Here is a 55,942-nt window from a genome sequence, read left to right on the forward strand (position 1 = left end):
AGCACTCATGACTGAATGGAAAAGCACAGGGCTAAGGCAGCTATGATGAATACAGGACTCTCAAAGCATTACTGTTCGTAAAGCTCATTGGTGTTATGGGACAAAAGACAACATGGCTGTGCAAAATAGTGTTAATGTGATGTTTACAAATGAATACTTCTGCACCTGCTGGGATAAAAATATTTAACAGGTGATTTTATAATCTCTCCAGTGTTAAAGCTCTAAGAAATCATTTCTCAGCTCATCACACAGAACTATAACCTAATTTTTTTTCAAGTCTTTGCAGTCATGTAAAGTATCTCCATGAACACAGTAGTTCCTAAACAATTATAAAGACTGAAGTAGCAGCAGATTTTTATTATTATTATTATTTTTTTTTTTTTTCTGCATTCTACAGTGTCTAGCCTAGATCCATTACATCCCTGGTATTCAGATCTGCAAATCATGGCAACCTGCAGACAGTCTCAATTTAGAAAGTTCAGCCTTGTTCTTTCCCCTTTAGCATACAATTATGTACATGGATGAATTAGTGTAAGTATATGCAAGAAAGAAGTATTATCTGACTCCAGGAATAACTAGAACAAATTAATTTTACAAAATCTTGAGAGGTTTCAGAAGGTGACAGAAAAATTATCACACATCTTTTCCACTACCTATCACAATAAAATTGCTATCATTTATTACAGTGCCTATTCTACTACATAGATATTTGCTACATAAATTAGTATATATGACAATTTTGTGGTTTCCACACAGTTAGCTGTCATTATGCAAGTCCTGGAGAAAAAACAATATTCAGAGTGGGAAGGGAAAAGCAGCAATACCTTTCTTTTATTTAAAAATTGGAATTGCATGAAGGCTTCATTCTGATGTAAGGATTAAGGGTATGAAAGTTACAACTTCTACACAAATGGCTCTTCTGGTAATAGAGTGAAGATATGAAATCATGGACAGTCCTACTGATGTCTGGAAAACACCTTTTAGAAAATGCAGTTAACTGCAAGTGTGAAAAAATGAATGCTCTTTTTTCATTCTGTCTTTCAGTACACAACACCATTTACAGCTTGTTTGCTTACCCAGATTACCTTCAGCCACAGTCCAGGAAGGCAAAATATTCTTTATTTGCAGTCAGAAATGACTGTGTGCAACATTTCCAGGCTTATTACAATAAAGCAAATTCAAATCAATTTTAAAATCTGACCTTTAAAATGACATATTGGGTATCGTACAGGATTGTATGACAATGATAATTCTTCCATTGCTTAATTTCAGATGATAATGAATAACACAACTTCTGCTAAAGAAGGAAACATACTTCAGGAAAAATCATGCTGCCTTGGACTTAAAACAGTACCAGTTAATTTTCATTAAAAATAGGGATTCCCTTTTGCAGAAGGAAAAAAAGCGTCCTGCCTTAGTTTGCCTCTAAAACTTGTGCATTCACCCCATTATATCTCTCCCCATATCATTTTCCTTTTCTCTTTGTAAGCGGTTTCTCTTGTACAAATTTTAATCTTTTTCCTACCTGTCTACAGGAATACACCTCTATCTTCCAGTCTGAACAAACTTCTCCTCTGCAATAACTAGTGAAGTGTATTGACTGTAAGAGTTGTGACATGCATAATGCCTAAGATTCATACAAGTGCTGTGTATTTGCATAGGCTTTCTAGTATGGGTGACAGAATGAGTAATTTTAGGACATGGAATGTCTCTTTGCATGGGAAATAGGTGTTGGTAAACCTGGAGCATACAAATATCCTTAGTTTCAGGAGAGGATGGAGGAGGGAGTGAGCCAAGGTTTGCTTACAGTCCTGGATTCCTGGATTCTACCACATCTATTTTAATCACTTGAAAGCTGTTGTTTAATGCTAACTTCAGTGTAGTGTGGTAGGTTTGGCTGCGATGTGAGGAGAGATGAAGGGAGAGTATTTGTGCTGTGCTGACAAACACCATGAAAATAGTGTCACAATTATGAACTACTAACTCATTCAGAAGGAGTTTCTCAGTTTGCAGAAGTTCTATGTAAACAAATAAATAAAGGAAAACAAGCAAACAAACAGGCCATTCAGAGCAATTAGGAATATAAGAATTACGGCTGCAGCGAGAAGAAATTTCAAGAGAAACTTTTTATAAATTAATGGTAATACTAAATCTGAGCACCCTCTAGTGGCAATAGGCAATAAATATCTCTGGAGAGAAAAATCTGATCCCACAGGAAATAAATAAGCAGAAGATGTAGTATCTGGCTGGCTTTCTTCGTACAACTAATTGCTGTATGTGAATTTCTGTTTGGAAGACAGGGAAGTAACTCAACACTCAAAGTGTATATATATTGTTATTTTTTCTCCCAACGTTGTGCCACCATCATTTCCTAAATTTTCTTGTCATCCATCTGCTTAAGACTTCCATTCCTTTTGAAGTATCCCAGTGACTGGTCAGCCTTTGACCACAGCTTTATGACAATATTTCTGCAGAAAAAAATTTATCTCCTGCCTCATGGACAGGGAAGATAATCCGTGGTTGCACAAGCCTGTGCGAAGAGAAGAGCTTGAAGGAGGAATATCTGTAACTATGGGAAGGCTTAGCACACTGAATCATCAAATCAATCCTACAGCAGAGCCTTGGCTCTGTGATGCCAGAAGCACAGGTAGGACTTTCTGAAGCTATCTGTCTTTGGTACCTGGTTTGCCAAGTGTCCAGATTTGGCTAGTAATAATAATTTTAAAAAATTGGTCATTTCATAAGGTGAAAGGTTGCTGTGTCACACTATATCCCCAAGGGCTACTTTGATGCATGAGGTTATGTATGTGGATACATACCTCAGCTAAATTACTTAGCTGAAGATATCTCTTGCCCTCAGTGGGTTGTGTCCACAGTTTCAGGGTTCTTGCATCCTCCCACGGGTAGCATGGAAAACAGTCCAAGTCTAACACACCTTATGTAATTGAGTTTTTCACACCAGAATAAAATGGTAAATGAGCATGTTGCTGTTGATTCCTATGGAAAATGAATAAGTTCTTAGGTTTATTACTTGAGAAAGGAAAAGTGAGTACATCTTATGTCTTGGATGAAAGGCATGCTGGAAAACTGCTGTCCTAAGTAATTAAAAGAGCAAGGTGAAATACTAGTCCAAAACTGTCTTCTACCTGGATGGTGGAAATCTGTACTCTGAGATGTTTCAGACATTTCACAGCATCTTGCAACATCAGTATTCACAGCTCACAGCCTTAAGTACAGTCATGATACACTGAAAATGCATATTCCATCTTAATCAGACATATTCTGAGGGAAAAACAGAAGTTGGGAAACTAGGAAATATGTCTTGTTTCCAATTATCTCAAACTTCATCTTCTCTTTACATGAGTGAGAGAAATAATTCTTACCTTGATAGTAAGACACAGAGGCACAGTGGTAAGTCAAAACGCTGATCAAGTATGTATCCAAATAACTCAAGCAAACAACAACAGAAAAACCCCTTCATTACATTTAATGGAATTTGGAAGAGAAAATGCTCCTATTTTAAAGGCAGTCATGAAAAAATGTGGATCAGACCCCGATTCATACTTACTCTGGATTTTTATCTGCAGCCTTGTTGCCTTCAGAAGATTTTCTCTCCCTCCAAGCACCAGAAGAATTGGGCCCATAGCCTGCCTTCCCACCCTTGGCATCATGATGATGATAACAATAATGAAAAAAATTAATGAACCTGGAGTCAGTATTAAAAATTGCTCTTACCTACTACTAATTTTCCTCATGGCTGTGAAGCTCTCTTTTTGAAGAGAAGGAAAACAGAACAGTTACCAGCTGTTCACATAATGATGAACACTAATAAGAGAAGACATGCATGTTAATGAACTAGGGGAAAGGAAGTGAAAGGGGCAATCATCAGTGTGCAGCTGTAGGTGTAAAATTTTCCTCAGAGTATGTGGGAGCGTTGATGGCATGTCACTTAGGCAAATAGGCTTGAGACTGAAATGAGTCCCAAGTAAGGAAAGCAGCACTTCTAACAGATCAGTACTGTCCATGTAGAGATCTGCCTGTCTTTCACCATGTTGTTAACAAAATTAGACTCAGTATTTTCACCACAGATGACTTTTCCACAAAATCACTACTGCAGTCACAGTAGGACTACTGTGATGACCTCATGGATCCAGCAGAAAATAACAAGTGAAGAAATAAAGAGACGTGGATCAGAGCTGGGAGGGGAACAATGATTACCTTTGTATTCTTTAGATTTTACATCATACAAATTTAAGCTCAAAGGCTTGTCTAAATGCAGAGTCAAAGAGGTTTCTTTCAAAGTATGTTTTTAAACTTGATGTTAGCTGATTCAGCAAAAAACACCACTGAAAATCAGTCTTTCTTTCTTTAGTTCCAGCTCATGCAAGCGCAAACTTAAGCTGAAATATGCCATTCTTATCAAGATACAGTCTGCATATAAGCTTAGAGTGCTCCAGCTAACCCAGATTAGCATGTGCTCCCGGGTCTTTCAGAAGCAATGGATTTCAGGCTAACTCAGGTGCAAAACCATTTCTCCTAATCCCCTTCTTCCTAGTTTTCCTTAAACTGATGGGACATTAGGTTCATGGAGGCCCTTGGCAACAGCCGTCTTAGCAGCTTTATTAGGAGATAAATTTGTTCAACTTTTCCAGCCTAAGTAATGCTGATATAAATCTGTGTTGTCAGAGACAAGACTGCCTACAGGAAAGAATGGCTCAGGAAATAGAACAGATGGTATAAAACTGCATAGTTAGGGATATGCTGGTTTACATTAGCTAAAAGTTTCTTTCAGTTTTTAGGTGTGCAAGTAAGTATGTATAAAAGGATTAACACGGATGCTCACTTAGTAGGCTGTTATTTCTCAATAATACGTAAAGTACTTAAATCAGGTTGTTAGATCAAATTCCATATCAGGCTTGGAATGAAGAAAGGCTGCTTTGGACAAATTCTCTCCAGATAAATATGAAGATGGATTTAATTTGTTTTTAAGTCAAAGAGAAAACTGAAGAGAAACACCATTCTAGCTCTGTTTTAGCAGGAAGAATGTATGCTATACAACAGTCAGCACTACTCAGCAGGAAACTGGGGCCAAGAACTCAGACAGATGAGAAGTCAGAGAAGAAATGGAAAACATAATAACTGGAGATAAATTAGAAAAATAATTTTAAAAAATTAAATTTCCTAGTAAATTCTCCTTATTCTCATGGAGTGCACAGAAATGAAAAGCAAAACAGGGAACCTGTCTCCATTAAGATGCATGGTATGGGAGGCAAATAAAATTGTATAAATTTATTTAAATTTGAAAAAGTCTTCAGCAAAGTAAAAGCATCTCTAGCCTTTACAAATTGTTTTACTGGCAGAGCCTGAGAGAAGTACTAACAACACTATAAAGTGAAAAGTTAAGAAAGCAACAAGTGTTGCTGACCTAGACAAATCCAGCAACAGCATGTCAGCCAAAGCACCACTGCTTTTGTGAAGATGCAACAATATGAAATACAGGGGAAATTTGGCCATCAGAAAGGGACAATTTAGCCGCACAGTAGTTAAATCACAATGTAATCAACTCAAAATACTTCTATGTGGACTGCAAACCTCTCTTTGGAATTTGAACTGTCCAAGGTTGTTAAGATCTTAGCTTTTTACTTCCACGACTGCAATACAATAAGACACTGGTCACAGATTAGAGCCTTGGAATTTTTGCTTTTAACATCAAAGCACTTAAAATGTGGTGATTAAACAATCAACAGCTCTTGAAAACATTAGGCGCTTCATTCCTTCACCTTGAAATAAAACAAAAAGATTCAGTTGTCGGTACCATGTGCTACAACATTTTCAGATTTACTCTTCAGAGTTACTAGTTGTATTGCTGTCGTGCAGAAAGTGCAGGGCAAAGAACAGCGGAATCTTAGTGGTGAGAAGAAGGGACGGTCAAAGAAAGAGCGTGGGACTTTTGGGGCAGATCAGAAGGTGTGAAGAAGAGTTGTGAGTGGGGAAATGGGATGGTAAAACCTCTGATTTGATTGCTTGTGTGCTAAGCATATTAACTCCTGTGCTCTGAAAGCTGTTCAGGAATGCTGGAAGTGTATAGAACGTAAGAATACAATTATACATTAAATTATAAAGCAAGAAAACTCCAATGAAAGAACACTGTTAGTATCATGCAGTGAAGCACTGTGTAGCTGGAATCCTTATAAATGTTTGGGCAACTGTAGTTCTTTGTTACACCCAAGGGCCTGACTGCAATGTCAACAATGTATTCATCATATTGATTTCATATGCGATTCAAGTATCATATTGTTCCAAGTAGTTAGAGCTTGAGACACACTTTTCTTTTAACACTAGTGTCAATTCCAAGTAACTGTACTGAACTGAATTTAGGTGAGACACTGTCATAAAAAATAAAAGAAATTAAAAAAAAAAAAAATGATGCAGGCATCAATTAGGTTATTTTATATTCTTATGTAACCAACAGAAACTGGAAGCAGCAAGTAGCTGGTAAAAAACACCAGTATGAAAGTCTGATGCTATCTTCACTTTGTAAAAAATGATTTTTGCCCTAAATGAAATCCAAAATATGCTTTTTAAAATCATTGCTAATAGTGAGCTACAGTTACTCTAGCTGAAACCAGTAAAAAATCACAAGACTGCAGCTGTCAGAGCTACAGACTTTAAGGCTCTGTGCTATTTCTAACAGCGGGTGAAGGAACTCAAACCATATAATTATTCAGGTAAGAAAAGCACAATACGAAATGTATAGTGTTTTGAAAATAAGCATGCATTCTGATATTTACAATGCTGCTGCAATTTGGCTGACACTACGATCACACCAACTATCAGTGCAGCTGTCATCCAGAATGCAGAATACAAGCAGGGGGTAAATGCTTCATTGAGGTGAGCTAACATACACGGGATCCTAAATGAATGACAACGGGAAAGATTGCTGTGATGCTGCACAGACAGATAGGCAAGAAGTGGTGCTGGGAAAGAAGAACACATCTGGGTTTCTGCTGCTGTTCTGATGTCTGACAAAAAAATAAAAATAAAAATAAAAAAAAGGATTTGTGTCTCCTTGGAGAATTCTAAGAGTTAGGGCATGTGTGTGTGTAGGTTTCTGTACTGACATCCATTCACTCCATTATCCATTTACTATCACTGGGCTATGAGTATTGTGGGCAGGATCATTATCTGAAGAGTGTTAGCATGTGTTCTCTGAAGACAAGGATACATCCCAGTCGAGACTCCTGCCCTTGTAGTTCGGATTCTATCAACTGTTTTATCCAGCTTCCAAACCCAGACACAATTTCCCTACCCATGTCTGCATAACAAAAGCTTCTTCCTTTCAAAGCAAAACAAACAAAAACTGAGGTGAACGAAATGACATGACTCATTAGTTAAAATCCCACGAGAAAACAATTCTTTACCTAAATCAGTTGTGGCAGCATTAATAAGCCTGCCAGCTGTTAGGAGGCCTCTTCAAGTGTACTGAGATCTGAAAATTTAAGGTCTCCTGACACTGCATCTACTCCAGCATTTTTTAAAATTAGCCTTATACTCAGTTAAGCCTTCCTAATCTTTATTTGTAGTGACTGAGTTGATTTATCCAGGATTAAACACTTCATTAGTTTTAGTGTTGAATACTTGGATTTGTGACATTACCACTGCCAGGTGTTAGCAGTGTCTAGGGAAAAACAGGAACTTCCCTGAGTATAGGTCACAGGACAGCTAAGAAACAGGTAAAGCTCACATCATATTTTTGCAGTCTTCTTCTGTGCCTTGAATAACCCAGTGCATACAGCCTCAGGGGAAAATGGCTCACTTTGGTTCTTGCAGAATGTCTGAGGAAGAACAAACTGTGGCTACCCTACACAAGAATGATTACAGGTTAAAAACAACATCTAGTTTTCATTCCGTTTCAGGATGAAACAGTTAAGTCAGGTGCAGATTTTGATGCTCAGCCCCATGGCAAGGTTTCTGTAGGTCACCACACATACAGACACTTGAGAAAGCAGATACAGCTGAAGATCCCATTCATCTTTTACATGTATTAATCAAGTCAAAACAAACACTGGATATTTCTACACTCTACTTGATGGTTACTGTGAACAGTTTCCAAGATGGTTCTTTTTTCTACAAAAACAGAAGATGGCTAAAAAGAGCCATCTATATGATAAACTGAAAAATGGAGTAACAGCCTCAAAGAAATAATATTTCTGCAAAACATCCCAACTACACTCGCCTTCTCAAAGAGTGCTTTGAATAACTTCCAAAAAGCCAGACAGGGGCTATGATTCATTTTGTCTTCAATCAGATCAAGCATTAGGACTCTACTGCTTCTTGTTTATCATTTTCACATCGCACAGACTTCCTCTGCAGAAAGGTTAGGAGCTCTTTATTATCAAATAACCCACCAAACCAGAACATCTGCTTTCCCACAGCAGTCATGACAACCATTCCTCTTCGTTGGCATGATTCTGAAGTCTTTTCAGAATCAGTGAACATGCCTCTGAATCACCTCACTGCTATTTTCCCTGACACTGCCTTTGCAAAGGATCAGTGTACCTTCATCACACTTAGCAGTTGCCTACAGGTAGATGATGCCATTCTGACTTGCCTTGGAGCAAAGTCTGATAACACCAGAAGTTTGCACATCGTGGGATGGAGAACTGCTCTTTACAGAAATACGTGACAATATTTTAAAAAGTCAGATCTGCCCTCTGCTGTGCAACTTACTTGTGCACTGTGCATTGTATTCCTTTTTTCCTTTAACTGATCATTTCTTTGTTATTCTGTGCAGGGAACACAGGTCTTGCTGACCTGGAGGAGCTTGTTTTTCCTCAGTGGTGGCACAAACTGCTTTGGGGAAGATCTGCTGGAGTTCTGTTCTGACCTTTCAAATCTTAAGGCTGGCTTTTACACTAAAGAACAACCACTTCTGTACTTTCTAAAATTCCTGTTTATCATTCAAACTTTTCATACTTGCCCTCTTGTGCATCATGAATCGTTACCTCAACAAGCAGGAGTGAGTTCTTCCAGCATAGGTTAGGCTGGATGGCAGGTTATCTCTAAGTCTCCAATTGACCATTCTAAGTTATTTTTCTTGATATCCTGAGTTCAAGAGTTCTCTATGCCTCTCCAGATACATCCATGGCCTCCAGACATCCTGTGTCCAAACACAAATCAGCTCCTTGTGGCACATTCTGTGATTAAAGAAGTATTATTTTTCCCACTGAGAAAATAAAGAGCCAAAAGGAGTCCCAGAATGGTTGAGGTTGGCATGAATCTCTGGGTCCATCTGATCCAATCTCTACTTAAGCAGATGCATTCTTATGAAGGCAGAGTAGAAGGGGACAATCACCTCCCTCTCCCTGCTGGCTATCCCTGTATTAATGCAGCCCAGGCTGCTGCTGGCCTTCTCGGCTGCAAGCACACACTGCTGGCTCTAGTCCAGCATGTTGTCCATCAGAACTCCTTAGTCCTTCACCACAGGGCTGCTCTCAATGAGTTCTTCTCCCAGAGCCTAAATCTGTCCTGTTGTATTACACACCTAACAAAAAAAAAAAAAAAAAAAAAAAAAAAGTTGGAAGGCTGAAAAACCAAGCCCAGTGACCAGTGTGACAGCAGTAAGTCAAGCATCAAAGCTTTACTTAACCAGCCACTTGATTTGATTTGATTTGATTTGATTTGATTTCTTTTTTTGTTAGAGGTGCTGCCGAGGCAGCCTCTGTGCCTGCCCCCCACTTGGCTGTGCTGGCTGCTGCCTGTCGTTTCTCTCAGAATCTCTCCTGGGCCTCATTTTTCTCATGATAATTTTTGATCCTAAATGCTCAAAAACTCATTTAGACGCATATTTTTCACACAGCATCTGTGGGTCGTGTTTCCTTTAGCGGCCGCGTACCGTGAACGCTGCGGCCCTTCACTCCCCAGCCGAGCCCGGCTCCCTCAGCCTGCAGTACAGCACTACAGTGAAACCGCGCCTCTCCGCCTTCGGCTCCACCTCTTCCTCTTCCCCTTCCTCTTCTCGCGGCTGCTGCCTCAGAGGCCTCACGGTCAGGCTCCGTAGCCCACCGCCATAGCAGCCTTCAAACAAGCGGGGTTCTCCCCCGTGGCCCTGCTTCGGCCTTCTCCATGCGGGGTCGATGGACAAGATGGCTGCGGCGGGGCCGGGAGGTAAGGGCAGCCCGCGGCGGGGCGCGGCCGGCAGCGCGGCCCAGCAGGTCCAGGCCTTCCTTAGAGCCACTGTTCTGATGGTAGCTTTACAAAATTCCCTGTTAGGTCTGAATAAGCTATTTTGTTTACACGTCTGGAGGTCTGAGAAGGTAAGACAGTTCAACTTGATGCTGTATCTTACTGGTTATGGCCTCCAACATTAAATCGGTGCAATGGCAACTCATGTTTCCCTCCTGACATGAGGGAAAGCGAAACTGCATTTGCACATAAGGCTCGCATGCCACAGAAGACATCTAATCCTACTTACTAACGGGTGACTAAAGTAGGGGATAAGGGCCTTACTTAGCTCAGTGCTCATCTTTCTACTCAATAAACAACTGCTTCATGAGGATTAGTCATACCTTATTTTCCACTTTTTTTTTCTGAGTATTAATGGAACTGTTTTTCCTGTTTTCCCAGGCAGCACCAAGAGATAATGGGATTTGTCATGCCAGTACTAAACTGAGTCTAAGCTTCAACCTTTTATGCAGAATTGTTAGTTGAAAAAGGAAGCTGCTGCTCTACCAAAAGCAGGTATCTATGAAGTGCTGGACTGGGAGGCTGTGTGCATCACTGAAGGAATTAACTCAGACTTCAAAACCTCTACAGACTGCAAACTCAAATATATTTTAATGTTGTATTTTGCTTAGCAACAATAAAACAGTGAGTGACTTTTCCCAGAGTTGTGACTTGAATAACTGCGGAGTGGGGAGGGAAAGTAAGGTTCATGCTGGGGTAGCCACAAAATACATCCTTTTCAAATCTAAATTTTTAGTCTGATATACATAAGGACCATAGAGATCAACTTTTTCTTCTGTTTTTTAAAGACAGTAAACTAAAAATTACTGTGCAAGTATTTAATATAGAACCATATTTTCCTCAACTAGACGTCCTCTGAAGATGTGAAGTTGTTAATATAATGGCAAAGTAAGCCAGTAATTCACAATTTTAGCTACAGCTATGAAACAACAGCTACTTAAAAAAAGAAAAGCAAGTGGTGAACTGACTCTTATGAACTGATACTGCTACAGGCTTTCAGAATGCTTGCAGCTAAATCACTAACAGTATGCTGCTGTCAAGTTATTCTAAAAAAGTTTGCTTTAGTGATTTAAATAACACAGAATGAATATGTTGTTTATTATTAGAGTCTGAGGATATAGTAATAGTATAGCTAGCTAACTGTCCTGGATTTACTTAGTGGTACTTGATAGCAACCTGCATGACCCAGGAGGATGATGAATCTACAAGTTCCTCTTGTACAAGTATCAGAATTGTAACATGACTAAAAATAGGTTAGTTCTTCTCATTGAAGAAGAGCACTCATATCCTGCATATGTGCAAGAGTATCAAGAAGCACACTGCTTTAAATTTATAATAATTTATTATGTTCAGGAACAGTGAATAAAGAAATACCAAGCTGTTAGCTTCAGTTTGGCAATCCTTTTCCCACCAAAGATGAGTTGGTTGTTGTTGCTTTCTTTTCTGGCAGAAACTCCATTGCCAGCAATGGATGCATCAGAATAAGAAGTTAATAAATAATACACATACCTCCTGTTTTAAAAGGCATAATACAGATTTACTAAGCAAGTTTCAAACAAATTCTTCACAGAAGAAAATTTCTGCTACAAGCTGTCCTGTCCTCTGAACACTGTTTTCTAAACCAATGTGTGTTGTTTATTTCATGGAATACTGTATTTATTTCCAAACAGTACCAACGGATGATTAAAAACAAATTTTTTTCCACCGAAGGTAAGCTGAGACATGGCTAGTAGTGGACTGCATGAACTTAAGAGTGATGTACCTCTTGCTGAGCAGTTTCATGACAATCGTGAATAAACATACAAGAGAGGAAAAGGCAATACAACATTCTGTTCACTAGGCTTGATAAGGTTAAGGAGTGTTTGCGTAAGCTTCCTTTTAAAACACTGTTTGAAAGTAAAAAGAGTTTTATTTAAACATAACAGATGTTTTGACCTTCCACAAACATCTGCAGTAAAAACTGAATTGAAGAAACTTCCTGCTCATGATAAGATTCATCTTCAAGTACTTTAAAGTTGAATATCCCCTATGTTTCATTCATTTATTAAAACTGTGTTTTTATAAAAGCATGAAGACTACAGAAAACCAATCAACATACTCAATCTTGCATATTTTTTTTTCACAACTGTATTTTACATATCACCAAAACTCTGCTTTAGCAAAAGAAAAAAAGAATAAAAATAAATTCTCTCCCAACTATTTACACACAGGTAATACCCACCCTGGTGTGGAACAAGATACTTCACTCTGCAGTCCCCCTAACCCAAGGTGTATTCTTAGGTGTATCTTTTTGTGGTTTAGGTTCTTGGAAGTTTTCAGCAAACCTTTCTCTTGCTTTATCCCAGTTCTTCTTATTCTTGCTTTGGATGATCTGAATATCTTCAATTGAGGTTGGTCTACTTGTACCCAAACCTGCATGTGCCTTATGTAACTGAAGGTGGATCTGTTGAATACATTAAAGATTGTTACAAGTGTTAGGTATTCTAAATACTTAAAGTATACTAATACTAATTTACCTAGGTCATACACAAACATATAAAGTACTGTTAAAGTGTTAAATCATAATCTGTAATCTAGGTATCTGTGGCTTTGGCCAGTTTTTCCTCTCATTGGCTTCCTTCTCTTGTACTCACATCACTTACATAGACTCAATTTTCCTCCAGACTTTGTACTCAAATTGGAGATTATTAATCCAGTATCTCTCATCCTCCATTGTTTCCTAACAACCGTGAATATTACTGTCAGTTTCTACTGTGATTAAACCATTGAAAAACTTCAGACTACTTCACCGATAAAACTGATCTGAGGTTAGTCCTACTGAGATTACTCCCCTCCCACTAAGACTTCTGAAACATTTAAAGTGAATCATTGCTTATAATTAGACATTTTGTACTGCAAATGCATTTCTATTTCTTTGTACTCTAAGCAAAAACCAGAAACACTTACTGGATCCTTCATACCGCTGCCATCCTTGCCCAGACCTTCCCCTTTTTTCCATCCCATTTTCTCCAACATTTTGTGTCCTTTGTTGCTATCGCTGATTTCACTGTAAAGAAAGTTTAAGACTGATAAGCAAGAGTCAAAATATATGCTCTGTACTGAAATACTGAAGGATATGCAACTCTAGAAACCAGGACCCAACCACTCTTCCATCAAGAGCTACCCAGAAGGACCTGCTGCCTTCTTTGCAAGTTCCTGAATGCTTTGTTCAATTTTGGATCCCTCTCTACAAGGACATCCAGTTGCTCAAAAGTGTGAAGAGCAATGGAATGGTGAAGGACTTGAAAACAAAACTTATGAGGAGAACGGGAGGAAACTGGGGTTGTTCAGTCTGGATGCCCGAAGGAGACCTCAACTGCTCTCCACAAATATGTGAAAGACTGCAGAGATTTTGCTCTTTTTTCTCAGGTGACAAGTGACAGGATGCAAGGAAACAGTCACAAGTACTGTAGGTTTAGAATTTCTTCATGGAGATGGTGGTTAAGCACTGTAACGGGCTGCCCAGCTGAGAGGTAGAGTTCTCATTCTTGGAGGCATTTAAGAGATGCAGACATGGCACTAACAGACATGGTTTAGTCAGGGAACCTGGTAGGTCTGGCTGAAGGTTAGACTTGTTCATCTTGAAGGTCTTCTCCAACCTCCATGATTCTATGCTATTCTTCTCATAAATATACCAAAGCTATTCCAAGACTCTGGTCAATACCAGCCTTCTTAATTCCACATTCTATTTGCTGACTTTGGGACCTACAAGATACAGCACAGGAGGGTGGGAATCAACTGCACTAATGAGAAGGCAGGACCACTGCTTCCCACGAAATCACTCAACACACATTTCATTGTCTCACATTTCCTTTTACTAACTTACCAGCACCTACAAGATCATGTTTCTTTAAAACAAGAAAGCAACTAGAGAAGAAATAATTAAGAAGGAAGATTAAAATAAGTGTGACTGAAGAGGTAAAAATATACATACACTAAGAAATGCTGGATGAGTGAGCAGTAAAAAGAAATTATGCATAGGCAATCTTGCCTATGTGCCATTACTGGGATGAGACAAAAAACTGAGGCTATTCAATGTGTCAGAGATGTCAGTAGTGCAATTGCTGAGTTCCATATCTTTTGAGATAGGACAGTGATTTAGCCATCATAACAGCCAAGCTGAATTCCGTAAGGAAAAGCAAGAAGTTAATATGAACTGGGAAGTGAGAACAGCTGTTTTCTAGTTCTCCTAATACACTGTATACAGGTAAGATAACGAACTGTATCTTAATAAGTAATTGATATTTACTGTAGTTCTGTACTATTCATTAGAGGACTCTGAAGATTTATTTATTTTTTAACATCCAAACAAACTTACATATGTACAGAAGCTGGAGTATCTCCTCTCTGGAAAGTTCCTTCACTTCCAATGGTCTCTCTGCGTTTTCCTGCCCTGTCTTTGTACTTTGGATTATTCACTGCTTTGTTGTCTTCATACTCTGTATTCTTTAAAACAAAATAAAGACAAACAATATTTAGGTTCTTTATTTCTGATGACCTCCCTGCTCTGTCTTCAGAAATCTGTAAATAATGATTTAGTGTACAAATGACATGCTTGAGTTAAACCATGAGACTCACGAGTCCGAAAGCTTTCTTTATTCACTGAAATTTACTGCTTAAACAGGAATCACAGGGTAGGAATAGATCTCAAACACTTAATTTTCTGTAAACTCACCTGTAAACCATACTTGACCCGTATTTGTTTTAATGCTTTTCTTCTGACCAACTCTCTCTCTTCTTTGCTAAGTGCTGGGCAAACTAAAAGGAAGAACACAGGATTCAATTTCTAATTAATAGCGTAACTCTTTTCCACCATAAGACAAAATTTTATTCTAAGATTATTACACAGACACATGCCAAAAAGAAAATATATTATTGTCTATTTCAGAGCTATTCTCAGTTGAGAAGAAAATAGTAACAGAACTCTGATATATATATACACATATTATTTATAAGATGAAAATCCATTATAATACTAAAAAACCCCCACCATATTCTAAGATAAGGTAACTAACCAGAAGATTCTTTTTTCTTATCCAGGCGAAGATGTGCTCTGACTTGACCCGGTTCACATCCATCACAAGTGTCACTGCCAGGATGTATATGAAAAGAAAGCACAGTTTCACCAATCTTCACTTCATCACCGTGCTCCAAGATGTATGGATCACATTTCGTTTTAGGCTACAGCAAAAGAAAGTTTTGGCAGCCATAGTTATTAGTTACTAATGCAGGGCACCAATGCTATTACATGAATACTGCTCATAATTTACTGATAAAGTCTGAAGTAACAAATGCAGGTAAACGTTTAAAATACAGTGGGTTCTTCACTCTAGCAACTCCAACAACAGTAGATTTTTTTCTAATTCCTAATATAAAGCCAATGTAAAACATAAAGAATGGCCCTAGGACCTGAAGGAGATTGAAGAACAACAATATTGTTAGCAATTTGCCATGACACATTTAAAATAACCACACAATTAGTTTTCTGCAATGTACACAGCACCGTAGCAGCAAATACTCACCTGTAAAATCTGATTTCCATTAACAACTGTTCCATTCTGACTGCCTTGATCCACAAGAACATAATTTTGCAAATCATGGTCAAAATATATTTCTGCATGGAACTGATAAATAGAAAAGTGAAATGTTCTCATTAAGCAAATACTTGACAACTTAAATACTGTTTTAAAGTAAGATTTCAGAACGTATTTGCGAGCCTAAAATATATAAATATACAAATATATAAGTATAAATATATATATATAAATATTGAAACATTATTAGCTATGCTATTATTAGCTATGCTAAGAAGCAGAAGGGAAAATATAAAAACTCTTTGGCTGTTTTATAACCCAGTTTCATATACAAGCCAGAAAATGTCATCAATAGCAGGAAAAGATTATCTCTAAAAAATTTTCAGTATAAAATGTTACGCTGCTTATTAGTTAGAACTATCACCTAGAACAGACATAGCAAAGCTTATTTAAGATCCATGCATTTGCAGGTGTTTTATCGACTTTTTTGTTCAGATTATAGGTCTTAAACTTACACTGAATTAAGAGAGCTATATTTACTATATTTACAGTCTGTGTTGCAGTAGTTAGCAAACTTGAGCAAATAATTTATTTTTAATCCTTCTTAATTCTATAACAATGTAACTTCAAAAAAACTAGTATTTTCAAACGCTCTGTACATCACTTATACATTCATACAGCTATCTTAAAAACAAAACACAACCTGTTTATAGCTCAGCTATAAAGATCGGATTTTTCTATACCTAGCTCCAACTAGCTGACACCAATATTTTACAATATAGTCAATATCTAACACAACCACCCATTTTCTCAAGTTCAATTATTAACATAATTAATATAACATTTATATAATTAATATAATATAAATCAGGTTTCAAAATATAATTATTTATTATGTACTGAACTGTGCATTACTAAAACTCCAATTAAATTAAAACAAACAAACAAACAAACAACAACAATACAAAAAACAACAAACTTTGCTTTTCTGGAATACAAAATCAGAGCGCTGTATACATTGTATTTCCGTAGGGTAAAACACTGTATGCTTTCTTTTTTCATAACTTTGTTACTAAAAGAAGTGGCTAAAATTACACGTAAAAAAAAACCACCAACATAAATAAATAAATAAATAAATAAAAAATCAAGCCCCTCATAATTTGTCAAGATGTAAAGCTAAAAAAGAAGACAAAGCTTTATCCAGATAAAAAGATCTGCCTATTAGCAGAGAATAACAAGAGTTACCTTACTGACTCCAACTTCAGGAATTTGAAGTGTGTGGCCAACATCTTTTTCTCTGAAAAATCAAGTTAATAAATAAATTGTGACAAAATAGAAATAGATCAAATAATATCTTACAAAAGGTGCATTTCAACTGAACCTTAGTACTGCAAGCTTTACAAATACAGAAATACTATCTTAGAATATACACAACATAACGCCCTTACTTCATTCGCTTTCAGCCTTCTGTAAACTACATTATTATAACTATTATAAATAATTATTAAAAAAACAGATTTCTCTTTTAAAGACCCTGGGAGGGATGATGAATGGATTTACATGTTAATTATTAAGCTAGGGGGCAAATAAACAGTATACCTACTAAAGGAACTATAAGGTAACCAAAGCATTTTCAACAATTGAATTTCACACAGATGTGCCTAGAAAACTCCAGATATAGGAGCAAATCAAAATACAAATCAGCAACAGATCAAAAGCAGTTGAGAATGACTGGAGTTTTTAGTAGGCACTGAAGAAAGCATTAATTTACCATTAAATTCATCATCACTATGATGAAACCTGATTCTGTTTTAACTACCAGAACTTAAGGAATGGATGCTGGTTAGCAAACAATGCAGCACGTTATTTCAAAGTGGTGAATCAACCCTACCAGGATTCAAATGAGAAGCCCAACTTATGCTTCCTCATGAATCTGAATTATTGAAGGAGCTTTCTTAGCAACACAGAAATAAAGTGTGCTTACTTTCTTAACTTCTAATTATGTTGTTATTAGGACTTAGTCAAAATACCAACTTATCACAACTGCTGAACAACATAAAATACATATGCTGTTATCATAGCAAATACAACATTATGTGACATGGCTGAAGTTTCTTACTGTCCTAAGGTTAGCTAAGTAAGCTTCACAACTACTGAAGGCTAGCAGGACAAGTAGGAACAGTGGGGACAAACAATCCCCAGTGGCTTATGCTGCCCTAGAAGATAGTACAGCTTCAGAGATAGGTAACAAATTTAACTCAGTTTTACCTTCCAATTGTAGCAGGTTTCACAGCTGTGATAATATAAAGTGATCCAGTCTGTAGAACCGGTGACCTTATTACTATGACTCTGATACAAGGAGGCCAAATCTTTTCTTCATCTGCAATTATAAAGAAGAAAAGTTACCACCAACAATTTCACTCCTGTAGTCCATAGTTTTCTGATAGTAACTGATACACACTCCACAATTTTCTGGCACAATCCTATGAACTTTTAGCAAAAGAAATGTATAAGTACATCTGAGAGAAAACTTTGATTAGACTATTGTTTTAGACTTTCGTGCCCCCACACTAAATTATCAGTCCAAAAATAATCCTCCTCTTTTGCATGCCTACAACTGTTTATGTACAGCCATAAAATATAAAGAAAAACACAGAATTTACTAGCATCACCCATTCGTCAAAACTAGGATGCCTGACCAAGTACTCTTCAAAAGGCCACATCATAAATTTCATGCAAATATAACTTTATATTAGACAATTTCTGTCAAATATATTTTTACTGATTTTGTTCTTACTATCTTTAAGCGTAAGTACAGATAACACAAGCTGACAGATGCATATTTACAGCAAGTTTCCAATGGTCTCAGGTAGAAACACATTGGCAAGAGTGGAAGACCGTAGATAAAGTTATGAGAAGAGATATCATCTTCATTTTCATGAAGATTTTGGCACTGTGGTGGATTTTTAGAAAATCAGTAAGAGAAAGCATGCTTGACAGCATCAGCATTCAGACATTTTGAATGGCACTAATTAATCAGAACTGGAGTAGCTGAATAAGTGAAGGACTGAAAGCAGAAGAAACAAACTTGACTGTTAAAACTCTGAGCAGGTCCCAGGCTGCAGTACAGACTTCTTATGACTTGCAGTATCATTTGCATGTACCAGCTTTTTGTATTATATCTTTCCACATTTTCCCCTCACTTTCACCTTCAGAAAACACCACTTGGTTCTTGAGGTCTTAAGACTCTAACTTTTTTGGTGAAAAGAACATACATGTTTTTCTCTCTATGCCTGTTTCTCATGTGTTACCACAAAAATACACTCAAAAGATTTCAAATACTACTGGGTACTCCTTTTCACCACAGTGGGTTTCTTCTCTCACTGAGTTACATGCAATTGTTTATGAACAGCATTAGAAATACAAGATTCAGTGATGAGACTGGGTAGCTCAAGCTGATGGTTGAACTCTTCAAACCCAGATGATTCTATGAAATACCATACACTAACTGAAAAACTATTTCACAGAATTACTGCGGGGTCTGCACTAGAAATTTTTAATTTTAGCAACAGACTTTCTATTTTCTTGTCACTACCCTAATGTAGACAAATTTATTCCACTGCTGAGGTTTTCACATAAGCCCAGGCAGTTACAGCTCTAACAGCTTTTAGAAAAAACACCACTAATTAGTCCCACCTATACTGGAAATGAAAATAAAGGAACACTGGTAATATATAACGCTTTTTACCCCCATAGTATCTCAAGTCAGATGCTTCTATTTATTTATTATTATCCAAACTGCTTCACAATTTCTTTTTTCCTTAATGGGAACTTGGAAAAATAGAATAATATCATACAACAAAGGTACAACAATTCACCTTCATTTTCTGAATCTTCTGAATCATTGGTTTCTTCACTTGTTACTTCATCTGTACTGCTATAAGGTTCATGTTCAGAATCTGTAATTTCACCTTCTTCTGGCTCACTTTCTGTGTCTACTGTTCTACTGTCATCTGTATATGCTGCGGTATCTGGTATACTTTTGTATGAATGAGAATTCATGCTGTCTGTAAAAATTGATTCTTTGGCTGTTAGATTGTTTCGTATTTTTGTGTCCATTTTTGTCTTCTTTCTTGCATTAGGAGACTCTTCTTCTTCAGCAGAACTAACTTGCTCAGCAGTGGAAAGGCAATTCAAATTGTTAGATGATTTCTGCTCTTCTGTGTCCATATCCTGAAGAAGAGTTACAGAAATCACACTTGAGGAAAGTTCTATTCTTTACAAATTGAGTTTAAGTCCACTGTCAGCCTGGAATTAAATTCTTCATTAGCAATTACTTTAAAACTATTAAAAAACACATTTTGAGAAAGTTCTGCACATTTCATGTCCTACTGGATATAATTAAATCCATCTTTTATTTGATTAGTGGGACGACACTCCTTTTCCAGTCTCCACGTAACTCTTTCAGCTTTTCCTATAAAAAAAAAGTTGCAATCCTTGCTCTTACTCTCAAACTTATAAATACCATTGACTAATTTCCAGTTTTGCTTTTATGACCCTCCTGATCCTCTCTAACACAATTCTTGCAACTTATTTTAAGCTTCTTTAACCTTCATTGTAATTTCCGCCTGTTTTTTTCTCTTCTTGTTTGTTTTCTTTTTCCCCCCAGAATGGTTCCACGAATCAGAAATGCCCACTATCCTTTGCCTAACAATTGTCTCTCTCTAATTTAAAAATGGCAACTAAAACAAAAGCCTGTGAAGAACTTCTGAGCCTAATTTGTGCTGTGTGGAACAGGTTCTACTGAGAATCCATTTTTGACTGCAACAGACATTGAAAAGAAATACCATATCAGACTTTGTGGTATAATTACTTGCCTTCTTAGATTCAGAATTAAAGCATTCAGTTGTCTTGAAGCATACAAAATTTTGCAACATAAGATTAAAAAAAAAAAAGTTGATTTTTTCAGGAAGATATGAAATTGACTATTATTATAAAAACTTATCAGTTACACAGCTACAAGTCAAAACTAAGAATTCCTCTCAATCCAGTAGTCAAGATAGTGCTTTATTATCTTTACTTTAACGTATGCTTTTGAAGCACATTCAATAAGACAACAAATACTAAATGACCTCATGTTTTACCTTAAAGAATACCAGTTTGCAATTGCCCTTCCCCCTGGAACTCCTAAGAACTATAAGGAAGGAAGGGGATTGCAAAGCCACTGCCTGTGTTATTTTCAACAGTGATCTGGCCAAAAGTAAGTGTTGTACAGATCATCCATATCATGGGCTTTCACTTTCTGTAACATCCTCACATCTGGTGAGACTGACCAAGATTTTAAACCAGCACTGACAGGGGAAGGGAATACTATTAGGGGCACTGCAATTAAACTCAGCAATTGTACAGCACCATCTGAGGGTGACAAGCCAAATCACTGTTCCAGGGATTTTAGAAAGAAATATCTGCAAAGCTTGTATCCCAATGCAAGTTGTATGAGGAACAAAATGGGATAAACTAGAAACTATGGTCACCCCCCCAGAGCTACGGTATCACAAGTGAGACTTGGTAGGACAAGTCTCGTGACTTGAGTGCTGGGATGGAGAGCTATTGGTTGCTCAAGAGAGACAGACAGGAGACGTGTAGTGGTGGTGCTGCACTGTATCTAAGTGAGAGAGATTAGACAGGACAGCCCATGCCATTAAGAATAGTACAGTAGAGAGCCTCTAGGCGAGGAATAACAGGATGGATAGTAAAGCAAATATTGTTGGTGCCCACTCTCAACTGCCCCCCCAGGACAATGGGATGAGCAATTAGAGAAACTAATTATGGCTAATTAGGGAAACTATGGAACTGGTCGCTCTTGTTCTTATGGAAGATTTCAACTTCTAAGACATAACACAGAAAAATCATATTGCTGCAACAAGCAAGTCTGGGAAACACCTAAAGCATGCTGAAGGTAACTTCCTGTTACAAGTTTCCTATTGAAGAAATCCTTTTGTGATATCTAACCACTAGAAATAAAACAGAATATATGTAGCATACATGAACATGCAACTCTGTAATCAGCTAATAACATGCCTCCATATAGCCACTGCTTTTATTTAAAGGTAGAACCAACAGTAAACAGAATATTCAGTAAGCTTCATCTTGAATGACTAAAACACCATCAGTGCACTTTATTTCTCAATAACAAGATATTTAACTCATCTTACTCATCAACTTATGTATCTTTATGATACATAACAAGGATGAAAGTACATGCTTATAATTAATAGTAGTTACATCCTGAACCTAGGTACTTTCCTTTTGTATATTTTTTGCCTTGCCTAAAATCGAAACAGTCACTAAACAGATCACAACTTGGACAGAGACTGCCTCTACACCATTCAGCTTTGAAAAGCAGAATCACTACGCAATCTCTGACTTTTCCTCTGTCAGCCTAGTAGTCAAGTTCAGAGGTGGGATGAAGTTAATCCATAATAAGCTCTCTCTTAATTACAGGGTTGAAGTGGTTTTTTTTTCCTGCATTTCTGACACAGACAGACCAAAAAGCAAGGGAAGCAGTTTAGAACCAGCAAATTGTTTTCATGCGTCCCGTGGAAGGAACTGATGGTTTTGCTTTCTGAAGAACAGGTCACAAACTACACATACAAAGACCTTCACAAGTATCATCTCCCATATGTGAGTAATGTGTTTTTAATTATGTATTCAAAATATTTAAAACATTTAATTATACTTTTTCTGTGACAAGAGAAAGACAATCTGCTCTTTCCAAGAAGCTTCATATTTTTCTATATTACACCTGAGCTACATGTATTCTCATGCAACTCTTGGGTCTGCCTACAAATTAGACCTTAAATTATTTTGTGTATGCATAGTGTAGTTCTAAGAAACATTTCCTAGCAACACTTCCACTCAGTTGACTAAGCTTTCACTTGCTAACACCATTTCACAAGTACTCCAATTACCATCTTCTACTCCATGCAAAACTGGAAGTTCCAACACAAAAATCCAACTAAAAACCATAAAGTGAGTAACGCTCTTCCTATATTATGAAGTCATACATTAGTGGAAAGCTCTGAAACACTGAAAGTACCTATTTGCCTTACCTAAAGAATATGTAGTGCAATTAGTCAAGACATCCCATGTAAAAATAGTGACACTAAATAGGTGTTTTCCCCAGATACTCAGAGTACCATCAAAGTTTTCTTCAGATGTTTTACTTATACGGTGTTTCAATTTACTTTTTTTTTGTTTGTTTGTTTACTTTTTAGATAAACTGGTGTTGATCAAATAAGTTTTTTAAAAAGTGATTTCTTTTGGGAAATAGGTATCTAAACATCAACTTGTAGATACTTCTCCCTCTTAATATATAAATCAAGGTTAAAGGTAAACATCCACAGACTAATGTGTTTGGTGTCTCAACTCTACCTTTACCAGAAGCTGCCAATCCAAAAGAAGAAATCTTCAGACTAGCCATGGTTTCTGTCAACTGACGTACCTAAAGATGGGATGAATATCAGCAACAAGTAAACTACATGTGTTAAAAATAAAATCACTGTTTCAAGAGTCATATGGGAAATACTACTATGAAAGCCTTGTCTCTTGCACAGAAGTAATTAGGACAGATCTATAGTAGTAAAGAACACAGTGGAAGTTAATTTTGAGCACCACACTGAAATAAAATCCAGACAAGAATAAACTGTAAGAATTATTTGTGGGGAAAAAAAAGTCATAGGTCAGAGCCTATTGACAGCAACAAAGTTTTGCTGTGTGTCACTCAAAACCCTAATCTAGCAAATAAAACCTCATGATGACCAATGCATAAAGTCTATTCTCCAACTAGTGTGAAAATGTAAATCTAGATAGTGGGTCAGAGATCACATCATTCATGCTACCATATGAGGTTTTTTGTTGTGAATTTTTTTTGTGTGTTTTTAAACTTCTTAAATAAGAAAATTCTAAAGATTCTTCTCACACAGAAAGCAATTACGGTAGTTCTCAATCAATTTTCTTGACTTATCACTACAGAAAGAAAACTAAATCCTTGTAATTCCAAGAATTCCACGAATCCCACTCAAGCAAGCTAAATTCTATATTTTGTCAAACATGACATCCGATTGCCTATTAAATGCAAGCTTGTGAGCAGCAAGCTTGAAAGAAAACCATTCATAATTAAGAAGTTTGATTAAAACAACCTCTGCATAAAGCTCATAATAAATCAGGCACTAATTATGTGAGTTACCCCTCCCCCACCTTTATTTTTTTGCCATTACAAGTACATTCATTTTTCACAGAGGCTCATTAACATCTTCTTGTGTGGTAACTTGGCTTGTTAAAAACACAAGAACATTTACTTAACTATTAGAGTAATTTTATTCTTTGGATTCTCAGATTTGTATTTCTTTTTCACAAACACTGCAATATTTGTGGAGAACAATTTTTATGTCCGTAGTGCTATTCATCCCAATATCTTAGTTCTAAGTAAGCAGCATACGTAAGATAGTGAGCACAGCAGATTCCTCACAAATAACAGTAGCCACAAACAAAAATGCAACTTAAAACAAAATTTAAAAAACCTAAAAGAACTCTACCTCTTCCAGTCACCAGAAACAGGAAATTATCTGCTTGATGCATAGTCATTTTTAGATTCAAAGGAGAAGAATATTTTTTAAATGGCTTGAGTTTTTTTGTTTGTTTGTTTGTTTTTTGTTTTTTTGTAAAAACTGTTCAACTACCAGTATTATATATATACAATATGTGTTTTTGGTGATTATATGTATGACTAGTAAACTTCCCTACTGCTTCTATATAAGTAATACTGAGTATCTATCAATATTTGTTCACATTTAATCCCCTAACTGAAATAAAAACACAAGAAAGTTTAACAAGTACTTGTGTACTTCAAGCTTTTTACCCAATACTCACCGTCTTCATCAGATCACATGCATTTTCTGTAAGTATTCTAGTCTTAACTGGGGAATGGTAATAATGTCCAAGTGCATTTGGACATTCCCAGAATTACATTTCAATATTACTTTATTTATCATTGATAAATCACAAACTAGGAAAATAAAATAAAATAAGAATCTCCTATTTGTAATGCTTGTGGGGGAAAAAAAAGAGTACGATGTCCAAGAAATCAGTTAATGTTCAGAGGAATCAAGTATGACCCTAAACAGCTCTTTGCTTTCTAAATCTAGTTGTGCATTTACACAGAAGTGGAATGACGGGAAGGCTTTTTATTTAAAAAAAAAAAAAAAAAAGTTAGAAAGTTAAAAAAGTTAAAGCAGAGTAACTGTTAATTTGAATTCTTTCATAAAAGAATACAAATAGCAAGTGCCACAGTTACCGTGACACAACCTTTACCTCCCTGCTCAGAGGTGCACAAATCTGTGTGCAAAAGAATATACTTTAAACAGTTTTCCTGCTAGCTTGTTGGTTAAAATGAATTATTCCACAAAGCTAAGTATTCAGTTCCTTATCAATAAAACTCATTGTCAAAAGTGGATGTTTACCTCCTACCTTGTGACTGTGCAAACTTCACAGAAAAGACACCTTACACATGACATGAGGTAAAGACAAGTAGCTACTTGCAATACAGTAGGATGATGAAGGCAGACGGGGATGGGATCCCACAAGGTAGCCAGTGTTATTTTTTACATTAGAGCTATGTAAGTCACAAAGCTTTTAATATATTACATTCAGGTAAGTTGGAAAATTTCACCACAGAACTAAATTTAAGGGATTTACTAATTGCACTGTTTGATGAAGGCTAATTCCTACAAATTTCTCCAACTTGTTTTCTGGACACATGATGAAGTTCTGGATTAATAATGCCTTGTGAGAGTTTCAAGAATGCTAATTCTGTATTTGCTCACAGCATGTGCAGAACTTAGATACTGGTAAAACTACCAACTAGGTTCAACTGCATTACCTCCCTGTATCTAAAGAACTACTACACTCAGCGTTGCTAAGTATCTTTTGAATCTTTTGAAAAGGTCTACATGAAATGTTTAGCCACAATATAAACACAAGAACTGTAATCAACCAACTACCACTATCCAACTAGCGTACAATGTAAATTTCTGTTTTCAAATCTTTCAGATAACCTGAACTCTGAAAGCACAATTTTAAGCTCTGCCCTGATGTTACATAATAATTATGCTTGCACACTATGTGATTCTTTCAGACTTCAATAAATCAGCTGTGCTGGAATCTCTATAATGAAATTATGCCATGGTTAAAGCAATGGCTTTAAAAATGCACACTAAGGAAGCCCTGCAGACCAAAGATAACACGTTCAATTAAATCCTAATAAAAAAAAATCTACAGAACAGCAACATAAATTTGATTCAACACCAGTAACAGTGTTCATTAAGAGAAGATTTCATGAGTTTTAACACGTATGTGACAACACATTCTTCCAAGGTACCTTCTAACTGTACTATTTGGTAGATTTTTTAGCAATCAGAAGAGAATAGAAATGAAGCTACAAAATGTAACTCAAAATACAAGTTAACTACAGTCAGCACTTACTAAGATTACAGTTTATTTGAACTCTGAGGACAACAAAAATGTATTGATAAAAAAAGATATCAATAGAAGAACATACTGAAGTAATCAGAACTCCACAGAGATTTCACCAGTTTCTGTGCAACCTTATTTTAATGAAGGAGCACTGAAAAGTGAGGGAATCCAACTCTAAAATTCCGTCTGTTACAGTTCAATGAGAAAACTTTGTCACTAGCTACATCTAAACAATTAGTCTTTTATGGTCTGAAAACATCTGACCCTTTCAGAAAACATGCATAAAACATCTAAACACCAAATCCCAGAACCTCTAAGTTCCATAATGAAAAAAAACAAAATAATACAAATTTTGCTTTTTCTTTTCTCCCCTAGAAGTTCTGAAGTTACCTTATACTCATTTGTAGCAGACCACTCCGGTTCTTTTCTCTTCTTTTTCCCTTTCTTTTCCTTGGCATGCTGAGAACCAGAAGCCTGATAAGACTGCAGATCCACTCGCGAATGAAACTGATATCGTCCACTTTCCACATCACAGTAGTAATAAATCCCAGTTGCCGGATCATAATACAGTTGATTTTCCTTTACAAGAGAAATAAAGAACACCATAAACACCATACAACAGAACACCCAGTTAAGAAAGTGCCACACAAACCTTTTGCGTTATTTCCAAACCTCTCCCCTAAGAAACACTCAAACCTATGAGAGAACTGAAGTGTTTTGATCTTTGTTGTTTATGTGATAACATGACCACATCCACAACTGGTAACACTGATACTGTTGCAGCTTGAGACTTTAAATAAAAAGTAACAGAGAGAAGAATAGATCTTAAAATTACTAGTTTTGTTTACTATGGCCACATTTGTTTTTAAAATGAGTTGCACATAATGGTGCAAACAGAACCTGTTTTCAGCGGAGTAGTTCCAACATAATTTGTTACTGTTTATACTTGCATCTATATATGCTTGCACATACACCTCATAGGACAAAAAGAGAGCTCTGAACAGTCTCCTATGAAAAACACATTGGAGAATATATAATCATTATGGAACTTTGATTAAAGCTAAAGAACTTTGACTGGATCTTAGCTCTCTTCTTATATCAACTTCTACAAAAACATTTGCAGTAGAGAAAAAATACCAAGCATTCTGAAAACTGTACTTACTGAATTATAGTAGAATCCAGTGCTGTGATCATAATACAACCCCGTATTTTCATCATATATAAAGCCAGTCTGTGAAACAGCAGCTTCTGCAGCAGCTCTCAAGCTCTCTGCCAAAGAACCCTCCTGTACTGAAGTATCCTCTGCTTCCTAAAACCAGAAAGGAACAAACTGAACTTCCTTCTGAAAAAAAAACCTTGGTTCTTCAGCACTTCACAGTGTGGTATTTTAAACAAAATATTAGTGCTCTATTGACTTGGTTGCTCAAGGGACTATTAGACAAGAAGGTAAACAACTGTCATTTACTGCTAAACTCCTCTTGATTATAATGGAATCAAATTTTCATCCCATATCTTCTGTTTTCCCTGATCATATTCAAATGTAACTCAGGGAAGCATGAAAAACATTGACTAAAACATCAACAACAACAAGAGTAAAAAATATCCGACCAACTTTATTCCCCTTATATGTTGCCTACGTTTCCTTACGGAAAAAAAAACAATGGAACCCCAAGTGAAATTCACCATGTTCATATTAAATGCTTTCTGCTGTTAAAAAATGCCAGATTTTTATTGTTTCTGAACCATACTGAACATCTGCTTTAGAATGTCAACACTATTTCAAGCAAATCTAAAACTAATATTACACTGAACACACAAAGAACTCAAAGAATAAGAAAGTCTGTTATCACTGTTACTTCATCAGCACAGAAGAGATCATTCCACACACTGACATCAAGAATGAAAAACTTTAAATGAAATTAAATATTAATAGATTTCTAACTTCAAAATTCACAACCCAGCCCCCCAAGTTTTATAACCTGTGAATTCTGGATCAAATTTTCCTCTTCTCCACCTTCAGCTACTTCAGTGCTGTTCTCCCTTAAAGGAATATTAGCGTCCATCTGTGACTCCTCTGTGAAATCACGCTCGGTGCCTTCAGTCCCATGATTGTCCTGCACAGATAGCTCAGATGCATAGTCCTGAGCATCAGTGTGATTGTAATAATTCTCATAGTAGTAATAATCTGCAGGGAAAAGAAGTTGAAGACATACAGATCAGCAAAGCAACATTTCACACAAAACAGTTTCAGACTAACTGAAAATTAAAGCACAGAAGTAGTCTAACAAAAAACTATTACTAAGTCGTGCCTGTATGCATTATACCACTTTTACTGAACCTTGTCTTGTTTTAACATACTTTATGAATTGGTACAACAAGAAACACCAGCATAATGCTGGAGATCACTACATATCAGAGTAACGCGGCAAAAAATCCACATACAAGTGCATGCTACACTTCACCCTGCACTAAAAAACACCACTTGAATAAACAGTCTAAAAGCTGATTTTCAGTTACTAAGTTTAACACATTTACCAACAGGAATTTGAAACATGTTTTATGCAAAACAAAAAAGCAAACAAAAAAAAACCACTCTTCACAACAGTGCTCTAGACTGACACCCAATACCCCCTCTACCTGCTTGTGACCACTCATAGTCCTCCGTTTGCACTTCCACGCTACATGTGTCTTTTTCCTTCCTACTATGGATTTCCTTAGTGAGCTCTTCAACCTGAAAGTAAAATGTGACTTTAGAGAACACAAAGATACACACCAGGAAAAAACATGCATCCCATTTAATTGCATTAAAACATGCATCCCATTTAAGTTTAATCCCAATTAAACTCAGTCGAAGCATAGTTGCCTTCTACCCACTTCAGTCAGTCTTTGTTTAGCAGGTGATAATTTCCTGCATGGAAGTTATGGATGGGTGCCATCATGAAAAACACTTCTGCTCAAGAAAGTGACGCTCTTAGAAGAGAACACTCAACTCACGTTACTTGCAAGGAACTGAACTGCAAGAAAAGACCCCCGCGCTGTGTTGAACGAGCATGACTTCGATCAAACTTCACAGAATCTTGATCAAAGAAGCTTCACAGAACTTCACACACACAAAGGCGGGACCTTTGCTCTGCTTTTCCCTCACCACCCCCACTAAGCTCGTCTCTTCCCCCTCACACTACGGAATCACCTTTGCGGCTCAGAGGCCTCTACCACCGTCTCTATCACCGGAGCAGATCCCCGGGCCCTACCTGCCGTCGCAGCGCTTGGCTGCCTTGCCGAGCCTCTCTGTAGAGCCGCTCGGTGCGCCTCAGCCGGCGCTGCGCCCGCTCCAGCTGCCCGCGGCAGGCGGCCAGCTCAGCCTCCAAGGCCTCCACCTGGTCCCGCAGGGCCCGCACCTCGCCGTGTGGCGGGGAGGCCATGCCCGCCCGCTCCTCAGCGCCCACCCGCCGGCCGCCGCCACTCGGCGCACGGCACAAAGCGGTGGCCGCGGTTCCGACGGCCGAACCGGGCCATGGCGGGTCGTGTAACCCACACACCAACCGCGACCGATGGCGGCGCCGAGGGAAAAGTTTCCCCCAGCAGCGCGAGAACCAGACCGCTGAGCGGGAACGAGGCACGACCCGGAACAGAAATGGGGAAATAGGAAGTGGTGTCACTTGGTCTTAAGGCGCCTCAGGGTGTCGTTTCAGCAGCTTATGGGGCAAAGGTTATTCTAGCAACTCTAGAACCTTTATTTCTCTTTTTTCTTCTGAGATTTTTCAAGTCTGAACGTACTAAACTTCATATCCTGATAAAATGCTGTGGCTGAAAGTACTGCAATCATTCCTACATGAGTAGCATCCAAGGCTACTACCTTAAATCTGCAAATTGCATATTTTCCCCATATGTAATATATGTATGTTAAGTAACATACTATTCTAGTATAATAGATGTTGGTGACAGCAGTATTCTGTTGCATTTGGCAGGTGGCAGTATTGGGGCAATCTGACAAAGTGGTCTCACACACAGAAGAGTGCATGAAGCAAAGATGTTCTTAGTTACAGCTACTCAGCAGTTTCTCACACAAAAAAAGTTTATTCTAGCTACATGCAGAAGCTAGAGGCAGCTTACCTGTGTTCCTAAACTACCCGGAGTCCTTTCTCTCAGGCTAGTCACCTGTTCACACCATCATCTGTTTTTTTTTTTTCCTGACTGCTACTTGTTTCCTGCCTTGCAGCAAGATGAATACACTCCAAAGAGAGGTGCAAGTGGTGATGGTGTGCCTTGAACTGTGATTTTTTCTTCAAAAATCACTTTGGAACTTGACTTGACTAAGCCAGCCTTGACTTAGTCTTGGGCTAACAAGGGATCCCAGTGGCATCCTCTTAGAGACACAAGGAGTATTTCTGCAGAAGTGTGACCCCAGAGCACTGTCTCTGAACAGAGGGCAGCTGGTCTGTGACTCCCCTTCTGGTGGACACTGACAACATTTGGGCACAGGGCTTTTGGAAAGCAGTACCAGAAATTATGTGCAAAAGTCATCAAGGTGCTAAGGCCTTCAAGAAGCATAACTAAGAGGTCAGTAATTTTGTTTCTAATTCACAGCACACAGACTGGGCTTGTTTTGAGCCAGTACAGAGATTTTAAATACAATCAGCAAACTGTATCTTGGTGTTTTAGTTGGTACTGCTTGTTACGGTCTTGTTGCGTCACTTTTGAATTAGTTTTGACATACCATGGTATATCTTGGCATTCAAGCATATTAGTTTTGCTTTTTTCTTTATTGTAAATTTTCTTCTCTCGGTGTAATGTAGCTGGCTCCATGTCCAGCATCCTGGGGCTTCTTGGTTCTTACGGGGATCTATTGCATGTAGGAGAGTTAACTGCTATCCTACTGCACAGACAGGCTCCTCCTTTGCAACTTGGTGTCCTGCTCACTTGAAACTGAGACACTGCAGAGTTTAAGACTGGTGTTTCCTTCATTCGTGGTGCTTTGAAGTTTACTACATTCAAAGTTAAGAAAGTGATGGAAACTCAGAAATCCACAGAGGTCTATCCATGTCTTGGCACAATTCTCCTTTGCTCCATAAGACAGATATGTGAAAATGTTTTTTTCCACTAGATGGCATTTAAGGATTCTTTTCCTTTTCTCCTTTTTTTTTTTTTTTTTTTTTTTTTCCTTTTCTTTTTTTCTAATGCTTGTAAAAGCAGCCCTGAGAACTTCCAGTCTGTGCAGAATGGTAGATTCCTAACCAAATTTTCTTTCTCTTATCACACAGCCTGTGCTTGGGCACACAAGCAGGTTAGCAACATAGAGTTATTAAAAAAAGGATGATAAAACTGAGAAGAATGAGTTGTGGAAGCTGGCCTCACACTCCTCATCCTCCACAAGGTTTACTTAATGAGTTGAGAAAAGCAGTGCATGGCAATAACAGCAGATCTTAGCTTTGTTGAATCAACTGGTGTTGGAGATAGCCACCAAAAACAGTTGTTGCTGTGCCTTGGGATAATGTGATTTATGATCTGCTAGCACAGTGACAGATCAAGGTTTGTTTGTTGGACTTGGGACCCTAGACAGAGTGAGGCACCTGGACTGGATCATCTTAGAGTCTTTTCCAACCCTGGTGTTTTTATGATTCTATGATTACATGTGCTGAGAGACAGAACCTTTGTACCCTTCTCCATAGGAATTGTTTTTCAGAACTGTATAGAGAACAGACACTTTAATTTAGGCAACCAAGTTGCTTGGAAGTTGGAACTCTCTTCACTGAGCATGCTCAAACAGAGCTGTAGCTGTGAGTCAGTGTGTGGACATGGACAGATGCAGGACACAGGGGCAGCATCAGCCTCACCACCAGGCTGAAGTGCTAGCTCTGGTTCCGTGTTTTATAAAAGCTATCTCACTTTGCTCGAGGTTGTATAAAGCTGCCAATCATCTGACATTTTCATTTGGTCATAACAAGTAGATTTACTCAGTTGTAGAGGCAAAAACTTTATTGCAGACGAGCATCATAGTGATATGAAGCTGAGAAAACTGGCAAAGTAACTTGATTTATGTCAGCCAGGTATTCTCTTTACAGCACTGGGTGCGTACTGAGAGAAGCAGCAATTACATATTTAAAGGTATAGCATGCATTTGTTACATTCCAAGGACATGGGCAGACATTCCAAGAAATAATTAACATCTCTAGTGGTCATAGAATGAAAGTTAATAGTCATTCTTGCTGTAAGTTTCCAGCCTTTTAAAGGGGATAGCCTAAACCAGTTCCCATTGATGTTACACTGACCTGGGGCTACTGTTTGACTATCTTATCTTCAACAACAGGACATCTATTCTCCGCAAACCTGCACACTTTGTACAGGACCTTTCTTTGCCTGTAGCATGCCACAGAAATCAAGATGATTGTCATTGTTATGGCAAGAGAAGAAGTCACATGGGCCAACACAGAGGAGGGTGCCTCATAAGCCAGAATCCCACCTATGGCTGAGTTATCTTGCAGTGCCTGGGAGGACAAGTGTGCCCACCTCTCTGAGGCACAGATCACATCGTGAGAGTGTGCGGGTGTTACACCTAGCTGATCTGCAGCATTTGAATATAAGTTGTGTCTTCCCATTTCCTTGCCACAGTGTCATGCTACACATTGCATAATTTCTCAGTTCATGTTGAAATAAAAATCAAAAGAGACACAGAAATATCGGAGAGTGTACAAGTTCAAACACTTAATGGAGTTGTAAACAAACCAGTGACAACTAAAAAGTTCTCTTCAAATAATTATTATTTTATTTCTTGCAAATGCAGTCCTTCTTACCTGGGTCATTGTGGCAAAACAACCTACAGCAACAACAACAAAAAAGCACCTAGGTATAGTTTTGTAGAAGCAACAGAAAACTCCACATCACAAGGTTAATTACACTGACATCTTTGTTTGACTGACTCATATTCCATGAGAAATTCTGTAGGCTTATTGTCAGTTAGTTGGTAGAGTGATCAAAAATGCTGTAGACATTTGTAACCATGGAATGTTGTATGTAGGTTTTTGTACCACAGTGCACTAAGGTGAGATTTTAATTAAAAGCAAATTAGGTGCAAACTCTTTAAATGAGTTTGCTCTATGAAGGACCTGGAATTCTCTTGTATTAAAATACTCTCAAGAGATTTATTGTCCATTCAAGAGCCAAGCTGGATTTAATCCAGTTTGAGCACAGAATAATGATTTTTCTGTTTTTACTATCAGTTATTAGAGAATGAGTTCCAAATGAAAATCAATTGCTAAGCTGTCAGCAGTTCCAATACAAAGCCAAATTTTTTAATTTTCACATTTCTCTGGGCTGAAACATATGCAATACAGCTGATTTTTATCTAGCATGTACTTCTCTCTCTCTCTCTCTCTCTCTCTCTTTCTTTCTTTCTTTTTTTTTCTTTTTCCTGCAAAAATTACTCTCTTTTCTATTCTGGGGTAAAGTAACATTTGGGATTGCAGGTTTTTAGCTCTTCATCGTTTTCAGCAGCCTCTTGAGTCTGATTCATTCCTCACATCCAGAGCAGCCTTATCTCTCTGGAAGGGAACAAAAGTTGTGTCAAATAAGCAATGTTCAACATGCTGTCTTGTTTCCAGTTACGCCCATATGATTCTCCTGCAGTTTCTCTTCTGGGGGCTGGTGTGCTTTGGAAGAAAGTTTTCAAATTGTAGTTTATTTGGAATTTTCCTTCTGAAATGGGACCTTTCAGTGTAATCTTAGAAAACATATATTTGTCAGGTGAACAGATGAGGTTTGGCTCATCTCTGAAGATACTGCTGAAAGGGAAACGCACAGAGATGTAGCAGAGGGAAGCTTTGTTTTGGAGGGGTTGTTCTGTATTGTGGTAAAACTCATGGTAGCTTTCTTTTCCCACCGCCTTGCTCTGCTAGCTTCCCAAATATTGATAAACTACGGAAATAAACTTCTCAAGTTTGTCAGTACTCAGGGGAGATTCTCCCCTTTCCTCAAAGGAGGCACTCTCTTATTGCTGTCTGTTAAAAAAGCACCGCAAGTGCAAACTTTGTACAGATTTATTACAAAAGGTAATGAATTTCCCATATGTAAACTTAAACTAGTTATGCTTCTCCTGCAAATGTGTACAGTGCAATAGCTCACTGTGGAAGTTTCACTGGACCCCAGGCTCCTAGGCAAGGGCATGTAGTAATTCAGACTGGGGATGAAAAGGAACACATAGGAGAATGTTAAAAGGTTACCTGAGTGGCCATTGCCATTTTCTCACTGTTTTCAACACAGAAGTATCAGATATTCCTGTTTTCTTAAAATTTTGACAATTAATAACCCGTAATGATTGTTTTATACTTTATTGTTCTCTTAAAAATCCAATGCACTTTACGTATGTGCATACACACACATGCACAGTTCCATCACAATTTTTTAAGGAAGTCCTCCATCAATTAAAAAGCATTAGAGCTGCTGCTTGTTATCAACTGCATTTAATGCACATTTTGGACTACCTCAAATCCCATACTGCTAATATGCAAGCTTGGTTTTTGAAGGTGTGTATTTGCTCATGTACTAGCTAGAAAAGAGATCAAAAGAATATCAAGATTCTCATTGTTGCTTGTATATTCAGTAGCTGGTGGAGCTGCTGAATCAGTGGGGATAAAACAACTTTGAAAAAGTACCTAAACTGATTCAAGACCTAAATTATATATAATGCTACCAGCTTTTTTTTTTTTTTCTTACTTCTTCTTAATTGCCCTGTTCCCTGCTGTTAGCGCTGCCTGGGGTGAATCTTTCAGCAGCCCCATTTTCACTGCAGATGGAGCACAGACGCTTCTAAAAGTGTTTATTCGTATCTGTAAATGCGTTAATAACCCAGCTACCCATATCAGGAATGCTGTAACATAAAGTGTAATGCCACTCACTGTTCAAATGACTTCTTAGTTATTAACTAGTTCCAGCATCATAATCCTGGGGAAAACTTCTACATTTTCCTTATCTAATGAGAGAGATTAGAAGATAATTCTGTTACTACACTGCCAATACAAAATAATTGCCTGTTCTCTAAGGAGTATACTATCAGCTTTTCATCTGTGAGGAGAAAATCCCTTCCTATGCTAGCTTGATTTTTCAAAACATTTTAATAATAAAAGTTTATCTTTTCCATGGTAGCCATCAGGGACAAAGATATTAATATACCTAGAACTGTTTCTTGGGCAATTGTGAATATGCAACTTGATAAGAATTAGGAACTTATTTCCACAGCTATCATGTTCTGAGAAGGAAATATATTTTCAAGCCATTAAAACACTCAGAGGTGTCAGATGGCTTCTCAACAGCCTGTTGATGTTAAAGTTCTGAGACTTGATTCATGTGCCCTTTTTTAATGAATCTCCAGAGACATTTGGAAAAAATCACAGTATGTACTTTATCTTCTTCATAATCAGGGCCCTGAGATCCTCCTGTACTTCTGGATGGTGAAGCTTTCTCTAATCATGCTAATGGTTTATCTCTGTTCAGTATTTCTGGCGCCCTCCAGGCCTTTGTGGAAGAGCTGCTGTTGGACTTTGCTTGACAAACCTGATTTTGTTCTATGACAGGGTGACCTGTTTAGTGGATGAAGGCAAGCCTGTAGATGTGGTCTACCTGGACTTCAGTAAAACCTTTTACACTGTCCCCCACTACATCCTCAGAGAGAAGCTGGCTACATACAATTCGGATTGGTGTACTCTCCACTGGGTGAAGCACTGTCTGGATGGCTGGGCCCAAAGTGTTGTGGTCAATGGAGTTGAATCTTGTTGGCAGGCAGTGCTGAATGGTGTCCACCAGGGCTCAGTACTGCAGCCACTCCTATTTAATATATTTGTCAGTGATCTTGATGAGGGGATTGAGTGCACTCTCAGTAAGTTTGCAGACAACACCAAGATGGGAGGGAGTGCTGATCTGATGGGAAAAGGAGTGAGCCAGATGGAGTATTCTATCTTCTGGTGTTAGATCTATGGTGATACCAGTCATACAAGGAGGCAATAAATGTTCTTTAGGGGAAGAGAAGGGGGCTGCTCTCTAGAGACGTTGTCCTGGGGCTACTCAGGCAAGCAAAGCAGGAGTGCTTATTAGTATAGGCAACCAGCTGTTTCAAGGTTTGGTCACAGACTATATAATAAAGTACACAAATCTTCTCTGCAAGACTGAAATCTTCCTCAAGCACCTTGGCCCAGGAAATTCCTGCAGAGGGACAGTCCCTCTGGCAGTGGGCAGCTGGCACAGCAGGCTGGGGCTGCAGCTGCAATAGTGAATGCATTCTGAACAGCTATGGCCCTCAGCCTTGGCACTACCTTGTAGCTCTATCTCTCAGAGGAGAATAGTTGCTTCTAAAAGCATGATATCTTATCAGCATGGTGATATACTAGATCTTGCAGGACAGTTGCTGTAAGGTTGCCTGTTGTTAAGATCTGAGCGCAGAATGGATGTAGCTGTCTCCCTGCTTCATATTTGACCAACAAATAGCTAAATAATTGTTTTAGCTAAATAATTGTTTTTCTCTGGATTTTTTTTTTTTTTTTCTTGGATGCTAGAATTAGTGATTTATTGGTTTAAAATAATTAGCATAGACTTGCATCCATATCTGCTTCAGATCTTCATCCAGAGAAGAAAAAGGTTAAACTGAAATCCATATTCCATAGTGACAGATTTAAGACAGGGCTAGCTGTTACTCTTGCCTGGACCTGGACCATACACAGAAATATAATTTAACCTGGGAAGGTATCACATTAAAAGGATGAGCCACTTTTAAGAGACAAGCTCGTGTCTGTCACCAGTATCAGCAATTTGAAATGAAACCTGCTTGCTTAGAACCAGCATATAAACTGCTAATGCAGGACTCATTGCACAGTGCAGATAAAGCTTCTGAGACAGATCTTACAAAACACCCACAACTCACAGGCAACATCCCCTTTTGGTTGCTCCTCTAATCAGATGAGAAAACCTTTGCTAAAATGTTGAAAACATTTTGACAGCATGTGTGTCTATCTACTGCCTTTGCCTACTACTTCAAGCAGTCTTTGAAAAGTTTTTCATACTTGTCTTCAAAAAAAAAAAAAAAAAGTATAAAGTTTAAAAGTTTATAAAGCTTATTCAGTAAGTTATTTGTGTACTGAGTTTGTATGCAAAAGCAGTAATGGTCATGAATGACCAACATTCAGAGTTATCCTATAAATAACACGGAAGCTTCATTAGTGTAATAATGAAGGTGCTTCAGTTGTAAGTACATAATAGTTCATAAGATTTGTTTGAGATACCTTAAGTACAGAAGCTGAAAATAAAATAATATCAGGCTGTTTAGGAAGACCCTTCTATTCAGTCAAGGGCTGACAGATTACTCTGCAAGAACATGCTGTAGACATAATGATTTTCCAAGATTATCTGAGTTGCTCAGTTCATATAGGTGATCTCCATCCTCTGAGATGTGAGTTGTGAGCCTCAGTGGGACTGCAGCTGTTCTAAAGGGGTTAAAACAGGAGTGTTGTTTGATACTTGAGATTCTATTTTCAGTTATAGCTTGAAAATATGGGAGTTACTAATTGAAAGAGAAAAAAAAGAAAGCTGAGGCATTGTATGTGAATTGCTGTGTCTCAGCCTGAAAAAATGGTTGAGCACTGGGTGAGAAGGCATGGCTAACCCAGGGAACTCATGTGCAAGCAATGCATCTGAGTGACCGGAAGAGTTGAAGTCTGGATCCACCCTTCCTCGCCCTCATTTAAGGGTCACTAGAGAGGACAGCATCTCTATTTGGAGATTATGCCCTTTTTGAGTCTCCACCAGACTTTGGATAGTGTGAACCACTTTCTTCTGTATAGCTTTCTAAACTGTGTTTTGACAGATACCTTTGCAAAAGTATGCCCCTATTCTAGTAGAAGGCTCTACCATCACCTTCCTTTGCTGCACAGACATGATGCAAAAGAGAAAATCAGGTCGCTTTTCTTATAATCAGTGTGCAACGATCTCACTGATCACAAGAAATCCTGTCTGTAGGAAGGATTATTTCCCATGAAAGCTCCCATAAGTGCAGGAGGACCTAGGATGTGGAGCGTCATATAGTTTGCATTACAACTCCCACGTCATGACCAGAAGTCTGTTGTTGGTTCCTGGGCTGGCCACTTTTCTCCCAAGTGACCTTTGATGAGGCTGTTCTGTTCTGATGCCCATGCTGCAGCCTTGGCTGTATGAGATCAGGCTTTCTTCATGTGCTGTGCAGCATGGGCAGGAACTGTTCCAATGAATAGGCTGCCTAGAGAAGCAGTGGAGTCATTGTCCTTGGTGGTGCTCAAGAACCACAGAGACATGGTATAGTGCCCTCGGTGGTGATGGGTTGGTGGTTGGATAGGGTGGTCCTTAATGGTCCTGTGAGTCTATGACTCTAAGACTGACAAAAACCTGATGCAAACAACCTATGAAAGAACTCATCTATGCTGAGCTGAAATGCCCATGTCTGAAAGATATGTGCTATGCAGATAAGAAATGATCAGACACTGCATACCTAATACACCCACTGCAAACAATTCTGTCTGTTATAGGTCTTACTGAGAAGACTTGTATTCACTGTTCAGAATTCCAGCTACAGTTTGTTTGGTTTTGTTTTCAAAATACAAATGCAGGGTAACTGGAAGTCCAGCTTAGCTATGAGAAACTGTAAATTATTGATGTTCAGTGTTCCATGCAGATGTGATTAGTGCCTAACTCATCTTTTCAGTCATCATGGTAATGGAACATGGTAATAGCATGTACACTTTCCTGTGGCTGAGATGACTTCTATTAGTTTATGTATAAAATGCTTCATAGACATCCTGGAAAAATCTGATCAAGAAAATATCTACAAAGCTCCTTCCCTTGTGATTCCCTTGTGAAATCCTTTGAAGAAAGCATTTTTAAACTGAGAGTCTTGAGAGTTCCTTATATGATGTTATCCCATGGAATCTGGTACGGCAGCATCTGCATTTTTCTGAGAAAGTTTTTCAGGTGAAGTGAACCATAAGATTGGTCCCAAGTAAACATTCATCTTTACCTAGAAATGGCCTCATTACTCAGCAGGTCACACATTCATTACTGGTTCTTGTCTTAAGAGCTTGCAGAGTCACCTGGCGTCTCATCTAAGTGTTTTAGCACTGGCGAAATTGGGTATTAATGATTGGCCCTAATAGGGCCACATTGTAAGATTTGATTTGAATGCCCTGGAGCAACCGGGCCATCCACAGTTGACCTGCCTGAAAATGTCAGCCCAGCATGTGACTATTGAGAGAGTTAAGTGCTGTGGTTTTGATTAGTCATTTTATGACTCTGTCCCTAAATCCATCCATTCAGACGTTTCGTTGGCCTCAGGCCAGCACCAGCTGCAGAGCTGGGAATGGCCTTCTCTGAGGAAGACCAAAGAAAACTGTAGTTTGTGCTCTGTCTATTTGTACCAAAAATCAGCAGGGGAGTTTTTCTACCAGTCACAAGTGAATTTGAGGCTGTGGATGACAGGTAGGTCACTGCTGGAGCTTATTATGGCTCTAGTTTAGTTAAATTCCCAGTTGCCTACTTTAATCGAAAGTTAAATTAAGATATTATACAAAGAGGGTTCCAAATGTAGGTGTCTTCCTTTCTTAAAATAATCCTTAGAAAGGAGTCAGATGCCTAAAATCATGTGATGTGGTAATGCCCCCTTCTGTCAAACCGTGACAGGCGCTGATAGGCTATATGGTATTGGAATGCAAATCTGTCTCCAGCTCCAACATTAGCAAGATGCTGTCTGCTGAGGTAGCCGTCACTGGAATTCTCACTGTTATGAGGAGTGTAGCTGCACACTAGGTTGAATATAGAAAATACAATTATAAATTTAGTGATTACTTGGTGTCGGGAATTATTTCAGAAAAATCTGGTGGCTTCTACCTTTCAAAGTAATATCTGCCTGGTCTGTGTGTGACCATAGAGTGTCAAGACAATTCAGGTTGGAAGGTGTTCTAAAGATCCCTAGTGCAACCTCATGCTTAAAGGAGGGCTGGTATGAGGCCAGGCCAGATTATGCAGAATTTTATCCACTTCCTTCCATTGATTTCTGCAAAAGCAGAGTTTTGTTCAGCTTAGCATTAGCTTGGTTCTTCCTTTTGCCTCCTTCTTTCCTTCCCAATTTGAGGGTCCTGTACAGATGTTACACTTAACAGTACATTGTCATAAGCTTGCATGGACTTGTTGAATTTAAAATACTGAAAAACAAAATTCAAAATGTCTCTGTGCTCATTCACACCTTATTAGGTTAGCTATGATCTTGCACCATAGCTTGCAATTTCTGCATTAATGAAGTGTTTAGTATAATGTATTTCTTAGCATGTAGCTGCTGCTTTAATATCAATGTCTCCGAAGGAATATATATTATTTTTAATAAAGCATAATTAACTTTCCAAGATGCATACCAACAGCATGTCTGGAGCTTGACACCTCTTTCACATGTTTATTTTATATCCACAGATGGAGTCTTACAGTTTATTTTCTATGTGATCAGAGTCATCTTTTGTGGATACCACAGTGCAGTTTGGCCATTGATTACAAGACTGCCACATCATTAATCTTTCTCTGGAAAATCTTGAATAGATGATTTTATAGTAATAAGCCCTTCAGAGATATATCTCCATTCCTTTAAGATTCAGACATTATATCCTTAACACAATACCCACAGAAATGTTTTCACATCATTAGTAGTCCTTGCTGCCAGGGCAGGGGTTCATCTGTGAGCAGACTGGGAAAGGAGCATTGCGTGGAGGCTCATGGACATTCTCCTATCCTTTTTCAAAGCAGGCCAAGTGCAGAAGTTGGTGCTAATGCATAAAGCTGCCAATGTTAAGAGAAGGCAGTATTTATTTGGCTATTTTCAAGCTTCTGTGTACAAAGAACAGTCTCCTCTTGGACTAAAGGCATGACTCAGACATATGCGAGGAAGTATTTTGAGATTTTCATGAGTCTTAATGATTACTCTCCATCAGATGTCAGGAAACTTTCAAAGCTGTATTTTTTTTTAGAGGAAAAACTCAGTTCTCTGCTCATAATTAAAACATCCGGATGAGACCAAAATGCACCCAGAATGACCTAGTGCAACACAGAAATACAGTTACCTTCTATAAAACATTTACCTTTCAGCAGACCACAAACATTCAGAATTGGTGTGACTGACCTTTGATACAGGAACTTTATTAAGCCACTCCTTTCTCTCTTAGTTTGCATGAAGAATATCTTTAAATGATGCCATCCCTCTGAATGCCTACAGGTTCTGCATGGATGTTTTGGATCACCACCGCACTGAGCTGCCTTTGCCATTCCTACTTAGGCAGATGGTTTGCACATCGCAGTTGCAGGCTGGTGTGGGGAAATAAGGTACATTTGATATAACAACGATAATAGAATGCTAAAATTTTTCCCTAATTGATGTTAAGAAGAGGTTGTTTTTGGTTTTTGTTTGTTGGTGAGAAGTAAAATTTGCATTCTTATGGGTCCACAAGGGATAAATAGTCGCAATAGAAAAGCTTGCACGAAGTCCAGCTTATACTAGCATTTTAATAGAAACTCAAATTGAAAGTAATCTAGTTTGTTCAATATAGTAAATAAAAAAGAAAGGTAAATCACACAGGATTAAAGTTGAAATCTCATTCTGGTGACTAAGATAATTGTTTCCAAAAGAAACCCATACACAGTATGTATGATAGCAGAAATGTAACTAATCATTTTCAAAACCTGTAAATTTTAGAGAATCCTTTTCCTCCTCTTATCTGCTTCACCAATGCCATCACAAAGTTATCACCTGGGCCAGCAGAGGAGGCAGCACTGCAGCAAACACATGAAATGAATTGAGAAGTAGATACTGTGATAAAATGTAATTATGCTGTTAAAATACATTTCTTTGGAAACATTCATATTAAAGTTACAGCTACGTGGCAAGAAATACACTATATTTTTTCTAAATGCTTTTCTATGTGGAAATCATAAATTACTTTTGAAGATTATGTCTAAGCCTTAAGAAAACAGGGTGAATTTCAGACTAGCTGAAGTGTATGCAGCAGTTTTCCATTTTGCTCTGTAGAAGATGTGTTCAGTAGCTTCTGGAATAAAGGGGCATGAAGGCCAAAACAAACAGAAATGAGGGAAGGCTCTCTGTTACTGATACAAGTTCTTTGCCTTTTTTCTCTATAATCTGACTGATCAGATTCCATTCCTTCTATCTGATCCTTCATCTGTCATTTATTTCAACCTTTAAAGCATCAGTTGCTAAACCCAAAGAGTTCACAAGGCAAAGGGTAAGAAAATTACGTCTTCAGCTGCAGAAGTTACGTTTTACATCCTATTATGTGAAGCTATTGCCATAACTGAGTACCTGACAAAATTGCACTTTTTAATACTTTTCCTCAAGTGTTTTGTTTGTTTGTTTGTTTTTCATAGAAGTAAGGATGTTTATTTCTTTTCTTATTGTGTCACGGGGTAATAAAAGGATTCAGAAGGTGTTCATTGGGTTTTTTGGTTTGGTTTGGTTTGGTTTGGCTTTTTTTGGTCCTAGCACTTCAGATATACAAATGCAGCATCAATAACTCATGAATAATTAGTCTGCTGTGAGCATTTGGATGCATTCAGGAAAGGACACAAAAGAAATGAGCTCATGTTACATTTTCAGGATTTTAATTAATTTCAGTCCTTTATACTTCAGAGAATGCAAGGACATCAGGTGGGATTGGAAGGCTTTGCCATACCTACAGTGAAACCACCAATCTGAATTTTTGAAAGACTTTATGGCTCAGTCATAGATTTCGGTGACAGTGTGCTGCATTGCCAGCAAAGAGGTTTTCCACCTTCCACACAAAACTGTATATTAGCATGTCACTGTGCACCCCCTTTTTAGAGTCTATCCAGACTTTTCTGACAAACAAAAAAAGGTTGCTTTCACCTTGCCCATTTTTCTGTTCTGCTGTAGAGTGCAGCCTGTGGAAACCTATGTCAGCACAGCAAGATGTGGAAAAGATGAAAGGGGAAGAAGTGCCTGGGAGAGATCTCTGATTTAGCCAGGGAATTTCTATGGGCATATACCAGGGATGATGAACCCTGTTGTGCCCTCTGTCAGTAGAAAAGCAGATATCAAGGCAGTTTGATCTACGCACTACTGCTGTGATGCAGTGAGGCACTAGTTCAGATTTGTGGACAAACCAGTTATCAGAGCTAATGGTTGCAGAAAGCCTCAGAATATGCATATATTTCCAATAAGCACACTTGGGGAGGATTTGTCTTTACATTCATAGCCATATGGAAGAGTGTAGGTGCAGGCACTGCCCTCAGCATTGTGCACAAGTATCTTACCTGATTCCTTGATACATGTCCTGTTCTATGTTCACTTCAGAAGTATTATAATGATGATTTCTGGTGCTTGATCAGTGACTGATTAATTTTAACTTCAACAGGGCTAATACTAAAATATATATGGAGGTGTCTTAATGCAAACCTGAACTGTGATGGCCTTTTAACTTCTCCTCAGATGAAAATATTACAATAGATTAGCACAAAAATGTCACGCACAGTCAATTTAAAAGTGAGATATCTTAAGTTGAAAAAATTAGAGTTAATTGAACAACAAATATCTTACAGCCTTTTGGAATAACAGTTCAGACACAGTCAATACCAGCCCTCTTCCTTTTCTCAAACACAAAAAGTGTTTGTTTCTTTTGAAGTTCAAAATGTCACAAATGTTCCTTTCAACCACATTTCTTGAGAAATTTACTGGAGGGTGGTTAGAAACAGAAGCTTTAAATGTTCTTCACCATTTATACTGCTGATTGTGTGGGCTTGTATCAGATTCACCCCAATTCTGTAAGACAAAAACTATTTCCATAACCCACAAGCAAATAAATATGTAGAGTTTGGGTAAAACTGAAGGTTTTCTTACTTTTTCAATATAAACATATTTGCAGCTAGTTAAAGAACAAACAAACAAACAAACAAACAAAAAACTTTGATAAAAAACTTTGATCACAGCTCTGACCATAATGTGGTAATTAATTCTGGCACTCAAAATGATGGCAAAACCATCAGCCTCCTGTGCTCTTTTTCCTGAAGTTTTGTCTCTACCAGGGGCTGGACAAGACGTGATCATGTATCTCAATAAGATAAGATAGTCTTACACCGTCTTTTAAAAGATAAGTAAGATTTAGAGATTTTAGTAGAGACTTCTACAGCTCATCTGTTTGAAAGAAATTGCCACTAAAAGAGATTACTTGTAAAACACGCAGAACACTTTATAATCCCATCATCTCTTTCTATAAAAGGTATCCGAAATGTCAAGACTTTTCTCATTTCAGCAGCATTTGTACTTCAGCTGTCAACAGGTTTACCAAGGAATGGTCCCTTGCTGGCTGTTCCCTGGAGTGGTAGAATGGGTGATGCTGGGTGTTTCTGGAGGAAGTCTTGGGGCTGCTGCCAATACATCCTTTTGACTATGAAGTCTGAGACAAAAAAAGCATGCAGGGAGTGGAACAGTGAAGAACAGCAGAGACAGAGAATGCAGCTGTGCCATTGGTGACAATTGTTTCTTACTCTCATCTTCACTGCAAATAAAATGCAGGTATAAAGCGCCTAATCCCATCAGTCTTTCTGTAATCTCACAGATGTACACGACACTTTTAAGCCTGTTCATTTTATGGACTGATGGGTCTTAGGTTCCAAGGTGTCTGTTAAAAGATATAGACTAGGGCAATCACAGAATTAAAAAAAAAAAAAAAAAGGAAAAAAAGAAAAAGCACACAACAGAACAAACATAAACATGATAAAGACAAAGGTTTACTTGTCACCCCCTGCTGCTCTTTACTGGGGTCAGAAGAAATAGCAGTGCATAGTGTCAGGGCTGTTCTTGATGTAGACATCCTGTGGAGCCGTGAACCCTGGAAGATGTTGAAGGAGATGACAATGGAACCTTCCATCCAGGCAGCAACATGATGATAAAAGCATCAATTTAAGATCCAGCCTGAACTGCAGAGTCCAAAGCCCCACTGTGAAATGTTCAAAACCTCATATTAAGGTCCAAACCATCCCTTCTAGAGCACAAGCCCTCTTTTTCCACTCTAAAACACACTAGTAGGGCTGAAAGCTGATTTTTTTTTATTTTATTTTTTTTTTAATTAACTAAAGCCTTCTTTATATCAGCTTGATGGTTGGACTTGATGACCTAGGATGTCTTTTCCAGCCTAAATGTTTCTATGTTTCTATGTCACCAAGGCCACCTTGGTCTTGGAGCCCTTATGTTGGAGCAGGCTTCTGGGGTCTCCAATCCCTGTTACCCATCCACTGCTCCAGAGCATACTGGTACACCTTCACAACATTTTACATCATCTCAGCATCATCCTCAGCAAGGCTGGTACACAGGGTACAGCAGAGATGGATGTGGCAGCATGGAGACATCACTTCTCTTTGGCCTCTCCTGGTTGAGGGCCATCACACACATGCTCACTTTTTGCTGTAGTATTGGATATGTTACTCTGGCCTTTAAATATAACATGGTTTTTAAGCTCACAAAGGTGATACTGGAGGGGTGTATGACTGTATGGCTCCTGCTGAAGGCTGATGTTTTAGAGAGTAAGCTAGTCTCAGTGAAGGCTTGTTCACACTGCCTGGAGGGATGGGACCCTGGAAAAGAAACTCTTTCTGAAACATGCGCAAGTTTTGTACTGAAGGGATCTGGTCTGAAGCTGAGCCAAGCAGCACCTGCCCTGTGTGGGTGGCAGGTGGCTTTGTTTCCCGGTTGGGTTACTGGCACTTCTTACTTCAGTGGGATAAATATTTTCAGTGATTCCTAGTCAGCATCCAGGATGATAAATCTGTGGCATTTCATTCACATGTTCTCCTGGCTTGTGTACACAAGTGAGTATCATAAAAAGAGAAAAACGGAGTCTCTGTGTTTTGTTCACCAAGGAATAGCTGTATTTCTGCACACAGTTTTGGCCTGTAGATTTTACCATTTTGCAATTACCTTATTTGATGGCGATGAGCTCAGATTTTGGCTAGGATTAATTCTGTGACATCTTCCTGAAACATTTTTGTTCTTTGTTTAAAAATAGTCACATGCCGGTGGACTTCACTTTTTACATATAACTTTAAGTACTGGCTCCAAGAATCAGCAAAAATAAATGGACTGAAAAAATTAATGCCATTATAGCTAGGAGATGATCTCACTTTATATCCCTTAGCTCATTCTCTTTAAGTTATTCTCTTTAAGTCAGCCTTGAGGGAAGAAGGGTGGGAGAGTTTGGACCTTTGCCAGGGTCCCTATTAAGGACCAATTTGCTTTCCATTATTTAGCAAACAGTGTGGAAAATACAAATACCAGTGGGATAAAAAGTGGTTTATGTAAGTAGCAGTGGGAAAACTCCGTGGTAAACCAGAGGTGGGATTAATCCCTTAACAGGGGAGTGAGTAATAGCAGCTGAGTCACAGTGAGGTCTCACTGGGTGCAGAGCATGTCCTAAGGAGCTGGGCCTTTCTGCTCCTTGACAGTGGTCCCTACAGGCACACAGGACCTATGTGATCCATGAAGCCTTCACATGCTGGAACTTTTGGGGAAGGCTGGGACACATAAAGGCAAATTAGAGAAGTCATGACTTGACTCTCTAATGAAAAGCAACCAAGCTATCTGTGTAATTATAATTTTCCTTGGGTAATGTTTTATTTGGGTTAAAGATACCTCATGACAGTCCCCCTCCCTCTTACTCCTTCCAAGTGCCACCCTCCCCTTCATCCTCCCCCCCCCGGCCCCTCCAAAAAATGGCTATGCATTCATTAAAAAAACAAACAACAAAACAGATAACCTATTCAACAGATAACCTATTCAACATTAAGCTAACATTAACTTACATTAACTAAAAAAGAGACCAGTCTCCGGTGCTCAATTTAGTATGGCTTCATAGCTCTTGTTAAAGGTATGCAATATGAGGACAACATTAACAGGCATTAATGTCAATGAAGCCATTTTCCTTATGGAATCTGAATCTTGCAGCATCAAGCGCTTTGCTTCTCCAGTTTTCCTGGGAAAACCACATAAACAGATGCTGAGAGGGACATTGAATCTTTTTTCCTAGATACTAACACCAAAGAAATTATAATGGGTGTCTAACATACAGCTCAAACCCTGTGACTTGCAAAGGGAAGCCCTCTCCTTTAAAATATCCCATCTGTCACACTCTGTCTCATAGGCTGTTGCCTGAAACCAAAGCCCATGGCATGATCATGAAGCACTAGTGGATCACTAACTAGCTCTTCTGAAAAACCAGCACTGCCTCCAGCTGCTCCAGTGTTTTCTTGCCCTTTGTTGGTGCCTGAACCTGCGCCTGTCCCACACAGCCAGGTGAGTTTCATCCTGAACTGGAAAATCTCTCTGGCTCGACAGAGCGATGACACATAATGTCCTCTGACATTATGTGTCAGCCAGGAGAGCAGTACAGGGAACAAAGCCCAGCAAAGGATGGAGAAGGCAGAAGGAGGAGGAGGCAGAAAGGGAGGGAATTCAGCAGGGAGCAGTATGGCTCCAGCCTCAACCACAAGTGTCTTCTGACAGCTCAGCAGAGGAACCACATGTTTATTGAAAGTCAAAACCTGCCCACTTGCTGACTCCTTTTATTTTTAGAGGAGAATGAAACAAACAGCAATAAGACCTCCCTCCCTTCATCCCCACCATCATGAGGGGGTGATGATAAGATGAAAACACCTACCCACCAGCCTCGGTAAGTGGTTTGTTTCTGTAAGCTCCCAGCTCATCACTTTGAATGGTATGAAGTCTCTGCAGCTTCCCTGCAGAGTTTCAGTGCTCGCCTTCTTTCATACCTCTCCCGAGGTTCACCCAAACCTGGGGGAAAAAGCAAGAGGGTGATAATAAACTACACTACAGATTCCAGTCAGATGTTCCCTTTTAAATACAGGCTCAACAAATAATCAGTATCAAAGCACATCAGTGACCACATTGTTTCAGGCTTGCATATGGGAGTGCTTTCCAATTAAAAGCAAATCACTGAACGAGACTTTCAAATTGTTTTCAGTGAAGAAGAAGAAATGAAGGGAAACTACTTGAGGTCTGACAATAGCTGAAGTGATTTGTAAGCATGAAGCATACGAGATAACATTTAATTAACAGCTGCAAAAATAGAACATCGCTTTGAATTTACGTAAGTTCTCTTGTTCCATGTATGCGCAATGCCCTTTCTTTAAGTTTCTCTTCTCACAAAACTCCATTAACCCTCCATTCCTAAAGATAATATTCCCTCACAGGCTGCACAGCATTTCTTACACTTACAGAAATTTTATATTCACTTAGAGGGTTTGCTCCAGGCTGTGTATTTCAAAAATCTCAATCCAGCATAATTTTCTTTAAAGCTGTGAAAGTAACTGTGTATCTGAAGTGACAAATAATGTTTATAACATTTGTTAAGACTGTGCACAAGTTTCTTAATGACTTCTGGATTTCAAACATCTCTGTGATGTTGCCAAGAATTATCTCCAGGGCATATGCAAACCAGGTGATGATCCTGGGCCCTCTGGTTAGTACAGCCACACAGGCAAGTTTTTGGCAGCTGATCCGTTTTGAATGTTATCTCCAGAGAAGACTGAACCACAGTTCCTGGGCTCTGTGCCTCTTCACTGAATGGCAAGCACATCCTGACACTGCAGATGGCTCCAGTCACGGAGATCATTCAGTGTGTTTAAACTGGAGAAGATCTTGTCTCAAAGCACACTTCCTGGGTCACTGTGCATACCCACAGTGTGCTCAGAGCTGTCATCCATGGGTGCTTCTGCAAGGCTCTCAGTAAGTGGATAACATTTACACCCAACCTCATTTCAGTTTCTGGAGAACCAGAATTTCTCCATGGTCATGGTTCCACCTTTCTCTGCTTCACTATGAGCCATCTCACCAGCCTCCCCTACTGATGTTCTGCTGAAGTTTAAAAACCCATAAGCAACCTCCACGCAGCTTACACTGTGCCCCAGACCAGACCGCTTATTTCTGTTGCTTACATTACAAGTACCTGCTAGTTTAGCTATGGCATCTTCTTTCATGTTTTTTTTTGGTGAAGTTACCTTGCTTTCAGTTTTACCACACTTGTGAGTTTTGCAAGATTACTGCATGCTGTAGTACATCTCTCTGTATTAGAAACCTTCAGTGAAACCGGATCCCTACTCAGAAAATAGCATTAATTAATAGTAACAATAAGTTGTATAGGAAATAGTAGTTAATCCACTTGTAATCGATAACTAATTATGCATAGCAATTAATCAACTGGACAAGAAACTGGTGCACGTGTACTATCCATTTAAGTGATTTCATTATTAAGACTTAAGTAGATTGAAATGAGTCGGGCATTTTGACAGTAGGGTCTCGTGCATCTGTACAGTAATAAAATACCCCTGGGTGATGATGTACAAGCCCACTGATTTTCCTTTTGCATGTGATGTAATGCAGGCTCTGAAGTCTACTTGACTTTGATGTGTCCTCTGTAAAGTACGCAAATACACACTTGCCAGATCTTTCCTCCTCTGCTCCACCTTTTTCCTCCAAGGACAGTAGGAGAATTCTCCAAGCAAGCAGAGAGATGGGAACAAACTAACTGATGGATCACGTTCCTGAATTAAGCAGGTTTAGGACAAGAACAAGAGAAAACAATGGGAAAAATCCCCAGTGATTCAGTCTATCCTGTTCTTCAGATTAGACTGATTGAGCTGAACGACATTTCAACTGCATCCCCAGCTCACCAGAAAATTGCACATATTTGTCTGAATGTGGAGATTGATGGCTCAGATGATCTGAGAGAGATTGTTTTCTTTTTTCTTTTTTTAAATTCCCATTATCTGCTTTAAACCAACAGAATTACAACAGCAAACATACAGCAATTCCTATGTTTTGTGACGAATCCATACCTAAGAGAAAAAGTACTATATTAGGGTAGATAACACTATAGTGACAAATGGATCAGCAAAAAAAAAAAATCTCTCTCCAAAGATAGCTACATGTTTTGATTTAATGAGATGCTAAACATGTGCGTCAGCTGCATTAAGAATGGACTGCATTACATGGGGGATAGCTCTGCGAATCTTCCCAGATTTAATCCTTCTCTGCCTTTTGTTTTGAGAATTTCCTCCCTCTGATCTCTAAACTCCTAAACTGGTCTTTTCTAATTTTCCCTTAAAGTGACTCTGTATTAATTTACTTAAAGGAACCCTCTGTACTTTAACAGGAGCCTGTTTTAGCCTGTAATGCCAATAATGTTGCTTCTTCTCAAAGTTTCAGCTCAGTCTAGGAGCTTTCATCAGCGTGAAGACTTGGGATCTTTTGTTCATTAAGGAACTGCCTACACTTTCCCCAAGGTAAGGCTGGAGTTTGACTGATTAAACAATCAGAGATCCCATTCGGTTGGCTTTTTGTCTGTGACACTTCCTTTTGTCTTCCAATTTATTGTCATAAGCTGTGGGACTGAAGGAAGATTTAATTTAAGTCCAATCAAATTATGGCAAATCTTGAAACATGTTTACAATCCCCTCTGCTTAGCAGAAGAGACATATTTCCAAGCCAAAATATTTCCAAGAGAAGGCAGAAATTCAGGGCTGTGTTCAGACTTCCTCTAAGAGATGTCCAGTTTAAATTTCAGCTTACTGCAACACCTCAAATTGAGGGAGATTGAAATCAAGAGTTTCTAAAATATGTTGCTCATTTTATCACATCTTGTGATATTCTTATAAAAGCCACAACATCTGCTTTTTGTAGTGTTTGCTGTATGTGCTTCTTGAGCCACAAAACTCATACGAGGAGTATAATTTTCCTTGTAAATATGGACTTCCTATTTCAAAAGCATATGAAAGCCTCTCAGTAATGTTAGGTTTTCATTGTTTCCCTGCATCCTCAGCTCCATACCTTAGAGCCTTTTCACATCTGCAAAACCTAAGTACTAGTAAGTACTAAGTACTTTTGAAGCCAGAGGGCACGTGATTTGGCTTGTAGTGTTACAACATCGCATGCTGGTAGCAGCTGCAGACTGTGGATCTTCACTTCTCCAGCTTCTCTTGGGCCGGGTACATTGTGTGATTGCTCCCCACCAGGAAAAGTATACTGGGAAGAGAGTCAGCAAGGCAGGATCCACCAGGGATCTCAGCAAGTTCCCCATCAGCATAATTGAAACTTTGACATCTGAACGAGATGTCAGAAGGAATCATCATCACCAAGTCTTCTGTCTCAGCTCAGTCAGCTCTACTGTGCTGGAGGTATTTGCTAGTATCTGTCACTTAATTAAAGCTGAGTTTTCCAAAGATAGAATAATTGTTCTTAAGGCAAATTATTATGATCTTTCATCACCTGCTGTTGTGATGATTCTGTAATCTTTATTTTTATTGTGTGATAAATATTCAGTCATACCCTTTACTACTGCTTCTGGTTGTTTTAATGACTAAGCTTTACATAATAGTTTACTTAGATATATGCCAGTGCCTTCCTATAGATGTGCATTTCTAAGGTGTACACAATGGTCACTGGGTCTCACTCAGTGGACAGACTGGATGACAGGACAGCTTCTGCTCTCACATGCAAAAGGAGAGCCCTTCCCAAGTGCCTGCTTCCCACCAGCAGAGCGAAGTGTCCCTGGACATGGCATCTGCCATGGGACAGGAGCTGAGACTGAATTTAATAATGATAACAGTTTGCTCAGATGAAGAGTGGGAGGCTGTAATGCTCAGGTATGTGATGCACTGTGGGCTCTGGGAATGCAGGCAAAGAAAAGCTGGGGATGTGACAGCATGGAAGAAGGAGAGCTTGGCATCTGAGCTCTTGCCTGTGAGATGAAGACCAGAAGCACTTACTCCTCCAGATCAAGTTTCCCAGCTCCAGGTGATGATACAGAGCACCATGCTGCCTCTGGATAACCTCCAATACCTGCACAGGGATGGGACTGTCTGTGGTGGGACACCTGTGGACAATGTGTCCTTCAGGACACATGCACTGAGCACTTGATACTAAGGACGTGCTTAGATCTTCCAGAGTGCTGTGTGAGTCCCCAGTGCGGGGTACTAAGTATAGAGGAAAGGATAATTCTGGTTAAAAAGCTGCTTGCTTTCATGTTGAGGGGCAAAGTTATAAAAAAAACTATTAGTCAACACTGTAATTGATGGTTTGATGGTAATTCACATCAGCACGGTACCGTGAATATCAATTTTATTCAAAAGAACAGATAATGAAAACTTCATTTTGTAGTGACTCACGTGTAATATACTGCATTTCCTTTAATAGGAAGTGATGTGCATACAGAATCCATAGTTGCTATGATTAGTTGTTGCTGATCTTTAAAGATAAGAAGCAATGTGAGGAAAGAAATTGAAAACTGTGTCAATTTATCAACAAGAAAGTTACTCAGATACCAAAAGTAATGAGGCACTGAATAAAAATGACTATAATGAATCACATCCTTGAAGTATAATTTAGCTTGTGTTCAGAACTGAGCAAGTAAAGCTTTGAGGTCCTAAGAAGTATGCATTTCATGGAATAAAGTGAAATTTCTTTAAGCTCTTAAAAATGAACTTTGTATCTCTTGCATAAATGCTGCCACATACATTCCAGTGCATAACATTGGAGTTCAGAGCCTTCTACACCCTATATGCACAAAATCATATGGAGCCTATAAGTATCATGTAATTTGCTTGGCATATGAAGCCAGTATGGAGTGATGGCCCTAGAGACATATTTAAAATGTTTAGGATTAGATACTCAATAGGAAGGTGGTTATATGACCAAGCACCTATTGTATTCTGCAAATATACTTCGTTTGCAGTTCTGCGTTTTTCCTTATTACAAATCAAAACTCCACAGGGTCAGCTCTCTGCTGAGGGCAGGACACAGTCTCATAGAACCAGTGTTAAAAGGACAGATGGTTAGAAGACATTTTACAAGTCATTTAGAGTGCCATTCAGAAAGACTGCGCTTGTCTTTGTCTGAGCTCTTATTTTCACTGTCAGTCATAAAAGATAAAATCAACATTAGTTTAGCAGAACAATTCTAACTCACAAGAACTATTATATACTATTACAGGGAGCTGCACATTACTACAAAAGAATTTCTGACTTTTTTCACCGTTTCAATGGCAAAGAATCTGACAGGAGGTCACCTCACAAGGCAGGAAATCACTGGTAAGTTTCACTATCTTCAGTCTTCTTAAATTACAATCATTCTGCAGAGTTTTTAACCTCCAAAAGAAGTAATGCTAAATAAATTTTAAAAATATACTGAACCTGTTAAGAATTATCTTTGCTCCTGAAGAGTTTTCGTTCTGTTAAAGACCAAAAATACTTGAATAAGTCTATATCAACCTGTTATCTGCTCTTGGCAGGTTCCATGATAATGTTTCCCTTTCTATTGCCAGAAACCTCACAACAAAAGCTATTTTGGCTGACTGATCCTTACAAAGGCATGGCAGCACTGCTGTACAGGCAGGTGCTCTGGTTGCCTTCCCACTATATCCAGGGCATTACCATCTTCTCTTCGAGTAATTTTAACCACAAAGGATTAGCACAATTCTTTACACCTCTGCAATTGTTATTGATTTATTTCACTGAAGCTGAAGATACATTGTGTGGCCTTTAAATACAAGACTTCTAATCATTAAATCTTATTTAAGGTGGGAAATTTAGCCACTCTCTGGGCAATTTTTTTCTGAATAGCCACCATGGAATTCACGTTGCTAAAGAAATGTGAGAATTGAATCATTTCCTTCATATCACTGTTTTCCATGGTTGAGATTCCAGTAATAATTGTTGGTTCTTTCCCTTTTTCTGCCAATAACAAAATGGTAATGATAACTACATAAATAATAAAGGTTAGGTTTCTTTGCAGGTTCTGTGGTGCTGAAGAATTTTTCAGTCAACCCATCATCTCGAGTTCACCAGCTTCCCATGCAAATCTGGCAAGGCGCTCCCATGTACTGTGGTATCCTCAGTTCTCCAGACCTAAACCTGAGAATATTTGTGACATAGAATCATAGAATCACAAGGTTGGAAAAGACCTACAAGATCATCTAATCCAATCGTCCTCCCTTTACCATACCTACAGAAAACCACTAAACCGTATCTCCCAGCTCCCTATCCAGACACTTCTTGAACAGGGATGGTGACTTCACCACCTGCCTGGGCAGGCTATTCCAGAATTTGACATCCACATTTGACATCTAGGAGCTGATTTCTGAAGACTGAAGCTCTGCAGTTGCTGAAATGGCAGAGACTTCTATAAATACAAGTGCACAGGCTGAAGTGAGTACTGATTTTGTACATGAAGTAGAGCTTACAACACAGATAGAGGGTCCACGAGCTGGGTGGGATCTATTTTTTTTTCCAAGACATACAACATAGTGGAGTGATACAATAGATGTTGTTCAGATTTATGGATTGAAAGGAATAAGTGAAGTTACAGCTTATTCCAGTAGCACCTCATACTTGATTAGTACATACGAAGTGATAGCAATAGATTGTGCTGCCATCCACAAAGTGTTGGTTTTCATTCTCCCCTATCAATAATGGTAACTTTTCCTAGTAATAGAAAACAACTGCTTTGCACCTTGGAAAGACAAATCTTCAGTCTCTAAGCATTAAGTATCTTTGCTATAAACATTTTCTATTTTGGAGGTAATTAAGTTGAGTTAGAATCAGGGAAAAAAATCAAAGAAAGCTGAAAGAGCATTCCACAATGTAGCAGAACTAAGCTATTCCATCAGTGATCTAGTCCTGCACTGATTGACCTTAAATCTGTCACTGTGTTTTCATCTCCCTCTCAATGAGTATTTTTCAGGAACCAAGGAACAATACTTAAAAGTCCATGCCCTCCCTACAACCAGCCTGCAGACAGGCCTATGGATAAGTCTGGTCTCATACGAGAATCCCTGAGTTACTTTCCAAACCAGCCCAATAACTCACCCTGGCTTACTGAAGGGTTCTTTGGAAAGACTGGTGGGGCTGCGTGCATTTTGGGGTTTTGGGGAAACATAAACCCTCTGTCACTGTAGAGTTGTTCAAGAAAACATACAAATAATAATAAAGAAATGTTTCATAGAGCTATGATTTTTTCCTCTTTTACCAAGTCAGCTAGTATCCAGAACTGGGTTCACAAAACTCTACCAAAGGAAAACCTGAGGCATCCGAAGGTTTTTGCCCACTTCCTCTTATGGGTCACCAGTGGTCTGGAAAAATAACCTGCCTCCATGAGTCTGCTGGACACCTAACTAAAAACCTTAAAGCAGGGAAGGTGCTGGTATGTGAACAGCTGGCACCTGCTGCACCTGAATGGGTACTCAAAATCGGCAAACCAAAGCTCTGCCCATAATGTCACTTTAATAGTCCACGGTTTTACAGCTACATATGCTCAAAATCATCATATCCAGAAAACTGTACAAGACTCAAGAAGTTTAACCAGAATGTTAAAGGAGCTCTTCAGAAAAATACAACATGACAATGTTTTGCCAACTCTGAACTTATTTATTCATGTTTGGATTCATGTAAGGAAGTATCCATGCCATATTTTTTTTTATTAAAAACAAATCATTAAATAGTACATTTAT

At 38.5% G+C, this 55,942-nt stretch overlaps 2 protein-coding genes, 1 long non-coding RNA gene and 1 other non-coding gene across 6 annotated transcripts in view; 2 read left to right on the forward strand and 2 right to left on the reverse strand.

Annotated features, from left to right (window-relative positions):
- Positions 1-9,994: 9,994 nt before the first annotated feature.
- On the forward strand, positions 9,995-10,888 carry LOC107305927 (uncharacterized). The gene is made up of 2 exons (XR_001551928.3): positions 9,995-10,167; positions 10,627-10,888. It is a non-coding gene; the product is annotated as an uncharacterized LOC107305927 (long non-coding RNA).
- Positions 10,302-10,430, forward strand: LOC116652577 (small nucleolar RNA SNORA47). Its single transcript, XR_004305737.2, has one exon. It is a non-coding gene; the product is annotated as a small nucleolar RNA SNORA47 (small nucleolar RNA).
- A 680-nt stretch (positions 10,889-11,568) lies between the features above and the next one.
- On the reverse strand, positions 11,569-29,989 carry AGGF1 (angiogenic factor with G-patch and FHA domains 1). 3 transcript variants are annotated; one of them, XM_085528763.1, is made up of 15 exons: positions 29,603-29,904; positions 28,989-29,082; positions 28,331-28,536; positions 27,514-27,660; positions 26,742-26,930; positions 23,253-23,322; positions 19,697-20,051; positions 18,087-18,198; positions 17,064-17,115; positions 15,807-15,908; positions 15,300-15,465; positions 14,960-15,042; positions 14,603-14,730; positions 13,192-13,291; positions 11,569-12,688 (listed from the first exon to the last, which is right to left on the reverse strand). In XM_085528763.1, the coding sequence occupies exons 7-15, from the start codon at positions 20,046-20,048 to the stop codon at positions 12,488-12,490; spliced, it is 1,296 nt and encodes a 431-aa protein (XP_085384889.1). In that variant the 5' UTR covers positions 20,049-20,051; positions 23,253-23,322; positions 26,742-26,930; positions 27,514-27,660; positions 28,331-28,536; positions 28,989-29,082; positions 29,603-29,904; the 3' UTR covers positions 11,569-12,487. The 3 variants fall into 3 exon arrangements, with proteins under 3 accessions (XP_085384889.1, XP_015704119.2, XP_085384887.1); XM_015848633.3 differs by lacking the exon at positions 23,253-23,322 and having other exon boundaries at positions 29,603-29,989; XM_085528761.1 differs by lacking the exon at positions 19,697-20,051 and having other exon boundaries at positions 29,603-29,978.
- Positions 29,990-55,838: 25,849 nt separating this feature from the next.
- Positions 55,839-55,942, reverse strand: part of CRHBP (corticotropin releasing hormone binding protein) — an 8,313-nt gene continuing 8,209 nt past the window's right edge. The window contains exon 7 of the mRNA XM_015848647.3: positions 55,839-55,942. This exon is cut by the window's right edge and continues 649 nt beyond it. The gene's annotated coding sequence lies outside the window, so the exon portion shown is untranslated.

Source organism: Coturnix japonica, chromosome Z, assembly GCF_054131305.1.
Source record: "Coturnix japonica strain WE chromosome Z, WE-NBRP24, whole genome shotgun sequence".
Lineage (NCBI taxonomy): Eukaryota > Metazoa > Chordata > Aves > Galliformes > Phasianidae > Coturnix > Coturnix japonica.

Bases quoted from the DNA above. Each gene is read 5' to 3' on its own strand.
- AGGF1 (XM_015848633.3), bottom strand. From the start codon at position 29,773: ATGGCCTCCCCGCCACACGGCGAGGTGCGGGCCCTGCGGGACCAGGTG. The intron at 15,466-15,806 runs GTGAGTATTTGC...CTTTTGCTGTAG, and splicing joins ATGGAAATCAGATTTTACAG to CCTAAAACGAAATGTGATCC. The intron at 13,292-14,602 runs GTAAGTTTGTTT...CTTTCTTTACAG, and splicing joins ACTCCAGCTTCTGTACATAT to TGAAATCAGCGATAGCAACA.